This window comes from Macrotis lagotis, chromosome 2, assembly GCF_037893015.1.
Source record: "Macrotis lagotis isolate mMagLag1 chromosome 2, bilby.v1.9.chrom.fasta, whole genome shotgun sequence".
NCBI lineage: Eukaryota > Metazoa > Chordata > Mammalia > Peramelemorphia > Peramelidae > Macrotis > Macrotis lagotis.
This window is the reverse complement of record NC_133659.1, coordinates 193,754,949-193,827,037: the sequence shown is the minus strand read 5'-3', so window position 1 is coordinate 193,827,037 and position 72,089 is coordinate 193,754,949. Positions and strand designations below refer to the sequence as shown.

At 42.4% G+C, this 72,089-nt stretch overlaps 1 protein-coding gene across 1 annotated transcript; it reads right to left on the bottom strand.

Annotated features, from left to right (window-relative positions):
* Positions 1–20,070: 20,070 nt before the first annotated feature.
* On the bottom strand, positions 20,071–48,595 carry NGFR (nerve growth factor receptor). The gene is made up of 6 exons (XM_074224222.1): positions 48,400–48,595; positions 42,193–42,334; positions 31,330–31,689; positions 24,392–24,644; positions 23,070–23,230; positions 20,071–21,454 (listed from the first exon to the last, which is right to left on the bottom strand). The coding sequence occupies exons 1-6, from the start codon at positions 48,445–48,447 to the stop codon at positions 21,153–21,155; spliced, it is 1,266 nt and encodes a 421-aa protein (XP_074080323.1). The 5' UTR covers positions 48,448–48,595; the 3' UTR covers positions 20,071–21,152.
* Positions 48,596–72,089: the final 23,494 nt, after the last annotated feature.

Below are 72,089 nucleotides of genomic sequence, written 5' to 3'. Positions count from 1 at the left end.
TGCTCTTTCTACTATGCAACTTAGCTGCCCCTAGAGTATAAAACTAATTGTGATATTACTAAGTAAAAGGATATGCACACCTTAATAGCCTTTTTTTTGTAGATTCCAAAAATGCTTTCCATAATGTCTAAGCCATTTCACAGCTTCACCAACAGTGCACTAATTTGCCTATTTTTCTCCAGTCCCTCCAGCATTTGTCATTTTTCTTATTTTTGTCAACTTGGTGTGGCTCACATTTATATAAATTGCCTCAAAGCTTAAGAATCACCTTTCTCCCAACAGTCCCATGAATTAGGCATTATAAATATTTCTTAATCCACAATTTACAAATAACAAAACTAAATCTCAGAAATTAAATGACTTTCTTGATCTCTTGCTAATAGAAATTGCTTGAGCCAGCACTTGAATTCAGCTCTTCTGATTCAAAGGTCAAGGCTCTTTCCCTTGCATTATGTTGTCTCTCAACAGCACAAATGGATTTTATGGGGTTCTGGTGTCATGAAGCTTTGGTAGAAGGTAGAGCGGCTTCCTCATATACTTAGACTTGAGATTTGTTAGTTAGAAATAGGGAAATGACTAAACCAGGCCCTTTATCTCCAAACTTAGTCTTCTTTCTAAGGTAAAATCCTGCCTCCCAAGATGCATTAAAGAAACACTAAAGAAAAAACTAGGAATGAGGGAATTAGTTTTATGTGATAAAAGCTAGCATTTCTATGGCACCTACTATGTACCATCACTGGGTCAAATTCTTCACAAATATTTCATTTGAGCCTTCAAATCATTCTGGAAAATAGGTGCTATTTTTATTCCCATTTTACAGATGAGGAAACTAACACAGATTAATGACTTGCCCAGGTCACATAGCTATTAAATGTCTGAAGCTGGACCTAAATTTAGATTTTCTTGACTGGAGGCCCAGGAGATCTATCTTTTGCAGAAGGAAGAGAAGCGGGGAAAGGAGAACTGAAAATAAAAAAAAAAATTTGAAAGAAAGAGAAAAAAGAAAGAAGAGAGAGAGGGGGGGAGGAAGGAAAGAAAGAAAGAAGAAAAGGAAGAAAAGAGGGAAGGAGGGAGAGAAGGTGGTAGAAAGGATGAAGAAAAAAAGGAGGGAGAAAGAAGAAATGGAAAAGAAAGGAAAGAAAAAGGAAGGAAGAGAACCAGATTTAAGTGACTATAGAAAGAGAAATTTTAGTTTGGAATTGACATATGCATCTGTGACCCATCAAAAAAGCAGGAATAGTCCCCAAGAATAAGGCAATAGAATAAGCATCTGGCCTAGAGCAAATGTAAGAACCTGATATTTTTACTAAATCCCATCAAGGTGGATTAAATGAAGAGACAATGTACTCCAGGTTCTTTGGTACATCAAGTGCTTGATAAGTGTATTTAAAAATAACTCCGTGGCTAAAGCTTTACAAAGTGCTTTACTCACAACCACCCAAAGAGGCAAGGACAGATTAAAGATACAATTATTATCAGCCCCACTTTACAGATGAAGAAACTGAAACTCAGAAAAAAATGAAATAACTTGGTCACACATATAATAAACATCAGAGAGAAGATAGGAAAACTGAGTTTTCTTGACCCCAAGATTCTTCCCAATTTACCACGTTTCCTGGATGAATAGATGGATGAATGAATGAATATAGAATTTATTTAATTTTATGTTGCTTTTGGCAGGAATCTTGATCACACTGTTAAATAGTAAGAAGTCTTAACTGACCAAGCACAGGTAATGCTAAAACTCCTTAAGAGAGTGCGTCTCTGAGAGAGAGATGAAAGGGAAAATTTTCAATCCAGTGACACTATAGATCCCACCCTGCCCGTTCCCATCAGTCTCTTGGGTAATGTTAGGAAGTATAAGTGACCATCAACAAATGCTGAAAAACTAGATGGTACAGTCCAAAAGAGCACAGCGCTACACAGTGCTGTAGGTATTCATGATGAACCAAGCCCCACTATATATATATCTTTTTTTTGACAAGGCAATGGAGTTAAGTGACTTGCCCAAGGTCACACAGCTAAGTAATTATTGAGTGACTGAGTTCACATTTAAACTCAGGTCCTCCTGATTCCAGGGCCATGCTCTATCCATTGTACCACCTAGCTGCCTCCCACTGTATATATCTTAATGAATTTTCTTAATTGACTGCAAAAAAAAATGTCAAAAGAGCATCTGTTCAGACTTGTTATAATGATAAGCCTTATGGAAGATTACTAGATTCTTTAGAATTGAATACTTGAAGACATTCCAGGAGTGAAGAGATTATAAATGAAAGTTTAAGGGGCAAGTGGTATAATTTTGGAATATGTGTGAGAAATATGTTCAACAAATGCAGTAGGAAAAGCTTGGAGCATCGAAACTAAATGTATGTAGAAAACTTTAATAATATATTGTTTAAAAAGATTTTTTATAAAAGAGTACAGTCCTAGAATTAAAGTCAGGAAGATCTATGTTTAAATCTTACTAGTTATGTGATTTTGGAAAACTGTCTCAGTTTTGTCATCTAGAAAATAATAATAATAATAATAATACCTATTTCTCAGATTTGTGTGAGGCTCAAATAAAAGAATGTGTCTACAGAGCTCTGAAAACCTTTAAGTATTATACACATGATAGCTATTATTGGCCTTTATTTACTGGGATTCTGGATGGTTTCATACCACTAACCTCTGTGGTTTGGAGACTCCACATAGATTATCAAAGTCCAATCTATTTTTTTTCTGAATGGTGCCAACATAAGACTTTAGCAAGGGACCACAAAAAAGAGAAGAGACGAGGTTGAGAGCACTACAAGCATCTGTGGTACAAAGAAAACGATTATTTTTTTTTATTTAAGGCAATGGGGTTTAAGTGACTTGCCCAAGATCACACAGCTAGGCAATTATTAAGTGGCTGAGGTTGGATTAGAACTCAGGTCCTCCTGACTCCAGGGTCAGTACTCTATCCACTGCAACACCTAGCTGCCCCCTGAGAACCATGATGTTAATGATATGCAAATAATATGCAGATACTAAACAAATAGCTTAGGTCCCCCCCTTTTTTTCTTTAACCTGACCAGCAGTGAAATTAGGGGATAGGGAGAAGAGAGAAGCAGGTTCTCTCTGAATGGAAAGCCAATTCAAAGGGCAAGTTGCAGCAAGCCTCTATCTTCTGTGTGGCACAATGCCAGGTCTTTCTCTGGCGCCAACCTCCCTTAACTGGTAGGGGTGGAGGAAGTGGGGGAGGTGGCTTGGGGAGGCTGGTTGGGGATGACTGGCAGACTGAGGGTTAAGAAGATAGACTCTGATCAGGGATCTACTTTCCTTTTCTCATGGGTTGACCCCCTCCATGGTCTCCAGCTGTCCCTGCCAGTCTCTGCAGTTGGGGGTTGGGAACTGAGGGAAGAAGGGGACCCTTGAAAAGAACCAGACTCTGGATAATTGTGAAGTGGGAGAGTTTGTTCTCAGTCACCTTCCCCATCTCCATTCTTAAGCACCCACTTCAGGCACCATCTCCATGGGTTTATTATATCCTTACAATTTCCCCCTGTGCACCCTGTCACCTCTCTGAATACCAACACTCAGGCTAAGGCATGTCAGACTGAACTCTCCCTCTGTTGAATCACAAAACCAGAGAAAGTCAGAGCTCAAAAGAACCATGAAAGTCATCCCCCTTCCTTTTAGTGTTATTATTTTTATTGATATTTTTTCGGATATAGTAATCTCTCCTCATAAAAAAAAAGTTAAGGAAAAACTGTTGTGTGACTCATACAACACATTTAACTTCCTGCTCTGAAAGTTGACCATTTCTTTACAGAAAAGAAAGATGTATTTATACAGTCATCTGGAACCATCATTCAACCCCTTCATTTTGAAGAAGATGAAGCTAAGAACCACTGAGGGAAGTGATTTGCCCAGCTAACTCATCTCCCTGGGGTCCAAGGTGACAGCCAGCTAATCTGATGAAGGATTCTGCCTGAGGTGTTAATAGCAGGCCATAATGCCCAATCCCAAATGAATATGCTTTTTTAACTGGAGTTTTCTAGAAACAAGGAGAGGATTGATGGATAAACCTTTGGGATACTAACCAGACCCTTGCGTTGCCCTGACTATGAGAAAGAATTAGTTAGAGAAAGCACAGATTCAGAGAACAGATTTACATGTATATTTGGGGGCAAGCCAAGGGAGAATTTGTTTTGCTTGACTGACAGTTCATGGGACAATGGATAGTGTTCCAGACCTAGAGTCAGGAAGACCAGAGTTCGCATCTAGCCATAGACACTTACTAGTTATGTGACCCTAGGAAGGTCACATAACCCTGTTTGCCTCAGTTTCCTTATCTGTCAAATGATTTAAGAGAGGAAAAGGCAAACCACTCCAAAAAAATGGAGTTACAAAGATTTGGCATAACTGAAAGGATTATACAAATAACGTTATGGTTTGCAACAAATAACATTATGGGGTGCAGGTAAGGAGTGCACTGGTTATATATGGATGAGGTTTATGTTTGACCTGCAGTATTCAGCTAGGTCAGCTCTGCTATAATCTTCATTCCAATGTTGAATAGATCATCCTCCCTCCACCCCCATTCTATACATGGTTATGTATAGAATTTACTCCTTCCAACAACCCTTGTGAGGGAGATGTTATTATTATCCCCATTTTACAGATGAAGAAAGATTGGAAGAGGTGTTACTTGCAGATGTCAGAGGTAAGATTTGAACCCAGGTCTTCCTGGGTACGAATGCAGCATTTTATCAACTATCTTGACCTGCTTCTCCAAATGAATACATCATTGTGGTTGGCACACAGCCTGGAGCAAAGAATTGTCCTTAGGAATTGACCCCTTACTAGGAATTTACAGGCAACCTTGCTCCCAAGGAAGAGAAATGCTGCATTGAGAGTCAGGTTGTAGCCCCGGTTCTGACTAAGGGCAATAAGGGAGAAGTTCAGTCACCTAATAGGAGTGATTTTGAACAGGTTTACAGCTCTTTTCTGGGCTTCAATATCTTCCTTTGCAAGATAAGGAAGATAACTAAATAATCTTTCAGCGTCCTCTCAATTCTGACATTCTATAGTTTTGTTACATCATGGGGCTACCCTTGGCCTCACCTTCAATCCTATGAAAGCCAAACTGCTTTGCTCCTGGCACTACTATCCTGACACACCTAACCTTCCATGGCAGGGGCACCAACAAGCCCAGGTTGGATCTCCGTGTTCCCTAGCCTGACTCACCACCTTAGGTTTGCCCGGCTCCCAGGCATTTGGCATCTGCCTAAGAGGGGAGCTAGGGCAAGCTGGGGCCTGATGGGTATGTGGCACTAGCTGGGCACGTGCCCTTCCCACGTGTTAACCCAGGAGGACACACGGGGGGAGGGAAGGAAGCACATAGTGCCCAAAGCTTGTTCCTGGTTCTGTCTTGTCCCTGCTTAGATCAGAGAGCCAAGGAATGTTAGAACTAGTAGAGACCTCAGAGACTGGCTATTCTAACTAGATGAAAAAGTAAGGGATTTCCATAAGGGAAATGATTTGTTTAAAGTCACATTGACACTTATAAAGATTCTGGGACAAGTGGCTCAGCCATTGCCACCCTCCATCTTCTTGTCAAAATTACTGCTTGTGGTACCAAGTGGCAGAGTTGGTATTTAAATCAGTTTCTTTGACTCCCAATCCACTCCATCCTCCTCATTTTACAAAGGAGGAAAATGAGGCTCTAAATCTGCCTCTGTCTCCCATGGCTGCTCAGGGAATGAGATTGGACAGCAGTTCAGGGATTTTCCCACCATTCTTCATTCTTTCTTAGTGATTCTGGAGTTCAAAACACCACAGGTAAGTGATTTCATGCCATGGATTTCAATTTCTTTGTCTCAGAATCTCTTTAAGAGACAGTGGAAGTCAACAGTAGCCCATTAAGGGTAGTTTCCTATACAAGCATGATCTGAGAAGTTTCAGGAAAGTCATTTTAGCCAAATATGCCTTCTCTAACTTTCTGGTGAGGACAGAGTCAGAAAACAGGAAAACAGACTTGAGTTCTAGACTCAGTTCTGCAGGTCAGTTTATGACCTTGGGCAAATCATTTTATCCCTCTCAGCCCAAGCTTCCTTATTTGTAAAATGAACAAGCATGTGGCAGAGTGAATAGAATGTTGGACCAGGAGACAGGAAGATTTGAGTTCAGATGTGGCCTCAGTTATCCACTTAACACCTGTATAAAGGTGATCAACTCTTTCAACTTCACTGTGCCTTGGTTTTCTCATCTATAAAGTGGAGATAATAGTAGTAGCTACCTTCCAAAGTTGCTGTGAAGATAAAATGCAATATTTGTAAAGTGCTATGTAAACTTTACAAAAGTGCTAAATAAATACTCTTCTTTTTTCTTATTAATAATCCCTCCTTCATAAACATATTATGAGAATCAAATGACACAACTTATGCAAAGTAATTTGCAAATATTAAAGTGATATATAAAGTCTAGCTGTTATTTATTTCTTCACCTCTCTGTCTGTTTCATCATCTATAAAATGAAGATAATAGTAGTACCAATCTAGATTGCTATAGAGATAAAATGAAATAATATCTGTAATGTGCTTTGCAAACCTTCCAGTGTTATATATGCTAGCAACTCCTCCTCTCCTTTGTTTTCTTCTCTTATTTTTCCTTCTAATTCTTCTTTTTCTCTTCTTTCTCTTTTTCTCCTCCTCCTTTTCTCTTACTTCTTCTCTTCTTCCTCCTTCTCCTCCTCATCCTTCTTCATCTTCCTCTTTTCTTCTTTCTCCTCCTCTTCCTCCTTTTTACTCTTCTCCACCTCCTTCTTCCTTTTCCTCTTCTTTTCCTTTTCTCCTCCTCTTTCTTCTTCTCTTCCTTCTTCCCCTTTCACCCTCCTCCTTTTTCTCCCCTCATTCACAGTTTTTGTGAAGATAAAATGAAATAACATATGTAAAATTAATGGTAAATTTTAAAGTCTATATAAATTCTGGCTATTATTGTTATCATTTCATCCCCATCAGGGTCTCAGTTTCCTTCCCATAGTACATGGATAAGGAAGAAGAAAAGAGGTTGAACATAACTTGCAAGGCAAAAAGCAGCTATGGAAGAGAAGGGGAGTTGATTAGAGAAGTGACATGATTAAGTCTATGTATAAACATTATTTTCTCAGCAAGATGGGGGGAAGAGAATGGAGAAGGGAAGATACTTCAGGTGATTGCAATAATCCAGGTAATAAGAGTTGTATTAATGAATTGGACCTTGGGATTAAAATAATAACTAGCATCTGGAACACTTGAGACTGAAAAATCCTTTATATATGTCTTTTTGGTTAGATCCTCACCACAATCCTACAAGGTATTATTTCCTCCCCATTTTATATATGGGAAAATTAAGGTCAAAGAGGGTAAATGACTTGCTTAGACAGTAAGGAAGTGTCTGAGGTAGGATTTGAACTCAGATCTTCCTAATGCCTAGTCTAATACTCTTTCCATTATACCATCTAGCTGCATGAGAGAGAAAGGCAACTTAGATGATTAAGTAAATGCCAGAAGGAAGCAGGGTTTTGGCTTTAGGTAAGAAAAACTTCCCAGCAATCAGAACCAGGAATAGACTGCTTTGGAAGGAAATGAGTGCCACGTCATGAAATTTCTCCCCCAGAGCCTGGATAGGTCATTCATCTTTGAATTTGTGGAGGAGATTTTTGTTCAGGTAAAACTAGGTAGGCTAGAGAGTAGGTTTAGTTCTCTGACTCTGATATTCTGCCTTCCCTGACCTGCCTACCTCATAGGAGCAAATGACACTATGCCAATGAAAACTATTTCAAAAATGGAGAAGTATTCTCAAAAGGGACTCTTCTGCTTGTTTATACTTAAATCACTTAATCTCTTTGCATAAAGGCACAAGAAACTACAAAAACATTTTGGGTAGGCTAACACAATAACTTCAATCAGTTTGTTCTTGGTATATTAACAAAATGCTGCTCCAGGGACAGCTATATGGTACAGTGGATAGAGTACTGACCCTGGAGTCAGGAGGACCCGAGTTCAAATCTGATCTCAAATTGGGTGTGTGACCGTGGGCAAATTACTTAACCCCCAATTGCCTTTTAAAAAAATGTTGGCTCATAGAACTTTGAGCTAGAAAGCAGGACCCTGCTCTCAGAGATGTTCATCAGAGATGCCACAGATAAATAGAAAGTGGGATAAGAAGAGTGCCACTAGGGGGATTCCTCTTCAAGAAGGGCACATATCTTAGAGGGAAAGGCAGGGGGGAAAACCGAAAGAAGAGATCTAGAAACCGGAAAAATATAGTCTCCATCTCTGCTAAACTCACCATGTGCCAAAACAGCTTTTTTCAGAAATATTGAGGTTATATTCTGAGAGTGGGAATACAATGTAGTTATTATTTAAGTAGCTCATTGTAAATATTTCTGTGCTATGTGATAACAATTATTTGGGGAGAATGGGCAAAGCTTCACTAATTTGGGAGGGGAAAAGTTACCTGAAGTTGGATGGTGGAGCCTGAACATCTCAGGAGGTCTTAGAGTGTGGGGGGGGGGGGGAAGAGGGGGAGGGCAGGTATGCTGGAGCTCAGAACCCAACTGGGGTGGCCTGGCAGAAGGAAGAACCAACTCTATTGGGAAGATAACCACTTCTCTTCTTCCTTTCCTCTCAGGCCCTGGATAGATCTAGAACCTATCTGGAATGGCCAGGAACTGGGAAAACATTCACCTCTAGACACCCCCTGCACTGCCTTTACTTCCTTTTGTTGCCAAGGCTACTTGAGTATTGACAAGGCTTGAATGAGATGAATCTACCATTCCATTCCTTCTGAAGATATGATAGACCACAAGGCCTTACCTTTTGCTCAGGCTCAACACACTGTAGACTACCAACACTGATTCTGATCTACTTAAGTCACCCAAGAAACTCCAGGACTTACTATTCATATCCTTGTTATCCTACTTCTGTTATCCTATCCTATCTTACAATTTCCAGACCTTTCTGTCTGCCTTGTAGCTGAAATTCATATGTTTTCTAGTCCAATTAGGGTGTAAACTCCTTGAAAGCAATAACTATCTAAATTTTCTATTTTTATTCCCAGACCTTAGCATAGCTCTTGGCACATTGTAATTACTTAAAAAATATTTTTTCATTCATTCAAACAAGTCTCATTAAGGCACCTACTATGTCCCAGGCAGTGCACTAAATCCTGGGGATACATGTTTAAAGAATGAAGCAATTGGGCGGCTAGGGAGCACAGTGGATAAAGCACTGGCCCTGGAGTCAGGAGTACCTGGGTTCAAATCCAGTCTCATACACTAAATAAGTACCTAGCTGTGTGGCCTTGGGCAAGCTACTTAACCCCATTTGCCTTGCAAAAACCTAAAAAAAAAAAAAAAGGATGAAGCAATTGTCACTCAAAGGGATATCATATTCTAATGATTCTAATGAAAGACAACAAAAACATATATAAATAGTTACAGAATAAATATTAAGAGTATAAATACAACAATAGACAAAAGAGTTCAGTTCAAGTAGAGTAGTTTAGAAAGGAAGACAGCTGGGGAAAATAAGCAAAGGCTTCCTGTAGAAGATGATACTCCAGCTGCATCTTAATGGAGAGAAGGATTCTACTTGGCAAAGATAAGGAGAGACTATATTCTAAGCATGAGACACAGATAATGTAAAGGTACAGGAATGAGAAATAGAATGTACTTGTGAGGAGAAATACTGGAAACCCGTCAAGATAGTGGCATCTCCAAATGGATCCTTGACTCTCTTAGAAGGGAAATACAAAGGAATTTAATCTACAAGTAGATTACAAATCTTGCCACTAAATGTCTCTTCTGATGCCCACAAGCTTGAAATAGTGGAAAGCTAGTTCTCTTCATTCTTCTCCACCTGAAAGTTCTCAAGGAGAGGGCCAAGGATGGACCATATGTCTATCTTCCAAGTAACAGATTAATTAAATTTGAAGACACTCTCCATGGTGGTAGTTGCATGGTGGAGATTTTTAAAATACAGGCACTCAGGAAGACTGCCTCCTGAGTTAAAGAGGGTTTGTATTCTGTTGGGCAGGGAAGGACCAATGTGTATGAAATCCTAGCTCTCTAAAGTATTAACATTTTAAAGTACAAGCACAACAGTCATGAAGTTTCAGTTCTCCAAATTCTCTCATTTTCTGTATTTATACATAAGCTCATGTTTATATTTGTATCTTTTTCCCTAAAAGAAAGGAAAATCCCTTTTAGTCTTTGGAGCATCTTCTCTTACATATGGTTCCCTCAAGAAAATTATTCAATATTGAGGGCACTCCGTGGCTCAAATCTCAGCTCACAAGTCCCTGCCAGTGCATTTTTATTAACCAGTTAGCCAGAGAGTGAATTAGTTCCGAGACAGCTAAACAAAAAACATGGTAAATAGTGATGAGATTCCCATGTGCATATGGTGTATACTCCTCCAGAGATTATCATACTTCCAGTGGGGAAGGAAACAAACAGGCAACACAAGTGCCTAAGGACCACACATGGAAGAAACACACGTAGATAACAGGTATAGTCAAGGAACATATGTCAAGTCCATGTGATCAGGAATATATGTGAAAGGCATATATTTAGGGAATACATGGCCAGAGCAACTCACATCTTTGACCCTGCAGGGTAATACTGTTGAGAACTACTGCTAATTTCTCTCTACTGTGTGTATTGTCTCTATTTATTATCTCCCCTCTAGTCATTGCTGGGCTGCTTTACTTGGTGGATAGATACTAAGTTACTACTTTTGTCTTTTCTCAGGGCTCTACTGGTCATCTTATTATCATCTTTTATGGTGGAATGACTTTCTCCTTGATAAGAGTAAGCTTATATCTCTTTAGTCATGGTCAGAAGCTATGAGCAATAACAACTCTCCAAGAAGCTGATAAAAATAGCTGGGCAGAGACTACCTAGGCTGAGATTGTCTCTTCTCTCTGACTACCCCACTTCTCATCTCCCCACCCCACCACCCATACTTGAATCTGAATCACTGTCCTTTGTCTCAGACAACAACCTTATTTTATTTAAGGCAGTTAAGTGAGATGGTAAATAGAGTACTGGACTTGGCAGCAGCAAAACCCAAATTCAAATTCTGCCATGGCCATTTACTAGCTAAGTGACCCTTGAAAAGTCACTTAATTTCTGTCTGCCTCTGTTCCCTCATCTGTAAGATATGTATAATTATAACACCTACCTTCCAGGGCTACTATGAGGAGAACATAATGATATTTGTAAAGAACTTTACAAACCATAAGACACTCTATAAATGTTAACTGTCATTATTTTAGGGATAGAAATTCCTTGGAATTTCTGTTTCATTGTCCTATGGGGATACTGTGCTCCTGAACTCATTTTAAGATGTTCTGTCAAAGAAACAGGACCTGGGTGGTTTTAAAGAAGCTGGGGTTTCCTCAATACCACCCCAGCCCCCATCAAATTCTCTGGTATTTGAGCCAAAACAAAAACTAAAGGAAGGAATCAAAGTCATTTTCCTTTCACATCCCTGCCTTTATAGAGCAAAATCTATCCACACATCCTCCTAACTTAATATTTGTCCTTCATTTTCAAAGAAAATCATGATATGAGGAAGGTGATACCATGACAAGCACATGAATTAGATTTGAATGAGGGGGGTGTGCTAAATTACCAGTCTCACTTTCTCTTCCAGAGCCAGATAAGAATCAGAGTGACTGGAAATGACCCTGGATGTGAGGCAATTAGGATTAAGTGACTTGCCCAGGGTCATATAGCTAGTAACAGTCAAATGTCTAAGATAAGATTTGAACTCTGATCCTCCTGACTCCAAGGCCAAGGGTCTATCTACTGCAGCACCTAGCTGCCCACATACTCTCTATAAAATATACAAACATATATGCTATACTTCAAAGCTAGCATATAGAGAGATAATATCTAAGATAGGATGACCCGAGTTCAGGGTCTGCCTATAACACATGTTGATTGGGTGACTTTGAGCAAATCACTAAACCTCTCATTGCCCTCAGCTCTTCTCTCAGACCATAGGTTGAAGAGAAGTTTCAACCTGCACTAGAGGATTGTCCCCATAGAACAATCAGGGTGATTTCAAATCAGTATCTTCTCTTCAACTTAAGGTCATTTGTGTGTTTATACGTATGGTTAACACATATGCCAACATATGTTAGTAAAGAAAAACAAATAAATCCAAGAAAAGAATCTGATTTAGTGAGGCCAAATGCTTAATCATCTCCTACACCATTTTGAAAACTCACTTCAGATGGGATGAGCTGGTTCTAATAAAAGAGATGGAACACAGCAATGAGCCACTCTTCTACCATGATCACGCAGAGCTATGGTCACAGCAAACTGGAGGGAACAGTAAGGTGAGTTGCAGTTGGAAGCTGCCTTTTGATTTTTTCTCATTTCCAGGGAAAGTCAGCAGAACATTTTCTCACAACAAATTTCTTAAGAGAGACTTTTGGGGCATAGGAACACTCCACCTCTTCACATCACCACCATGGCTAGGCTAGGAATGAAACCGAAAAAAAGCAAAGAAAAAGAATTCCTGAGGTCATTCCATAGAGAGCAGATTTGATGCAAGGAGGAGTCTCAACTCCAGATATCAAAGGATTCCATTGGGAATATTTCAGGAAGAAGTTGAAGGAAGGATTGCAGGGGAAAGGAATCTGGGATTAAGATGTGCTGGAAGATAGCAGGACAGGGCTGAACCGGGTACACTTTGAGTAGGTGGGGGTGGGCTCTGGAATGTTCCTATATACAATTCTCTAATGGAATCATTTGGACATTCTCTTGGCCTTAGCTCCAGATGGGATTATGTGGGGAGGCTGGAGGGGGAAGAGGTTAGGGTATAGGAATGGAGATCATTAGAGGAAACCACAAAATGGGGCTGTGGAAGAACCTTGACAGGACATCAAGACAATTCCCCTTTTTGAACCTGCATAGATGAATGGGAAGGTGCACAGAAGGGAGAAGAAAAGGCCAAGAAGCTTCACAGATGTTTTACCCTTCAACTTTCATCTGGAATAAAAATACTAGACAGTAATGTTAATAAGAGTAGCTGATACTTTCATAGTGCTTGAAGGGTTGCAAGATGCTTTATTCATATTATCTCATTTGAGAATCACAGCAGTTCTAAAAGAAAGTTATATAGGTATGATTATTACCATTTAACCGATGAGATAATGACAGCTCAGAAAGATGTCCATGGTCACATAGAGTGAGAAGAGGGCTCAAATCTAAATTTCTCTTGCTGCCAATTCAGAGATCTTTTTAATGCAACACCCCTGTCAGGACCACTTTCCCTACCCCTTACTCCCACTGACAAGCTAATTCCCTAGAGGATCGCTTCTATTATTATTTCCCCCTTAAGGGTTCTAGGGGTAACCCTGAAAAGCTTGTTTTTTAAAAAATACTTTCACATATAAGCCCCATTTGGTATCCTTCCCACTGATTATCAGTCAGAGCTAATTAGCTTTTAGAAAGGATGTATTTACTGAGTATACAGTATATATTAATAATTATTAAGGTATAGCAAGGACAGTTGTTATAGAATCATTTCCCCAAAATGAAGGTACACTCTCCTCCTCTACACACAAGATTCCCTAAGAAGAATAGTCTCAAATTTAAACATGTTTGAACAGTAAATTCAAACTCCTCTCTGAAAGTCTTTCCTTCTCCCCCTTTCATCAAGTACTCATGATACCCCCCTTAGGAATTAGCTGGGCTCTGGGAGTAGGTGCCTTTTTAGAATACTAAAGTGCCTAGTTTGTCCTTGGTGTGCTTCTCAGTTGCTGATTTAGATGCTGCTATCAGTCACTGCTGTTTCATAACAACTAATAGCCAATGAGAATTTTCAAAGAGAAGATCATCACCTTGTCAATAGGGAGTTGGGGGAGAAGGGAGGAATTAATTGACAATAAAATTGTTCCTCCTTCCCTCTAGAGGATGGCTTTCTCATGAATCCTTTACCTTTGACTACCACCCAACTCATACTGGAATGCATTATTCCAACTGTCTTGCTGCATAGGCCCAGGGGTGTGTCTAATTCTTTCAGTCAATCACAAGACATTTCCTTTGTGGCATCATCTGTCTTCATTCAATGATCAAAGTATTTCACTCCACCCAAATTGATTAATTGACTAGTTTGAACCTAATTTATACCTTTGATGTTCAACTATGTGAATTTTCTGTGATTATATTCATGAGAGGGGGGAATGGGGGGGGCAGGGAAAGTAAGGATTTACATTAGGCAGCCTCTACAGTAAACAGTCTACTAGACAATTTGATGTCCAATATGAACTCTCTTTGAGGAAAGAGCCCTAGTTGCATGGCAGCAAGAAATTTAGAAGAATGTAAAATAATGCTCTATGCCTTCTGGTAATTCCCAGTCTTATGGAAGCAACAAACACAATGACAAGACTTTCTATCAAAGATTATATCCATCTAGTTGGATCAAATTGTGCACAGCATCCCTGTAAAGATAGAAAAGAATTGTGAGGAACAGGAGGCATTGTCTAAGAATCTTAGGAAACGAGGAGTCAATGGGGTGGAAGAACAAAACTAGTTTTACATCAGGTGGAATAAGATGGCTACCTGTGTCACAAAAATTGAGTGGTGCCTCTGCAAAGCCCCTTCTCAAATGGGAAATAGCTGCCCTAGGGCCTATAATCCTGGCCTAAGCATATCCTTCTAGAATCCTAGAAAGTCCGAGCTGGAAAGCACCTGAGAGGTCATCTTGCTCAACACTCATTCTACACAGTGCAATGGGAAGAACACTGATGGGGCATGGGGGGTTAAATTCAAGGTGGTCATCTTGTCATTTATATCACTTTAGTTCTTCCATCTGTAAAATGAGGGAACTGGATTCAATGGAGTTCTAATCTGTGAAGCCTATGAACCCATTTAAAAAATGCCAATGGGAAGTTTAACATATAAAGTCATTATTGACCCTTGACACTGAATGGGTTCAGGCAGTCTAAGAGGGAGTAAGAACTTTAATGGAAATTAATAATGGAAGTAGGAAAGGTTTAAGGTCTGGGATACTTCAGGAGAAAGGGAAAGCTCAGGTGTGGTCCTGAAATATAAGAACTCTTAGTAGGAACAGTGGGAGTGTGAGGGACTCAACATGAAGGCATGGAATCCTGATAGAAGGGAGAAGAAGGGACTGTAAGGGAGAGAAGAGGAAAGAGCAAAGAGGTAACTGCTGGCCAACATCTCCTGAGACTAGTTTACTGGGTCTCAAACATTTCTGTACCCAGACAGCTTGGGGCCCAAGCCCCTTTCTTCCTTCTCTCCCTTGGCAATCAGCCCACCAGCTGCCACAGAGTGAGAGAGGAATCTGCTTTGCATTATAAGAAGCTGCCTCCCCATAGACATATGGTCAGCAGACCCCCTACCCCCACCCCCAGGGTATCTTGGGAAGTGTCTCCTCCTGACTCCAACCCTAATCCTGTTTTCTCCTCTCCAAAAAAGGGCACCTGAAATGACCAAGTCCCTGAATTTGAATGGTTAGTCTATCCTGGGCTCCCTCCCAAGTTGGGGATAATGAAGCCAGAATAATGAAAAGGGATGAAGATTATGAGTTTCTCTTCTTCTCACTTTCCAAACTCCAAGGATGAGAAAGAGGAACTGAGATTCAGTAATGTAATGAATGGGAGACTTTGGAGTGACAGAATCACATACTTTAGGTTCTCCAAAAGTATGACAGGGAGAGGCAGGAATCCCCTATAATCTGAGGCTACAAAGGTCAGAATAAAAACAGATGGGCTGGGACAGCTAGGTGGTACAGTGGATAGAGCACCAGCCCTGGAGTCAGGAGTACCTGAGTTCAAATCTGGCCTCAGACACTTAATAATTACCTAGCTGTGTGGCCTTGGGCAAGCCACTTAAACCCATTTGCCTTGCAAAAACCTAAAAAAAAAAGCAGATGGGCCAAGGTAACACTGAACGCTAAGATCAGAAATGGGGGGAAGGACTCCCTAATTATGCCAAACAGTTGTTCCCAAAGTTTATCATGGAGGTAAAGCAGAATGGAAGGAGCTTCTGTAGAAACTGAGATTAGAGGAAGGAAAAGGCTTCCTCTTTCTTTCCATCCATCAGCCCTGAGGAGATTTTCCAGTATGGAAATTCAGTTCCAAAATCCACAAGCAAGTGTGTGGGGAAAATCCATATTAGTATGTGGGGAAACTACTGGCTTTCTCTCAAATACTGGAAACTCCCTGAGGGCAAGAATGAAATCTTCTGAATCTCCTAAAAACCAAGCACTGGATTCATTTTGGAGGATTGTCAGGCAAGAGAAAGTAGGTGGACTTCCCAGGCAGGAGCAGTCCCCATCAATACAGCATTTTTTCCTCTCATGGCCATAGTCCCCTGAAATGTTTCCAACCCCTGCCTATCTCAGGTGAGAGGGTGCCCAGGACCCTCTGGGTTTTGAGACATCTGGGTCTCAGGGGTCTCAGTGATAAAGTATTTCCACTTCTTCAGTTTTCCTTTACTTCTCTTGGAGAGAGAATCTTCCCAAGACTGGGGTTTATCCAAATCCAAGTAGTCTCTCTTCAAGTGCTTGTCCTGTGGTAGAACTCATATTAGGCTGATCAGTCATATGATAATCTGTCTCAAACATAGTGATGTCATTTTGGTCTTCTTTGGACAAGAACCAATCAACCACCTTGATACCAATGTAGAGACAACTCCTCAGGAGGTTGAGTGGCATAATAGGAAGAGCTGTGTATCTGAAGCTAAAAATCTGGTTTTGAATTTCAGTTCCTAGGAATGCAGATTTCAGGCTGGGATACTCATCCCTCTAATTTTACAGATGAGAAAACTGAGGCCAAGAGAGTAAATGATTTGCCTAAAGCCACACAGGTGGCTTGCCCAAGGCCACACAGCTAGGTAATTATTAAGTGTCTGAGGCCAGATTTGAACTCAGGTACTCCTGACTCCAGGGCTGGTGCTCTATCCACTGTGCCACCTAGCTGTCCCAGCCCATCTGCTTTTATTCTGACCTTTGTAGCCTCAGCCCAGGTCCTCTAACTCCAGACACACTGCCAAAAATTGCTATTTGTTTTCTACTTGTGTACATAGTTCAGTCTCCTCAGCCTGTTTTTCAATCTGTGAAAGGGGAACTGCTATTGGTGATCTCTCAATTCTAACAAGGTGGAGCCATAATGCAACTCAGAGCACTGGACCTGGAGTCAGGAAGACTCAGTTTCATGAGTTCAAATCTATTCCCACTTACTGTGTGACCCTGGGCAAGTCATTTAACCCTGCTTGCCTCAGTTTTCCTATCTGCAAAATGAACCAGAGAAGGAAATGGTAAGCTGCTCCCAGTGTCTCTGGGAAGAAAATCCCAAATGGGGTCACTGAAAAACAATTGAACATACAAGCAAAGTTCTGGTTCTAGAGAACTCTTCAAAGTGCAGCTTTGTTAAGACTTTGGTTATCTTCTTTGGGGTCTCATTGCTCCTTTACCTCTCCTCTCTTGGGAAAATGGGGTTTGGTTTGTATGTTATTCCTTTGGCTGGTTTATGTGTCAATTTGTTCTGAATGTGTATCCTCCCTTCCTCCATCCCCTTGAGAGATGTCTGAGATCAGGAGTCACCCATTGAGGTTGCTTGCAAGTATTTTGTCCTCTGTAAGACATTTCTTTAGGTCTTTTACCTTTCTTGGCAAATATTGGCACCAAAAATACAGTTTTCTCACCAGATTCCAATTACTTTTCAGAATAACTAGACCAATTCACAGTTTTACTGTGTATGAGTTCATAGGTAACTCTGCCTTTCCCTTTCAGTTTGGAAAGTGTCTCCATCTGAAAGGTCTAATGACAGAATCTCTTCAGTTTGAGGGTCTAAAGGGTAAAGTAAGAGTAGTGAGCCTAGATATCTCTCTACCTCCTCCTCAGTCTCTCCATGATCTCCAATTCCCCAAACTGTCCAGACTTCTGGCTGAAGCAATTTTGGCTTCTTTCCTTTGGCTCCAGAGGCTAATGTTGTTTATTTTTCCTTTGGAGGACAGAGCCTGACACTCATCCTTCAATCTTCCCAGCCCACTACAGAGCCAGAACGTCCAGGGGACAGAGCCAAGGAGTCTAAGAAGACTCCCAGACCCTACACTCCCCAGCCAGAGACACGAAGGAGGAAGAGGAAGAGGAGTATGAGGAGGAATGAAGGGTTGAAATGGGAGAGGAGAGCCTGAAACAAGAGGGCAGCAGAGAACAGCAGTAGATTTGAATGAACTCTGAGAGCAGTGCCAGGAGCTGGCACCAGCTGGGTTAGGATCAAAGCTAAACCAGACTGGCAGAAGCCAAGGAAGGATTCGAGGGATTTGGGAATTTTGGCCCAGGCCTCTCCCTGGAGAACTGGGTGGGGTGACCTCCCTGCCTAACTACAGAACGAAGTTCCGACTGACATCTGGAGTCAGACTCGTTAGGAAGGGGCTGGTTGCTGGCCAGGTCATCTATGTGGCTGTAGGTGTTGGAAAGGGAGTAAGCTCTCTTCATCAAGTCCATGGTTCCCCGATGATCAGTTTCACTTCTGACATTCAGGTCAAGTTCGCTGCTGGTCATTTTCATGCCTAGTCAATTTCACTTCCCCTCTCTAGCCTCAGAAGAGGGGGTGGATTCAAGAAAGGTTCCCTCCTGCCTGCAATTCTTTTCATTAGTTTGAAAAATTAACCACTTCATGACGGCAATATTTTGATCTTAGTTTAAAATGTTTCCTATTGAAGGGTGAGGGAAACTGGTCTTGAAGCCTGAATTAGATAACTGTTTCCCCCTCCTTTTCATTTTTACCTCTCCCCCAATATTTATTCCCCCCCAAAAAACTACTTTTTTTGTTATTTAATTATCATCCTTTATGTTTTATGTGTTGGTTTCAAGAAGGTTCAAGAGACAAGTACACAGGATGCAAGGGGACAGGATATTGAGGACTGGAGGGTGGGCAAATAGAGGGAAATATTTGAAGGCTGTAGATGAGTCCCTCTCCCCTGATTCCATGGGGAAAAGGGGGGGGGGAATGTCACCTCCAATCCAATGGGAGTGGGACAAAAAAGGTGATTTCAAGAACAGAGGGATCAAGCACCCATACACATGCTAAAACATACTTGCAAAACCTTCTGCCAAGTGGAGCAGCTCCCACCCCTACCCCCATGCTAACCCCCTCCTTCTTAAAGGGAGAGAAAAATAAATAAAACTCTACTTCAGGGAGTGACCACAAGGACAAGCCTCTCATTCCTCCAGAAAGAATCAAGTCAATGAGATGACATTATGTACAGTTTCCAGGTCTACACAGTTCCTTCATGATCCCACCCTGCCTCCATGCCAAAGAAAAAAAAAATCCTTGCTTTCTTCCACAGGGCCTGGAGAGCCCTCTCCCAAGTCAAGAGGAAGGGGCACTTGGCAGGTCTCTCCCAGGATTTGGGATCTCTTCTTCACCCCGGGATAAGTAGGAAGAGGATCAGTTATTGCATCATCACTTTTCCGGGTCTGAGGAAAAAAAGGATGGGAGCAGAGGGTGGTGGATATTCTACTGAAAAAAATCATTATCATTTCCTCTCTCCTTCATCTGCCTAATGACCAGGATGGGAAATGCAGTCCCTTCCAGGTACCCAATACCTGGAAGAGATCTCCTGCTAAACACAATCTAATCCTACTAATAATCTTCTCTCATCCTGAAGTTAACTCCTCAAACTGATCCTTCCCCACACCACCCCCACCCCCACAGATCTGACCAGACTTCAGTCTTCTTCCTTCATTCCAGACCTAACTGGACTTGTTACCACAGTGAAAGGAAAAGGAACTCTGTTGTCCCTTCCAAGGTGACTAGGAGTGGGGGGGTGAAGAAAAAGGCATTTCTGTATTATCAGCCTGCCTCTTTTGTCCTGCTCTGGGTGGTGGGGTGGCTGGTGGCAGGAGGGAAAGAGGAAAAGAAAGAAGGATGATTAGCTTGGTCTAGGGCTGGAGGCACCAAATCCAGGGCGAAGAGGGAAGACATTCCAAATTCCCTTAGAATCTTTTCTGACAGCTTCCCAAAGAAGGATCCTATCCCAACCCGAGACAAAAAATGCTTGTTGAAATGTGTGTGTGTGTGTGTGTGTGTGTGTGTGTGTGTGTGTGTGTGTGTGTGTGTGTGTGAGAGAGAGAGAGAGAGAGAGAGGAAAATAGAAGTAAAAAAAATCTAGTAAGGGTAATAGCCACCAGCAGGATTACTCAGTCACACATTGATCAAAATAGCCTTGTCTCACAGCCCTGGTCTCTTTGACAAAGGAGTAGGGACAACTAGAAGTCTGGGGTAGTGGTGAGCTTGTACCTGCAAGAGAAGCTCTGTCTTTTTTCCTTTTCTACTTTCCTTATGGGGAGAACAATTTATCATGACTGATGGGGTGCTTGTGTAACCTTGAACAAATCTTTTCCCCCTCTCTGTGCCCTTATCTGTAAAAGGAGGGGCACCAGGTGATTGCTTAGGTCCCAACCAAGTATGACCAAGGAAGATTATAATTTTTCACTACCTGGCCCTCTGACCAGAGGTGTAGAGTAGGAATAATAGAACAATTAGGAATGAAAGTTCATCAGAAGATAGAATTTTCCCCACCAGGGTTCACAGTGTCAAGTTCATATGACCATATCTTCCTGCCTCTTACCAAGTCCCCTTTCTATCACTGAACTTGTGATCATGGGGGAGGCAGATGTATTTTCTCTTTACCCTCCACTCTAAGCTCCTTCTCTATAACCAGACACACAGTGCAGTATTTCTATTAAGCAGGAAGGCAGGAAGTGGGGATAGAGAGCAGGTAAGAAGGGGAAGGGGAGGGACTGCTATCACAGATGGTCAAGAGAGGGAAAGTGAGGAAAAGAACTGGATGCCCACTCCCTGTTCTTTAACCTCTATTCCCTGGAGAGAAGGGGGCTTGCTCTCCAGTGGAACTCCTTGGGCATTTGGCTCGAGTGTCAGACAGTCTGAAAGAAGGTATAAGGACCTGCTGAGGAAGTGAAGGAGAAGACATCCCAGTGGGTAACCATTAGCCAAGAGGGTGAATGTCCCTTTGAGTAGAAGGAAGTCTCTCCTCCCTCTCAAGTTTCCTTCCCATCTGAAGGGCTCTGCCCTGTGGGATGCTGAGGGGAAGGGGCTGAGGGGAGGGAGGGGAACCCCAGTGCCCTCTCAGACAGGGGAAGTGGCAGTGGACTCGCTGTAGAGGTTCTCCACAATATCTCCCCTCTGGATCCGTCGCAGGGCAGCATAGAGGGCATCCAGGGTGGCGCTGTCCTGGGCAGCCCAGCTGTCGAGCAGAGCCCGCACGGGGCAGTCCTCTTGGGTAAGGGAGTCTATATGTTCAGGCAAGTAACCCAACTCTCCGGCCAGGTGTCGCCAGGTATCTCCAGATGAGCTATTTAGCAACTTCTCCACTTCTTCCCGTTTGGCTGGTGGGAGGCTGCTGTAAAGACCTCCATCCCCTTTGAGAGCTGCAAGAGAGAGGGAGGTGAGTCAGGTAGAGAGAGATACACCCTTCCCAAGATGGACAGCAGGAGATTCACCTGTGGGTAGTAAATTCACTGAGACCCTGGATAAAGGACTGAAAATAGGTTGTCAAGGCAGCTAGGTAGCTCAATGGCTAGAGGAAGACCCGAGTTCAGACACTTGCTATCTATATGACCTTCAAGCAAATCACATAGCCTCTGTTTTCTAGAGGAAGAAATGGTCAACCTCTCCAGTATCTTTGCCAAGAAAACCCCACGGATGGTATGATCCATGGGTCATGAAGTATTGGATAAAACTGAATCTACTGAACACCACCACCAACGATTGTGTCACCTTCCCAAAAGTAGGTTCATGGACTTAAAACTGTAAATATTAAAACTCTTGACTCATTCAGTTTTTTTGTCCATAAAATGAGGGATTTGATCAGATCAATAGTTTTTGAATTTGAATCCATGAATTCAAGAGGTTCTTGAATATATCACAGGAGTTCCATGAACTTAGGAAAACATTTACAAATTTATTTCAATATAATTGGTTTCCCTTGGAAACATATAGTTTCTCTTATGTATTTAAAAAGCATTATTCTGAGATGGAGTTCATAGGTTTCATCAGGCTGCCACAGAGGACTGTGACACAAAAAAGATTCAAAATCACTAGTCTGGATGATCCCAAAGATCTCCTTCAGCACAGGGAGAGAATGTGACTACTCTAAGTCAGGAGCATGGTCAAGACAAATTCTTGCTTCCAGGTCTGCTCTCTCTCTCACATCCCTGACCAACCAATGATGAGGGAGGGGGAAACAATGGGAAGAGGAAGACAGGGAGACAGCACTCTGAACAGCCTATAGGAAGGTACAAGTGCCTAGTGGGTGAACTGGAACCAGGCTATGGGTGGCTAATTAGGGACATAATTAACCACTTGTCTCTGGGAAGTCTGGGGCAGGAGGCTAATTGCAGCCACTTTCTGGGGTAATTAGCCCCAGGAGGGCAATTAGCTTGATGAGTCTGGAAGTTCTGGTTTGGAAAGACCTCCCAGCTCCTCTGGCTGGAAAGGGCTTCCAAGGTCATACAATCCATTTCCCAGGGTCTAGGCTGAGCATTCCCCTCCCTGGTTCTGTATGCATAGAAAAAGAATGAGATAGTCCATAGAGTATTGAACTTGACGTCCAGAACATTTGAGTTCTGATTCTGCCTCAGTCATTTACTAGATGTAAATGTGACTTTGTGTAGATCATTTAACTTTCTGGTTCTTAATTTCTTCATCATAGATTACCAAATCATCATAGATAATAAGAGTATCTACTTCACAAGGTTGTTTTAAGGATCAAATGAGATAGCAAACATTAAAGGTGCTACAAAATTACTAGCTATGATTATTATTGTTATCAATACAGAAGTTTCTCCCAGTCTTTTCAGATCTTTCCTTGGAAGAAGATAACACCATCTATTTGCCCTCTTACTTTCCTTCTCTTTTAGTCTAATCTCCATTCCTACTCCAACAGCCTGTTTTAGCAGAATCCAGGGGAGGGTGCCCATGAGTGGAATCAGCCTCTCTAGGGGTGTGGAGATTTCTTCCTCACAAGAGCCCCAGGCCCCACACCTTGGACTTGAGCTGTCTGTGTCTGGGGCTGCTGGTCATGGAGACTCTGGCTATCCACAGAGATTCCGCTGTCACTGTGTAGCTTCTCCCCCTCTGGAGATGGCGTCTGGTTCACAGGCCGATTGTTGGCACCTTGCTTATTTTGTTTACAGCTGTTCCACCTGTGGTCAGAGAGAGACAGGGTCAAGTCTCAAGTTGTTGCCCAGCCCTGATGGCATATTCATTGGTGTGTGTGTGTGTGTGTGTGTGTGTGTGTGTGTGTGTGTTTAAGTGAGAACAAGTGGGTGCTGTGTGAGGAGTGCATGTACTACTAATTATATGTAATGTTTATATATGTGTCTATAGAAATCTTCTGCACTCAGTGACTGACTGTCTTAGCAGATAAACATGAGAAGCTGTGGAAAGGACATTAGGTGAAAGCTGAGCCCCTGAAGAGGGAAGGAATGAAGGAAGGAAGAAGTGAGGGACAAGGAAGGAAAAATGAGAGAGGGAGGGAGGGAAGAAAAAGGAAAAAAAGAAGGAAGGAGGAATTAGGGAGAAGGAAGGAAAACTGGGAGAGAGGATGGAGGGAGGGAGGAAGGGAAGGAAGAAGGGAAGAAGGAAGGAAGAAAGGATCTCCTGATACATTTTCAGCTCTCTGCTCACATAAATTCACTTTCACAGTACCATATCCAGGGGCTGGGAAGCTGATGAGAAAACTGCATCTGGTTCTCAACTGACAGGAGAACAATATGTTTAGTGTGGAGTTCAGGTCATGAGTCAAAGACCCAATGTCCAGAATCAAAGGTCAAATATCCTCACAATTATGACTATCCAAAATGGATTGGACTGCCACAGGAAGAATAGGACATATTATATGGAACATCCCTTTTCAGGTATAGGCTGGACAAAATTTTTTTTGAGGCCCTTTCCAACTAAGAGATTTAACACTTCAACCCCTTAATGACTAGAGAATAGGAGTTATTAAAAGGAAAGGAGCGTGTGACTGGGCAAGTCATCTTTCTCTGTGAATCTCAGTTTTCTCCTCTGTAAAATGGACTCTATAATCTTTAAGATCTCTCCCAACCCTGGCATTTGAAGATCCTTTCCAGTTCTGACATTCTTATGTTCTTAGGTCCCTCCAAGTTCTGACATCCTTTGTTCTAAGGATGATCCACTGTGAATTTGTAGTGATTTGGGGTCAAAGATCAAGAGACCAAATTACATTGATCCAGAGGCATTCCTTTTCCCTAAATGTGAAAAAAAATCTAAGACTAGAGGTAAAAGTCAGGTATCTGATCTAAAAGGTTTCAAACTTCCAGGCCCTCAATCCTCTTGCTTACCTCTTGAAGACAATGTAGGCCAGTAGACCCACAACCACTGCCGCCAGGATGGAGCAATAGACAGGGATGAGATTGTCAGTGGTACCTCTGGTCACAACGGGTTGGGAGCTGCCCATCACAGTGGTTACCACATCAGCCACCGTGCTGACCTCAGCTTCAGGTTCTGGGGGCTCAGGAGGCTCCTGGCTGATTGAGGGTGGGCTGTCAGACCCCAGCAAAGGTGTGGTCCGAGTTGTCCATCGGGCTGGGATCTCTGTCCAAGGATTACAAAACATAGGAAACAGGTAAGAGTTCCTCACCTATACTTTGCATTCCCTCCCTCCATTGCCTCATTCCCCTAATCTTCCTTTTCTTACAGTATCTCTTTCCCCAAGGTCCTAGTTCAGCTCAGAATCCCCTCTCATCCTAAGACTGCCATTGCACATTTTGGAACTATAGGGTAATAGGAGTAGAAAGGGTGTGTGGAAAAAACAGAAGAGCGCTGAAGTGGTTGTCTGATCTGAGAGACCCAGACTATGATATATACTAGCTGTGTGATCTTGAAAGAAATCATCAAACCTCTCTGAACCTATTTCCAAATCTGTAAAATGAGGATATTAGTGTTCTGAGGGTTAAATAAGATAATTTATGAAAAGGGCTTTGCAAAACAGAAAACTAAATAAATGTCACTATTTTTTCATTGTTTGTGAAATAGGTGTGTTGGAGAAAGGCCAGGTCCAAGAACTTAGAGGGGGAAATGAACAATAGCAATGGTTGCAAATCAGAATCCTCAATCCCAGTGATAAACCTCAGTGCCATGGAATTCTGGGAAATGAATTCTCTAACTTTCCTGGGTTTTCTTGCCCCATACAGCTCCTAGCAAGTCTTAGCCCGCAGGATAAGAGATATTTTCTTAAGTGTAGACAGAAGAGAACCACAGTTTCCAAAAGGAATTGGTTTCTGTCCCTATCCCATCCCCCTCTTTGTCCTTCAGTCTACATTCCCTCCCCTTCCAATGCCACTAAGACTTCTTGGGAACTGAAGGGCTTGGCTGACTCCCTCTCCTTGGCCATTGACTAGGCAAAGCCCAACATCTGTTTCTGAACTGGCAAGGACCCTGCCTGGCCCAGGCCCCACAATGTGTCTGGTCTTGCCACCCAAAGAAATGCTGAAGGGCAGACTTAACCCTTTTTGGGAAAGAAGCAATACCTACACTGGGGAATGAAGGGAGGTTGTAGGGAGCTGAGCCAAGAAAGTAAACAATATCCAGTGGTGGGAGAAGGGAAGGGATGGATACGCTGGTCCTCTGCTTGTGCCCGCTGAGTTTTGCCAGCTTCTTTGCTGGATCAGGCATCTCCTGGCAGGAGTGGGTGGGATTTTCCATTTCACCACCCAGCTGGGGGCACCCAGTTCCAGCTATTGTAGCCTCTCAATGCCCTAAGGTATCTGTCTGGGCTTGGAATGCCTACCCCTACCCAAGTCAGGATTGACTGAGGCGAGAGAAGAGACAGGATGTCTTAAAGGCTCCATCTCCACCTCTCCCTTCCCACCCCTCCCACTCCAAAGTATACCTTGGTTCACCCACCCAAGCAGGAGCTACTTATTTTCCTTCCTGGATTTGCTTGTCTTGAGGATAAAGTCACTTCAAAGCATCTATATTTCAGTCCCTGCTGAGGGATGTCTTCCAGATGTGTATCTGGAGTCCATCTGATTGGGAAGAATGGTGGGGAGGGGGTATACCATCTGCCATAACCCTTCAGTGAGACACCAGCCAAGTCATCTGGCATCATTGGTGAAGGCATCAGAACTTCCTGAACTTTTGTCATGCCTAGACTGTACAACTTTTTGGGAAATTGCTTTCCTCTGTGGGCCTCCAGAGCCATCCTTTAAACTCTGATGGATGTTGCCGTATCCTTTCCCTCTCCTCCCCCAAATATTGTTCCTCAGATTTTATCATACCCTCTTCTTAGACAGTAGCAAAAATACCTAATCAGGTGGAAGGGACTGGATATCAAAAGGGTCAGTCAATGTATCAGGGAAGAAGTGGCTAGTCAGATCCTGATGGTAATTACCAGGGAGGTCCAGAGTATAGGAGAAGAGAACAGGAGAGGGGCTTTCTAGGGCCAGAAACTGGATGGAATTTGGGTCAAGAGCCAGCAATGAGTTTTATCCTCACCCCCAACCCTCTTCCTCCCCTCCATCTTCCCAAATTCCCATTAATTTTTTTGGGGGGGGGTTAGGGGAGGCTGGGAAATGAGATCCAGATGTGGCCATGTCCCTTAGCATCCCAACCTGCCAAACCCTTTGTCGGTCTGGACAGATGTTTCCGGGCTAGAAGCTAGCTCTGGGTGGCAAGGGGGGGGGGAGATTGGGAAGGTAGTCAACCAGACCTAGTTTTTCATCTTCCCCACTTCCCTACTTTTTATTTTAAACCTAACCTGGTAGATAGCACAGATGGGAAGTTGTCATTCCACCCTGGAGAACAAGTCACCTTAACAGCTATCTGATACGTATATCCAGGAAAGTATGTTATTATTGGGGTGCAGAACAATCAAATAAGAGCCTAATTCCATTTCCCAGAATTTTATGAGTCTATGAAGGCTGTTAATTCTTTAATGTTCTGAGGAAGAGGAGGTTTGGAAAGAACCATCCTGGGGGAGCTAGCAGGATATTTACAAATGTCCCCCAGTGGCAAACCATCCACCCCTTCCTCCAAACCCTTACCTCTGCTTCTAAGCTCTTACCTGGTCTTTTCCCAAACCTGGGCTTTTCCCAAACCTGGGCTGTCCCAACTTGCCCAAAGAGAGACACTCATGTAAGGAAACTCTTCCCTTCCTAGTTCTGCCTAGAAGCAATGTTTCCAGGCTTTAATTTTTTCTATCAACCAATGATCTACCAAGGCACAGCACCCCTATTCCTTTCCATTCCCCAGAAAACACACACACACACACACACACACACACACACACACACACACATACACAAACAGATTTAGACCCAGATGGAGGAAAAAAATAAACCTTCTCCACCCATTTCTCCATAATTTCCCTACTTCAGAGAGATCCTAGAGCTAGTTTGGAGATTTTTTTAGAACATCCTTAGGGTTTCTGGTCAGATTGGAAAGCCCCCAAGGGTGGCCGTAGGCTTCCTCTTTCTCTTTGCCTAGGTCAAAGCTCTGATACCAGTGAGTACTTAGCACTGAGTCAACTAGGAATTGGTTAAATCTAACCCTTTGTAACAAGGTTACTAGAAACCCCTTTTTGCTGATAACAATCCCCTTGAACACCCCCTTCCAAATTATTACCTTGAGGTTACAACATTGTGCCTGAGAAAGTACAGCTCTCATTTGCCAACTCATCCCTTGATGTGGGACTTCTTCACTGATTCTTAGGTTGGACCTGTCCCCCTTTACCCCACCCATTCATATTTCTAGGAAGAGAAATAATAAACCAAGGACCAAAAATATCTATGAATTTCTTTTGGAACTCCTATCTCCTCTTTTATTCCTGATCCTCACATCTCCAAAACCCTTACAGAGGATTGCCACCATCCCTGTTTCATTCCTGGAGAAATTGCTATTGCCCCCCCCCCATGCTTCCCACCCACCCCCATTCTGAAATTAGCACCTTGAGAGTTCTACCCAAACAGACACTAAGGTTTCTGAGTTCCTTGAACAAAGTCTCTTCAAGCCCTATATTTCCTCAACTTGCTCACATGCCCTATGACCTCCCTGTCTTTCCCTTCTTTTAAGGTATAGGAGAAGATTACAGTTCTCAGAAGCCTAGACTCCTCTGCCTGGATTGGCTCCCCACTGAGTAACTGTATGATCTTCAAAAAAAATCACTCTACCTCCCTAGATCCCAATTTTCTTCTCTGTAAGGCATTCATTTTAGAAAGGATTCTTGTTCAGTCATTCACAAATTATGATTCTGTGATTCAAATTCTCTATTCATCTCTTGTTTACCATGCCCTTGAGCCTTACAAAATAGAAAGAATCATGACTTGGATTCAGGAGACCTGAATTCAAGTCCTACTCAGATATTCACAGACTGTGTGAGACCCTGGGCAAGTAACCCCTCTCAACCTTAGTTCCTCATCTGTAAAATGTAGGTAATAACCCTTCTACTTGTTGTGAGGCAAGTGCTTAGCAAACTTTCAAGTGCTCTACAAGGCAACTAGGTGATGCAGGGGATAGAAGACTGGCCTTGGAGTCAGGAAGACCTAAGTATGAATTACCTCAGATACTTGTATTAGCTGTATGATCCTGGACAAACACTTAACTTCAGTTTTCTACAAAATGGGAATAATCATGGCACCTGTTGTTGGGAGGATCAAGTGAGATATTATTTGTAATGCTAATGACTGGTGCACAGTAGGTATGTGGGGAATAAAATACTTTCCCCTTCTCACCCAATAAGTGACTTATTTTACTATTATTCTCAATGTACACTTTATTCTATTAGTCTTAGTCTCAAAGACTCTACTTCAATATTGGCTTGCCTAATCCTTTCATTTTACTGAGGAAAAGAACTGAATCATTAAAAAAAAGTGATTTGACTAAGGTCAACAGTGAAATAATGGTACCCAGTCCAGGGGTCTTCCCCACATATCCCAGAACCACTGGAACATCAGAATCAGGAGACTTAGAGACCATCTAGGCCAACCCATAAGTGAATAAGAATTATCTCTACAGAATACATTCCTGGCCAGTAGTCTTCACTTGTATAAATTTGGGGTGCTTTTTATTGGGGATTCCACTATCTCCTAAACAACTCCTTCCACTTTGGCATCCCTCTCATAGCTAGGATGATTTTGTGGGCAGCAAACCTAGATTTTTCTCTTTGCATCTTCCACTTAATGATCTCTGAAATCATAATGAACAAGTCTATTCCTCTTTCTATGTGGCAAATATTTGAAACGTACCTTCAAATACTTGAAAGTGTTATTTCATAAAAGGTAGCACCTAAAACAGAACACAATATTGCAGATTTGGTCTAACCAGAGCAGAATCCCAAGAAACTGTCACTTCTTAGTCCTAAATAGTATGTATGTCCTTCTCAGGCAACCTAAGACTTCATTAGATTTGTTGGTCATCATAGTAACTGTTGTTGTTGGCTTCTTAATAGGTTTTCAGCCCTCTGAGAACCTCAGATCTTTTTTAGACAAACTACCTAGTCATGCTTCACTAATTTTGTATCTGTGAAGTTTTTTGAATCCAAGTTTAAGATTTTATGTTGGTTTCTATTAAATTCCATCTCTTTTTTTCCATCTCCAACATCCTAGCCTGTCTAGATTTTTATAGAATATGACCATTTATTATTTGTTTTATCATGGGTAGCTAGGTAGTGCCATGGATAGAGAGCTGGGCCTGAAATCAGGAAGACCTGGGTTCAAATCTCACCTCTGATATTTATTAGCTATGTGACCCTGGGCAAATCACTTAACCTCTATCTACCTCAAAATGGAGATAATGACATAACATATTTAGCATAGTTCTAGGTAGTATATAGTGTATATATATATAGAATTCCTGGCAGCTAGGTGGTACAGTGGATAGAGTGATGGACTTAGAGTCACAAAGACTGTCTTAAAAACTTACCACCTGAATGACTCTGGGCAAGTCACTTAATTGTGTTTGCCTCAGTTCCTCCTCCTCTGTAAAATGAGTTGGAGAAGGAAATGGCAAACCACTCCAGTATTTTTGTCAAGAAAACCCCAAATGCAGTCATGAAGAGTTGGATATTGAACAATAACAATAAATTTTTATTTATTTATTTTCTTTCCTTTCTTTATAGCCTTCCCAAGCTTTTCATTTGCAAATCTGGTGAGCATGTCATTTTCCAGATCACTGACAAAATTATGAAATAGCAAAGGATCAAGCCTCAATCTCCTAGAGCACTCTACTGAAGTCTTCCTGCTATGCTGACATGGGTACATTGTCAAGTATTCTTTACTTCCAGTCATTAAACCAATTCCAAACCCACCTAAAACCACTAGCAAGAGGTACTTCCTCCTCAATGAAGAGGAAGAGAGGGAATTTGGAATTTAAAAAAATGTTTAAAGGCTAAACATTGTTTTTACTCTAATTTAAAATATTTTTAATGTTTTAAAAGAAATGACCTGTTCCTTATGATTATCATTTCAGTTTTTATAAATGTTCTTTAACCCATATATCATTAATGTTATGTTCTTCAGAAATAGAGTGGAATATTACTGTAGCCTAAGAAACAATGAACATGAAGAATTCAGAGAAACATAGAAAGACTTATATGAGTTGATGCAGAGTAGAGTAAACAGGATGAGGAAAATTATGTCACCAATAACTATAACAATGGAAAGAACAATAAAGTGAAACTGAACATTATATAATTATAATGACCATTCATAGCACTGGAAAGAATAGAAAATGCTCAGAACCCTAGGTATTGAATATGATATTTAGAGGCATGTAGGTGGCACTGTGTACCCTGCCTGGAGTCAGACAAGATTTCAAGACTGTAAAACACTGGTAAAGTCACTTCACCTCTCAGTGCCCAATACATCTCTCTAAAACGATAAATTGCAGAGGAGGTGCCAGCCTGCATTGGTGGAGGGAGTTTTCTCATTCAACTATTCCTCATACAATTAAATCCACGGGGGGGGGGGGGGGGGGGGGAATATACAGATCCTCCCCCATCCAAAAGAGTTGAAAACAACAGGCGTTAACAAAGAAAAATTAAATATGGTCTTGAATTTTGAGAGAAATTGAAATCAAACTCACTTGTAAATTAATTTCTTTCCTTTTTCAGAAAACCTTCCCTAGTCCTATCTTATTCCTCCCATTCTCGTCTTTCGAAGACACTCTGAGGGCTCTTTTTAGCCCTCTCCGAACTTTCCTTTGCCTTCTCCCATCCTCTTGGCCATTTTAGCCTGCCAGGATCGCTCCTGGCCCGTGTCCTCCTTCCCCGGTCCCTGCTTACCCTCACACTCCCTGTCTGACCATCGGGTACACTCCCGGGTTTCTCTCTCCGTCTCCTCACAAGCTGTGCAGGGCAGGCAGGGGTCCACGTGGTTGGCCTCATCCGAGTAGGTACCCTCGGGACACACCTCGCAGACAGTGTTCTGCTTATCTTGGCAGGAGAAGACCAGGCCTGAGCCGGGCTCGCACACGCTGCAAGGCTTGCAGAGTCCCGACTCTTCGTCTTGGTAGTAGCCGTAGGCACAGCGGCACACCGCGTCGTCAGCCTCCACACAGGGCGCCGACATGCTCTGCAGCCCCACGCACTCGGTACATGGCTTGCAGGCTTCCGTGGCGCTGATCGTGTCCGAGAAAGTCACACCTGCGAGTCAGAAAGAGCGCAGCGTCAGATCTAGTCCTCACCACCACCGGGGCTTCCCGTCATCCTAGGAGCTAGCCTCTTCCACTGACTGTGCCCATCCAAGGTCAGACCAGAGTTTAAGAACTGTAAAATTCTCAAAACACACACACACACACACACACACACAGCAGTCACTGAGTTGCCCCCACCCCACCTCAATTCCCAGATACTAACTAGCACTCCCAATCAATCCCCAGACACTGGAGTCTTCCCTCCAACCCTTAAACCCTGAGTTTTCTCCCCCTTACCCCAACAACAAACCCTACATAATACGCAAAGTCTTACCGTTTCATAATCCACAGATTTTGAGCTCCCACAGTTCTAAGATATTGAGCCTTCCACCCAGGTCCCAAACATTGACACCTTCCTCTCAGTTCTTAGACATTGAACTTTCCCTTTCCCCTTCTACCATCTCCAGCCACTGATCTGTTCCCACAGCAGGGCAGGATTTATGAACTTACTTCCCCTGGATTCCAAAGGACTGAAATCCTCTCTCAGGTGAAAAACCCCAGCCATAAAGGTAAAGGTGCAAAGTGCCTAGTTAGGGCACAGAAATGATCGTTGTACCTCAGGCCCTGGAATCTCCTTGCCAGAACTGGTGCTTCTGCTTTAGGTAAGAGTATAAATTAATCTCTTTGGGGTTCCCACCCTGCTGTTTCCAAGGTCTGGTCCAGATGCTATGGGAATCACCTACAGATCCTTCAATCTAATGATCCTTCTCTCTGCCTTCCACTCCCTTTTCTTTCCTTTTTCTAGAGCCTGGGGAAGTAGAAGGGAATGGGGGATGGGGAGGACCCTAATGTTTAAAGGATAAAAGCATTTGGTTTAGCATTAAAAGAGGTCCTAAGAAACAAAGAGGGAGTTTGGTCTATAGAAGGAGGGGCTAGAGTTAGTTAGACCACAGGTAGAATGTCCCAAACCACAATCCTAGCCCAGCTAGGATCAGTTCTGAAAGTTATTCTACTGATTCCCTTCTAACTCTATCTAACCCCCTGGGTTTTTTTTCTTTATCTTTTTTTTTTTTAGAAATAGTTTGTTTATTGTGAGTTTTACAATTTTCCTCCCATTCTTGCTTCCCTTCTCCCCCCCTCCACAGAAGGCATTCTCTTAGTCTTTACATTGTTTCCATGGTATACACTGATCTCAGTTGAATGTGATGAAAAGTATAAAAGATAGCAAAACTACACAATAAAATAACTTTTTTTTCTAAATTGAAGATAATAGTCTTTGGTCTTTGTTCAAACTCCACAATTCTTTCTCTGGATACAGATGGCATTCTCCATCGAAGATGGCCCAAAATTGTCCCTAGTTGTTCGCCTGATGGAATGAGCAAGTCCATCAAAGTTGATCATCACCCCTGTGTTACTGCTAGGGTGTACAATGTCTTTCTGGCATCACTTCATTCAAATCCCTTCAGGCTTCCCTGAATTCCCAACCTCCTGGTTTCTAATAGAACATTAGTGTTCCACAATTTGTTAAGCCATTCCACAACTGAAGGACATTTACTTAATTTCCAATTCTTTGTCATCAAAAACAGGGCTGCTATGAATATTTTTGTACAAGTGATGTTTTTACCCTTTTTCTTAATCTCTCCAGGGTATAGACCCAGTAGTAGTATTGCTGGATCAAAGGGTATGCACATTTTAACCCCCTGGGTTTTAATTGGGAGGGGGATGCTGGGTCAGGAATAGAAGAGGGTTATTAAGTATGGAAGGACACTGGAACACAGAGAAAAGGAATTCATATAGGGTAGAATCAGATTATTTAAAGCTAAATTCTAGGTTCCAGTCTTTTGGTTCTCCCTGAATATGGACCTCAAAAATAAAAGGAGAACGGACAGCTGAGTAATACAGTGGGTTGAGAACCAGCCCTGAAGTCAGGAAGACCTGAGTGTAAATATAACCTAAGACACTAGAAGCTGTGTAACCCTGGAGAAATCACTTAATCTCTTTGCCTCAAAAAAAAAAAAATTAAATTAGTAAAGGGATTAAAGACAGAACAACTTCATCAAGGTCTTACTGTGAATACTTTGGTGGGACCGTGTTACTGAATATATAAATGAAGAAGGGATAAGAGAAAGGCCAAGGTTATCATCATCATCATCATCATTTAATATTGTAAGAAATCATATAAGTCTTTTATTTCCATTTAGCAGAAAAGAAACTGAGACAAAAGGAAAAGAAGTGATTTGTCCAGAATAATACAGCCAATTTCAATATCACACTATTCTTTATCAGATGAGAAATCTTAATACTGAAGGGATAAGAATTCTAAATAAGAAGTAGTCGATGTCTAAATGCCAAAAATGGGGGGGGGGGATTCTGAGATAAAAACCCCTTCTCCCATTAGAGGAGAGTAAAGGCAAAGCTAGGATTTGGAAACTCCAAAGATTTGAAGAGATGAAAAATAGTTTAAAGGTCATAAGATAGAAAGTGGGAAGAGCAGAGACAGGAAAAAAAAGAATATAATGGAAAGGTAGGAGAGGAAGAAGAGAAACAAGGATAGCCTGAGTAGGAAAGATTAAAAGACCTTCAAGTCCCAAAAGAAAAAAAGTCTTACAAATACCACCCATTGGTGTTCCTTTCAGAGAGAGAGAGAGAGATGCCAGATGTAAGGTGAAAAAGGCATCAGTTTCATTTTAGAGTTAGAGCTTAGTTCAAAAAATTCTGGTTCTGCAATTTACTACCTATATGATATTGGATGTCACTTTCTCTCTCTGGTCTCAGTTTCCCCAACTGCAAAATCAAGAGGATGGATTAGGTAATCTCCAAGATTCCTTGTATGAACAATTGAAATAAAATTGCTTTAGGAGCAAAACTGTCAAACAGCATAAAGTCCATTCCATAGTTGACTATGAGGTCTTGAAGAAGAGAGCTAGTCACTTGTACAAAAATATTCATAGCAGCTCTGTGGTAGCAAAGAATTGGAAATTGAGTGAATGTCCATCAATTGGGAAATGGCTGAACAAATTATGGTATATGTACATTATGAAATACTATTGTTCTATTAGAAACAAGAGGGATGGGAATTCAGAGAAGCCTGGAAGGATTTGCATGAACTGATGCTGAGTGAGATGAGCAGAACCAGAAGAACATCATACACCATAACAGCAACATGGAGTTGATGATGAGTCTTAATGGACTTGCTCATTCCATCAATGCAACAATCAGGGACAATTATGGGCAATTCTCTACTATGGAGAATACCATCTATATCCAGAGAAAGAATTGTGTAGTTTGAATAAAGATCAAAGACTATGGTCTCTAATTCTAAAAAAAGTTATTTTATTATGTAATTTTGCTATCTCATATTTTTTTTCCTTAAGGATATGATTTCTCTCTCAGCACATTCAATTTAGATCAATGTATAGCATGGAAGCAATGTAAAGACTAACAGACTGCCTTCTGTGGGGGTGGGGGGAGGGAAGCAAGATTAGAGGGAAAATTGTAAAATTCAAAAATAAATTAAGTAAAATTTTAAAAAAGAAGAAGAGAGCTAGATTGGACAGCAAAGGCATAAGGACAGGGGGATGGATGACTGTGATGTGTTTGTGTGTGGAGAGGAGAGTACTCCCTTCTCCCTGGGGGGGGGGGGGGCAAAATTGGTAGACAATCTCCTGGGGACAAGTTTCAAGGGGTATGAATTTTTTTTTAACTACTGGGGAAGATGGGAGCAAAACTGCTTTCTGGGTGGGAAATGTTTTAGGAATAAGGGAAACAGCTGGAGTCTCTTCTTCTGAATAAATTATCTTATTAAACCAAGTCAGGGATGGAGCTCAGGGCATGGATGGAAAGACTCTAGCTCCAACTGAGGGGCAGCCACCTCCCTACTCCAACTCTTCCTAGTTGCCCTCTCTTCCAAAGTTATTCTGGAGTCTATAGTACAAGATAGAAAGGCTAGGTTGAAGGAAGAGCTTTCTGCCCACCTTCTGTGAGTAGTAAACAAGGGAAGTCCTGGCATCAGATACTTTGGGGTGAACTTAATATATGAAAAGCAGGTTCAACTAGATCAAGTGATAGGAATATCATTTTGGGGCATGGAGACTCCAAAAACTGATGCCTGCTCCAAGCCTAGGAATTCCTATGGAGAATTCCTTGTCATGTTACCAAGTCTTTTCTCCCAAGATTATATATTTAGAGTTGGAAAAGAAGTCATTAGGGCCACCAGAGAAGACAACTGCAGTTATGAAAGGTTAACTTGCCTGGGGCATTTGTCTGAATTCAAGTATTCCAAAGCACAGAACTCCATCCACTGTGCTGTTTCTAAGATCCTTCACAGATGCTCCCCCCTTCCTTCTAGGATCTCTTGTCTTCTCTAACCAGCTTAGAGAATATTCTTCCCCCTACCCTCCACCCCCCAAGCCCCATGAGATGTCTCATGAATAAATAACAGGCCCCCATTAGTTCTGGTGTGGAAGAAGAGGCTGAGTGGGCATATTTCAAAGGTGGGGGAAGAGGGAGAAGTTGAGCTAGAAGACTGGCTTGCTGTCATTGGGTACACCTGAACTACCCCACCCCCAGTGTTTCAAGATGATCAGATCTCAGAGCACAGAGCACAAAGTCCAGAAGCAAAGGGGATTGTGGAGGAGGGAAGTGATGATGGAGTTCCCTAATGTGTGTGAGCTGGGGGGAAGGGGGAAGGGGGGGGGGGAGGAAGGGGGGGGAGGGAGGGGGGGAGGGGGGAGAGAGAGGGAGAGAGAGAGAGAGAGAGAGAGAGAGAGAGAGAGAGAGAGAGAGAGAGAGAGAGAGAGAGAGAGAGAGAGAGACTTCTATCAAGTGATTCCTGAGGCAACTATATCTCTACTACTATGACTTCTGAATCCCTGTCCTTGACATTGAACTCCACCCCACCCCCAAAGCTGACACTGCTGGGCCCACAATGCCCCCAGCTTCTATGGTCTGTGCTTCTTATTGCTCCCTATCCCTACTCATATCATGGAGGAAGACCAGTCCTTTCAGTGGAGGAAGGAAAGAGGAGAGAGATATGTTTCCTTTTCTTTTAGAATTTTGACAAACTCTGGAACTGCTTTAAAAGGGGTCCTGGGGACCTAGATCAGCCACTTCCTTTAAGGGCAGGTCTTTCTACCTCCCCAGGACAAACCAGAGGTATGGAAAGGAAGGTCTGTACTCTGAAAAGTTAGGGTGGGGGAAGGGAGAAACAGTATCCCAGAGCCATTTGGAAATGAAATAACTTCCAGTGGACCAGAAGAGGTGCTAGTTTGCTGGACTTGAGCAGACTATTTTTGAATTGGGAGTTGCAGGAATGAATTAAAATCCCTATCTCTATTAGAAAGCAAAGATGAATAGGATTGAGTCCTAGAACCTGACTTCAGGTGACTCAAGAGAAATCATCCTCTCTCACTGGGCTTCAGTTTCTTCATCTGTAAAAATGAAACATTTAGGCAAGGTGACCCCTAAAGTCTTTACCAGCTCTAAACCTAAAAATGTAGATTTTGGCATTTATTCAACTAGGAATAGTGGATACAGTGCTTCCAGGAGTCAGGAAGACCTGAGTTCAAATCCAAACTCAGACATCCTAACTCTGTGATCTTGGACAAGTCATTTAAATTCATTTTGTCCCAATTTCTTCAACTGTAAAATGAGGTTCATAACCTACCTCCCAGAGTTGTTGTGAGGATCATATGAGATGTTTATGAAGTGTCTGGCACATAGTAGGTACTATTCTCATTGTTATTATTTCTATTTTTGCCACAAGTCACAATTTTTCTGAGTCTGAGTCCTAGTATCCAAAGTGGGCATCACAGTACTGGCTATTATCATCCTAACGCAACACAGGGACCCAAAGATGCAGACCCAGGATAGGATCTGAGCCCACTAGCCAGGTATTCTGAGATCATGCTGGGCAGAGCAAGAGAGGGCGTTAATTCCCTGCCTAAACCAGACAAAGGTCTAGCATGCTCTCTGCTTTTTCCCAGAAAGCATTTCTCTTTCAGAACACATTCTTCTCCTCCTCCTTCTCCTTCTCTCCCCCCACCCCCCACCTCTACACCTTCCTACATCAGGACTGGAAAGGACATCGACTGGCAAGAGAGGATGGCCACGTCCTCAATGGGATCCCCCAAGGTCAGACTCCCCAGCATGTCAGGGATACAATCTCTCATCCCCCAGCCCCTCTCACCAGAGCCATTGATTTTGCTGCTTGGCTGATATTTTTAGCCCAGATCTTCACCAGCCCCTCCTCCCCTGCCTGACCCAGACACAACAGGGGGCATTTATTTCTTGAGATTCCAAGATAGTTTGAGGGGGGGGAGCAGGGGTGTTGCTGTTGTTTTTAAACTATACTACATTCCCTTTCAAGATCCAATTTAATTCAGTTCAACTAGGATTTATTAAGTATCTTTTATATGCCAGACCTGGAATAAATACAAGAGAATCAGAGATAAAGATGAAACAACAGCCTTCAAGAAGATTTTATTCTATTGAATGGTCTTCTTTTTTTCAACAAGATAGGTTTCCTCTAAATATAAGGGAAGGAGTGCTGAACTTGGAGTAAGGAAGTCCTAAATTCAAATCTCCCCATACAATTCCAGGCAAATCATTTAACCTTTCTCAGTCTTAGTTTCTTTATATGTAAAATGGGGATAATAATATTACTTGTAACACTAATCTCCTGGGGTTGAGAGATGCAACTGAGACAATTTAGAAAGTCTGGAAAGTCTATTATTAAGTGATTCGAATTGCACTAAGACTTTTGGGAAGCCCCATCTATGTAAAGTATTTTGAAAATATTAAAATACTATGTGAATATCAGTTATCTATTCATTATCATTACCACTCCTATGCTGAGAATACTCACTGAACTATTTCTTCTAGATGAATTAATAATGAGAGATTTTCTTTTTTCCACCTCCACCTCTTGGAACTCCTTCATCTTTTCAAGGTTCAACCCAAATGTTACTCCCTACAGATAGCTTTTCTAAATTCTCTAGTTATTAGGGTCCTCCTAATCAATTTCTATTTATTGTGTATATAACTTAGATTTCTTATGTTTTATTCTCCTGGTAGAATGTAATCTCCACAAAGGCACAAACTAACATATTCCCGTATTGATAGTATCAGCTCTAGACATGGTGTTGGATACATAGAGGCCACTAATTTTTTCTTTTTTTTTTTCTTTTCTTAAGGCAATGGAATTAAGTGACTTGCTCATGGTCACACAGCTAGGTAATTATTAAGTGTCTGAGGTCAGATTTGAACTCAGGTCCTCCTGACTCCAGGGCCAGTGTTCTATCTGCTCCCTCACCTAACTGCCCCTTAGAGGCCACTATTAGTGCTTGGTTACTGTGTTGTTGATACGTGACTCCCAGTCTAGGATCCTATCCACTAAACCATGTCACATCAAAGAAAGATATGTAAAGCTGCAATGAACCATAGAGCTCTTCTAGTTATGTTGTTGTTGCTATTGTTGTTTGGTTATGTCCAATTCTCCTTGACCTCATTTGGAGCTTTCTTGACAAAGATCCTGTAGTGTTTTACCATTTCCTTCTCCAGCTTATTTTACAAATAAGGAAACCAAGGCAAATATGGTTAAAGACTTGCCCAAGGTCACACATCTAGAAAATGTCTGAGATCATATTTGAACTTAGGAAGATGAGTCTTCATGCTTCCAGGCCCAGCACTCTATGTTGAAAGGGACTTCAGAGGCTCTTAAATTCAATCCCTTCATTTTAAAGATGAAGAAATTGAGTTCTAAGGAAGTGACTGGCACAAGATCACACAGGTAGTGTCAGAAATGGAAAATGGAAAATGCATTAATCAGATCTAAAGTCCTAGGGAAATTAGAGGAGGGAGAATATATTTTTATGAAAGGAAAAGGGAAACTTCATATTATAGCACCTGAGCCAGGTCTTAAAGAAGAGATTTGAATAGGTTTCAGATCCTGGAGATGGTCAGGAAAGGGCCATATCATCATAAAGTCATAAATTTAGAGCCTGAAGGGACTTCAGAGTCCATCAAGTCCAACCCTCTCACTTTGCAGATGGGGAAACTGAGGAGAGGTTATATAATTGGCCCAGGTTCACCCAGGTAGTTAGAGTCTAAGGCAGGATTTACATGAATATTTTTCTAATTAAAAAGTCTAGTATTCAATCCTCTTTGCCATCCTGCTACTCCAAAACATCAGGGAACAGCTGGTAGTCTAGATTGATTGGAACACGTGAACGGGAGTAAGTCTAGAAAAGGATCTTATTGCCTCCCAATGGGCAGCTAGGTGGTACAATAGATAGACTGCTAGGCCTGGAGTCAGAAAGACTCATTTTTCTGAGTTCAAATTTGACCTCAGTCATTTAGACTTATTTGTCTCAGTTTCCTCAACTGTAAAATGAGTTGAAGAAGGAAATGGAAAATAGTAAACTACTCTAGTATCTTTGCCAAGGAAACCCCAAGTGGGGTCATGAAGAGTCAGACTCAACTGTCTCTTTTCTGTAATAAGGGGTAGAAAGGAAATCAAACTCTATTCAGGCTGTCCCCCATATTCCTGCAATTCTCTTCCTCCTCATCTCTACCTTCTGGTTTTCTTAAAGTCCCAGCTAAAATCTCTCCTACTACAGGAAATCTTTCTCAATAGCTGTCTGTCTGTCTGTCTCTCTTTTGGGGGGGGGGGCAATGGGGTTAAGAGACTTGCTCAAAGCCACACAGCTGGTAAGTATCAAGTATGTGAGGCAGAATTTGAACTCAAGTCCTCCTGCCTCCAGGGTCAGTGCTCTCTCCACAGCATCACCTAGCTGCCCCTCAATGTCTCTCTCTTGTTTTTTTCTTAAGGTTTTTTTTTTTGCAAGGCAATGGGGTTAAGTGACTTGCCCAAGGCCACACAGCTAGGTAATTATTAAGTGTCTGAGGCATGATTTGAACTCAGGTACTCCTGACTCCAGGGCCGGTGCTCTATCCACTGTGCCACCTAGCCACCCCCACCTCAATGTCTCTTAATAGTACCTTCCCTTTGCTGATTATCTCCAGTTTATCCTAGATATTTCTTCTCTGTACATAATTGTTTACACGTTGACTCCCCATTGAAATGTGAATTTCTTGAGAACAGGGTCTGTTTCTTTTTGCCTTTCTTTGTACCCCCAGGGTTCAGCACAGTGACTGGTACTTAATAAATGTTTGTTGACTTGTCTTAACACAGGGGAAAATTCCTCAGACATACAAGAATATTTTTTGGTAGGCAAAAACTGGAGACAAAATGGTTGCTGAGGAACTGGAGAACAACTGAATAAGTTGTGGCATAAGAAATAATGGAGGGGCGGCTAGGTGGTACAGTGGATAGAGCACCGGCCCTGGAGTCAGGAGTACCTGGGTTCAAATCCGGTCTCAGACACTTAATAATTACCTAGCTGTGTGGTCTTGGGCAAGCCACTTAACCCCATTGCCTAGCAAAAACCTAAAAAAAAAAGAAAAAATGGAATGTTATTGAGTGGTTTAAAAAAAAGTTTGACTACAAAGCATCCAGAGAAACCTGGGAAAATATGTATTAATTAATGTGAGTAGACCAATCAGTTAACAAATATTTTATAAGATGACTCTTGAAGAGGAAATGAGGATGACTGTGGAGCTCCATGTCACTTAAATCCAATTCATGCTCAAGTCAAATAAAACATCATCCCTTAATGATATTGGTCCTTTTCTAATCAAAGGACAAACAACATTAAGTACTAGGCCAGGCAGTAGTGATAACAAAAGCAATTTGCCTTATGACTACAATAATGGAAAGGAAAATAGCATTGAAAAACTTCGGAGCTCTGACCAATTCAATGACCAATCTCAACTTCAGAGATACTGAAAAGCTTTCTCTCTTGCAAAGAGGGAGTTAAGTGGTACAGTGGAAAGAATATTTGACATTAAGTTTGGATAGATCTGTTTGAACATGACCTCAGACACTTATTAATTGTGTGACCCTGGGCAAGTCACTTAACCCTATTTATTTCGGTTTCCTTATCTGTAAAATGAGCTAGAGAAATGAATTGGCAAATCACTCCAGAAAACCAAGGAACTAGTTGGCTTATTTTGCTCAACTGTAAGAGAGCATTTTGTTATGAGAAGGGGGGTTTGAGAAGCATTGATAAAATATTTTATTATTAAAAAAATAAAATAAAATGAAGGGAATGACTTTGCTCATGGCTTGGGAACAAAGGTACTATGAGTTGTATGTCAGTTTGAAAAGTGGTTTTGACTAAGTATTTTTATAACTCTAAATAATGACTCCCAAAATAGACAAAACAATACTTTTGAAAATCCTAATAAAACGAGGATGTTGGAACGACTGGTCTCCACAATTCCTTCTAGTACTGCCATTCTGTGATTCTATGTTCCTATAGCAGACTACCCCCCAACAAGGGTTCAAGGTCCCTGAAATTCTGATTTCTTCTGTTTCTGCTCCAAGCTTCTACCTCCTGAAGCACAAGGTCCCACCACACTGCACCCAATTTCCTCTTCTCAAGGTACTCACTGTCTAAGCAAGGCTCACAGACAGTCTGGTTGACCCCACAAGGCTGGGCCACACCCTCTCCCAGGTTGCATGCTCGACAGCACTCTCCACTCTCAGTGTACAGGTTGGTGGCACAGTCCTCCTTCACTTCCCCCATGGACACCTGTGTAAGGGGAAAAAAAGGGGGGGGTCAGGCTGGGGAAGATCCTCAGGAAGTCCAGAGAGTAGAAAGGGGGGAGGTGGGGAAGAGAGTGAATCTTCTGGTAGATCAAATGCCCCTTCCTAATTCACTCTATAAGAAACACCTGGCCCAGTGATGAGCTCACTTGGGAGGCATTAGGCACATCAAAGCTTGGGGAAGAGAGGGGGACACTAGGTGCCTCTTTCCACTGATCCCCTCAAGTGTGAGGGAGTGAGGTCAGAGTCTTGTAACTAATCAGCTGCTAAGTTCACTCCTAGGTTAAGTCTCCCTTGAATCAGGGAACATTCCCCTACTCCTAACCACTCTCCCCCTAATTCCTGGTCTCTCTCCTGAAGAATTGGGAGTGGAGGTAGGGTCGTTGAAGACCAACCTCCCAACTCCCACAGTTCCCCTCCACCCTGCCACAAAGAGAAAACAGGAACATGTAAACAGGGATGCTCATGCATGTGGAATACAGATCTAGGGTCCAATTCTATCTTTGTCATCCATGTTTTTTCAGATATTTTTGGATCTCTTTCCTTCATCTGTCAAAAGACATAGATAATGCCTAAATAAGTCAACCAAAGGGAAAGAGTCTGGCATGCATAAAGAAAGTACTTGTTATAGATGACAGTAAAATAGCCTTATAACCATCAGGCTATCCTGCCTCACAAGGTTTTGATTTCCAAAGAACAGAGGACTCCCCCTCCTCACCACAAACACACACACACACACACACACACACACACACACAGACACTTGGAATAGCTCAGTAACCAGGGGAAAGGGGAGTCAGATTCCTGCCGCTGAAGCATCCTTGGCCAGGGATAGGAACAATTAAGCACTAGATTCTCTTGAGGATAAGGGTGGGAGAGCTGCCGAAATTTTGTTTTATTTTCTGTCTCTTAGAAAAAAAGGAAGAAAATTAAAAAGCATCATAATGGAAATAATAATAAAAAGCATAAATGGAAACTTAAAAATCTACCTCACTGGTTATAGACCACCTAGCCATATTCTTGTCCTGTTGCTGTGGGACCAAAAGAAAAGTCACAAGGTTATTTTGTCCATTCCACTGTTTCTGCATCAGCTGGCTTAAATTTTATCCCCACGTCTCAAAATAGACAAAAAAATCTGAATCCTTTGTAGAGAAATGGAAGAGGGGGAACTAACAAATTGGAACCTCATGGGAGGCAGCTGCTCTTTAGATGGTCTGTAAAGGACCTATGTGGCCCAAGAAGGGGATAGACAGATGTCCCCTCTTCTCAACACTGCACCTTTCCCTGGAGGCAAAGATATATCCTAGTCCTGGGAGGAAAACATCTGCAACGCAGGAGGCTTCCAGCTCCTCAGATGCAGGTGGTTCCAACAGCTTTTCCCTCAACAAGACAAAATTCTTTACTTGCTGTGATGCAATCACAGAGTAGTAGAAAGAGCTTTGGAGATGGAGTCAAGACCATCTGTATTTGTATCTCAGCTGTGTTATTTCTTGTAACCACTGTGACCTAGGGTAAATCACTTCCCCTTTCTTCATCTATAAAATGAATGTTACTGAGTGATACCTAAGGTCCTTTCCAACTCGAATTCTTCTGAGCCAGAACTTCGCAAAACAAAGATGTAAAGAATGAATGAAACTGTAAGAATGACCAACCCTACCAAGAACAGAATGAAGAGGAATCAGCTGAGGCTGCAGTGGGAAGAATTGCAGTGAGATTTCAAGAAGGAATTTCATGAAGGAGAGGGGTGGATGGGCACTGGAGAGAGAAACAGGAGAATAAGCAACTTCACTATTGGAAGATTGCCATACTGCCTAGGACAGTTTTGGGGGCACAGATTCTGTCTCTAACAATGACAGGAATTAAAGCATTTTACATGTGTGTTTTTTTCTGTTTCACAATGTAAACATCATCTTATAGATGAGGAAACTGAGGCAAACAGCAATTATATGACTTGGCCAGGGTCACACAGATAGTGTCTGAGGACACATTTGAACTTAGGTGTTCCTAACTCTAAGTGCAGTACTCTACCCACTGTACCATCCAGTTGCTCTACAGAAATCCTTCAATGGTCTAATGCAATAGTTCACAAATTTTTGGTCTCAATACCAGTAAAAATTATTGGAGACCCCAAAGAGCTTTAGTTTATATGAATTGTATTTATGTTTATCTGACCATACTTGTTATAGATGACAGGTTGCAGGACCAAAAGGGCAGACATTTAAGATGGGAAGTAAGAGCCATGGGGATTGCTAGTCTTGGGTCTGGGGACAATATGCCACAGTGGAAAGAGCACTGAATTTGAAGTCAAAGGACCTATGTTCTGATTCCTTTTTTTTTTTTAAGAAACGTGTTCAAATTTTCAGAATTTAGACTTTCTGAGCCTTAGTTTCCTCCTCCATAAATTGAGGAGATTGGCCTGGTTGATCCCTTCCTGCTCTAACCTCAAAGAGCCTTTGACTTTTGAAATCACCTGAAGACTTTTGAGACCTTCACAAATCTATGGAATTCATTTTCAAATGCCTGGGTTGGAACTGTGCCAAAGGTGGGGAGCCAGGGATGTTGTACTCATTTGATTGGGATGTTGATGGAAGATAGAAGAGTTCAAGGGATGGGAGTAACCCCCCAAATCTTGCCAAAGACACTTACCTCCCCTCCCTACTGAGCCCCCTGCCAGCTCCCTTCCTCCCCTCCGACTGTCCTGCTCATTTTCTGCCTTTAGCTCCATCCCTAATAGAGGCTGCATTAGCTTCCTAGGCAGCTCCGATTACAGACATCTGAATGACAAAGTGCCTCCATTACCCCAGCTCCCTCCCCCGCCCTCCTGGCCCGGGATGCTCTGGTTTCAGCAATTTCTTGCCAGGGCTCAGGAAGAAACCACGACAGCATGAGAGTGCTGCCAGGCAGCATCCCCAGCAGAGTTAGGGGGATGGAGATTCCTGAGCCCCTACCACTAACCTCCTCCTCCTCCCCAATTGTGGCCCTGGCACTAAATATCATCCCTGATGCTTACCTGCCTAAACTAGCACTCTGTCCTTACCCATGACTGACACATCAATACCTCCCTTCCTCTCAGAGCTACCTGTCTGGCATGGTCCTTTTCTTCTAGCCTCTGGTTCATAACTTCCCTATAGTCTCAAGCATTTGGAAAATAACTTGTCTTTTCTAGTTCAAATTTCTCCTCTTGAATTCTTCTCTGCCTCTCAGTTCACCCAGACTTTTGTCACCCAGAAAGACCCAGATAAACCCCCAAGAGAGAAGAGAGATGGGGGCCCAATTTTTCTCAACCTTTGTCCACAAAGTGAATTATTAATTTTCTAGACTAGAGGGTTTTAACCTGAAGTCCATGGGCCCCTCTAGGGATAGATTTCAGGGGAAGCCTGCTCTAGCCACTGTACCACCCAGTTGCTCTACGGAACTACTTCAATGGATGAGAAAAAAAATACATCTTCATTCTTAACAACTTCCAACTGAAATTTAGCATTTATTTCAGTTTCTTAAGAACATGATCCTGAGAAGGGGTACATAGCCTTCACCAGAATGTGAAGAGTCCAAAGCACAAAAAAAAAAAAAAAAAAAAAAAAAAAAGCTTAAGAACTCCAGATCTGGTTAAAGCTCATGCTAGATAGCCAAAGGAGTGGCATTGGGTGGGCCTGATGGGAATTGAGCCCGGATTCTACCTCAGCCCCATACCTGAGCCAGATCTGGATATTCTCCAAGGTATCATTCCTCAGTTACTTACCACCTCCTCCTCCAAACGACCACCCCCCCACCCCAATCCAGGCACTTCAGCCTCAAGATCAATGCCATCCGAGCGATACAAAGCAAAGTGCTTTGGGAAGCCCCAGGGAAAGTGTGGTCTCAGCCACCACCTCAGGCATGCAAAGTCTTCCGGGATTTGGCCACACCCACCCCATAGGGTCAATTTTGCCAGAAGAGAGCCCTGGGTGTGTAGTTTCGGGGAGCTGGCAGTTCGAAGGTGGTTTCTTGTGGATTAGAGACTAAGCAGAAGTTCTCACCTTCCTTCCTCTCCGCTTCTGCGCCCGATTTAGGGCTATTAAGAGTTTGATACTGGGTTGGCTCTTCTGACTGCCCTGCACCATGGAGTTTTCCCAATAACTGCAGGACCGTGACCCTTTTGTGGGGGACATCTGCCCTTCACCTGAGACAGCTCCCCCATGACTCAGAAGAAGCATTTAGATCTTGACGCTTCTTCCCCACCCCCACCCCGGTCCCTCACTAGTTTCTCAAAAGCCAGGCGTCCCTGGGTCTGATTTCTCTCTCTTATTAGAGATGGAGTGCCTTGGGCACAGCAAGCCAGGCGACAGCCCAGTCGGTCTTCCCTCCCTTTTGCCTCTCTCTCGGCTTTTCTTTTCTATACCCCAGGGACCCGGGCTTCGCCCGGTCGAATGACAAACCCTCCTCATCACAACATTCTAGACTGGGAGCAGAGTAGACCCCCGAGACGCTGAATCTTTTTGGCATCAGGCAGCGGCCCAGATGAAGGGAAGATAGTACAGATCAGAAGTGAGCGGGACTGGGGTACAAGACTTGTAGACTGGAAGCCCGGAACAGCGCAGTATGGATTTTTTTAGGGAACGATCGGGATGGGGATGGGATGGGATGGATGGGACGGCACGAGCCTGGACTGCAGCTGCGGTGATTGCCCCACTTTCCTCTCCTCAGAGCGCCCTCTCTTGGCCGCTGGGTCTCCCGGGTTCTGCACTTTATTCATTATACTCCCGGAGCCAGACTTAGCTAGCTGGTACCCCGCGGTAAACCCACCTTATTTGGTGCATGGGTCAGTCTAATTCCCTCTGTCCTATACTGGGGACCCGGACAACGGGTCAAAGGATCCCCTTCTTTGCCCTCCTTAAAGGCAGCTCGGAGAGGCAAGCCCTAGCCCGCTGGCTGGGAAAAGGATGAAGGGTGGAATGCCAGAGGGTTCCGGGAAGCTCACGCCGGCTAGGAGTGGGAGAAGAGAGTGGGGAGGATTTCGAGAAGAGTGACTGGCAGTGCCCTAGGAGAATGGGGAAGTCGGGAGATTGGCCGCTACTACGCCTAGGGCCCCATCCCAAGCCCCTCTCCCTCTGAAATCTCCGAGCTAGGTAAATCATCGAGGGGAAAGCATCCTGAATAGCTCCCAGGCTTTTAGCCTTTGCTCTCTTCTTCAGCCCTTGGGTGCGATCCATTTCACCGCTCTTTCAGTCCCTTCTCTGTCTTCCACCCCCCCCACACACACACACACACTTTTCGGTTTTCCTTTCTTCCTTGCCTTCTCCTGCTCCATCACTCTTTTCATGAATCCTCTTCCTGCTTATCAGAGCCTCCAACGCCCCTTCTCTGCTGCCATCCGGCTGCATTCACTAGCGCATCCCCCTCCCCTCCCCTCATTGTCCTGCCCTGTCCCTATTGTCCGATGTCCCACCCTTGAACCTTCTGCTTGCCCCCTGCCCCAAATCCCGATTCCCATTTCCCATTCCTCACTACCTCTATTGGAGCTTGTTCCCCTATTTCTTCTGTCCCGACACCCAATTACCCCACCCAGCCCAGCCCCTTCCCCACCGCTCCCTTTGCCTGGCTGATCTAACCGAACCTCCTCTCGGGGATCCAGGCGTCAGAATACCCTCTTCCCTAGACAACCTCCTCCTTCCAAAAGACCAAGGAGTCGGAAGACCTCTTCTATGTCTCTTGCTTCGTGACTCCACTCCGGGGACCAAAGCGCCCTAGTCCCCTGTTTGACTATCTGCGCCTCAACACCTCCTTTCCGTTTCTAGGAGGACTCAGACACGAGTTGCCACCCCCCCCCCCCCCCCAGTCCCCGGACGCGCGCTTCTCTCAGGCATCCCAGTCCCTTCGGTGACCCTTCTCTTCCAAGGTTCCTCAGAAAGATCCAGGTGTCGGCCCGAGTCCCTCCCACTCTATTCCAGAACACAGTGACCCCGGATTCAAGTTCCCTCTCCGAGAGTCCGTCTGCTCTAGTCTCCGCGGGCTCTGCTCGCCCTTCTAGCCCCCAGTGCGTGCGAACAGAGGACACCTCCCATTTGAACTCACCCCCAAGAGCAGCAGCAGCAGCAGCAGCAAGCGGTGCGACCCTTCCATGGCTGGTTAGGTGGATAAGAGCACCCTTGGGTGCCTGGTGGCACCTCTCACCCGCCCCCACCCAGCTTCCTTAGCTCAGTGCTTCTGGTCTCGCTTCTGCACTCGCCAGGAGCCAGCCGAGGCTCCGCTCCCTCTGGCTGCTGGCAGGAGGTACTCGGGAGAGCCAGGGCTGCGGCCCCGCCCCCTCCCCGCCCATCCCGCCCACCCGCCCGGAACCGCGGCTGCCCCGCCCCGCCACCCCTAAGCCGGCCTGCCTGAAGTGCAGAGGGGAGTATGCAGGGGGGACCCGGCCAGGAAGGGGAACCTCTCCTCCATCACCGTCCCCACTTCCCAGCCCTACCCCAGCCCTCTGCTATCCATCCTTGCCTGTTTCTCCTTCTTCATCAACCTCAGGATCTCTCCTACCCTGCATCCCTTAGTTTCAGCTGTCTCCTGGTCGCCGCCGCCAGTCCTCTATCCTCTCCCCTTGCTTCTTATCTCTGCCTCTATTTCTCTACAATCCCCCATCCCCTTTCCTCTCCCAGCCTATCCTTTACCTGCCGTTTTTAACTTCTTTTTCTGATTATCTTTGTTGTTGCTTCTCTCTTCCCACCTATGATCAAAGTCCTTCCCCCCCCTTCTCACACGCACCTCAGTTATCTCCTCCCTCACCTTACCTACCTCCTGGTTCAGATAATGCTCTATTCCCTCTCTATTCAAGTCTCTCTCTGGAAGAGGGCAAGTGGAACTCCCTTGCCTTCCCTCCCTCAGGCTCCCTCCTAGGATGAAGTAGGATTCTAAGGGAGAGGAATGGATGGAGGGATGGAGTCCACCGCGACGAGAAACTGAATTCTGTCTTTGCTCACCACTGGGTCAACTCTGAAGGCTAACAATCTCACAAGCACATACATCCACGAGCTCGGACATTGCCTTTACTCATCTCTCAGACCATACACATCCAGTAAAAACAGGCGAGTGGAGACATTAATCGAGCAGGCATTTACACCCCTCTGAGCTACACCAGCCTGGCTCTAGGACATATACAGATAGTAAGGCTCCTCTCTTCTTGTCTGTCTATTCCGGTCTTTTTAAGCCCTTGTGATAAAGGTGGGGCCAAACTTGGGAACCAGTAGGACAACATGACAACCAGCCCCTCACCAGTGATTCACAGAGCCTGGAATCTAAGAGCTGGATGGGACCTAGTCTATTTTACAGAGGAAGAAGCTGAGACCTAGAGAGGCAAAGCAACTTGCCGGAGTTACTAATAAAACTTATATTCCCTTTTCAGTCTTGTCATTTGACTCCTAGGCCAAGGGATCTCAGAAGACAGAAGTCTTGATTCTTTTGTGCCTTTGACTTGTGGAACTAGTTTGGGCTTTTTAAAATGAGAATCAACCCCCTCTTCCTTATCCCCTTCCCATGCTTTCATTTCAATTTATTCCTGCACAAAATGACATCAGTGATTTTACCTACTCTTTGCTTGAGGTAGAGTGTATACTATGGGTGTAATTCCCACTTTTTGGATCAGTAAAACTGAGACTTAAGTTAAGCCACCTGTCTGTGATCATACAAGTTGTGTCAGAAACAGAGTATGCACCCATCTTTCTGAATCTAAACATATTGTCACATGCTGAAAGGAACTCCAAACCACCAGGGAAAGATGCATGGAAACAAGAATTGGATTCGTTGACCATTCCAAGTACCAAATTTATTGATGGGAGGATTAAGATTTTTCTGTTTATTGTTGTTCCCCTGAAAATAAATGTCACTTATTAATGGACTTGATTCTCTGAGTCAAAGAAGATGATAGGATAAAATAGTGTAGACCTTTAGGCATTTACAAAAGGGTAGGCAAATTCTACTCCTTCCCCCTTATTTCACAGAAGCAACAAATAGATGCATTCAGCCTCATATTACTTTTATGTGTATGTTATTCCTCTCAGTAAATGGAGTATATAGGAAGTTATGGAGTATAGGTGATAATGTTGTTGGTGGTGTACAACTCTTTGAGATCTCATTTGGGGATACTGAAATGGTTTGCTGTTTGCTTTTCCAGTTCATTTTACAGATGAGTCAAACTGAAGTAAACAGGGTTAAGTAATTTGCCCAGGGTCACACAGTTAGTAAATGTCTGAGGTTAGATTTGAACTCAGATTCCTGACTCCAGGGCTGACACTATCCACTGAGCCACCTGGCAGTAGTGTATTATACCTAACAGTATCAATAGTGGCATCATTGGTATTGACAGTATAACAATTTTAATATCGATTTTCATAATCAGCAAGTATTTATTAAATCCTTACTGAATTTTACTCATCACTGGGGAGACAAAGACAAAAATTATTCCTGCTTTCAAGAAGCTTAACTGCTAAAGGGTAAGATGTGATCGTATATAAGTATTGATAGAAAATTAACAAAATGGGGCGGCTAGGTGGCACAGTGGATAAAGCACTGGCCCTGGAGTCAGAAGTACCTGGGTTCAAATCCGGTCTCAGACACTTAATAATTACCTAGCTGTGTGACCTTGGGCAAGCCACTTAACCCCATTTGCCTTGCAAAAACCTTAAAAAAAAAGAAAAAGAAAATTAACAAAATGAATACAAGGTGGTTTGCAGAGAGATAGTCATAGCAGCTAAGGACAGGGTTAGGAAAGGTTTCATATAGAAAGTGACACTTTACTACTTCTAGAAGTGGGCTACAGCAGATATACCCCATGGTACTCCAGCATGGAGATGAGAGATAAAGTGTCCTTTATCCAGCAAACAGATGAGTATAAATTGAGGTCAGAGTTCATGGAAAGAAATAACATGTACTAATTGATGGTAACATATTATTGCAGTTCATAAGAGCACAGAATCATGGATTTGAAGCTAGGGGAGTCTTGGAAGTCATCTAGTCCAACACCTTAATTTTACAGAGGAGGACCTATGTTGTTGTTCATCCTTTGTTTTCAAAGAGGACCAAGGGCATCATGGGGTAAAGATTTGAGCATGAATGGAATTTAAGTGAAGTAGAGTAGCACAAAGTCATCAGCCTCACTTTCTCTTCCAGAGTCATAGAAGTCCAGTGGCAAAACAAAAGTCAAGATGTCATTGGCCTCAGGATGTAACAACAGATGACCTTGGAGTCCTCTATGTATAATCAAGCTCTAAGTGCTCCACAGTTCCTGCTTCAGTCATCAGTCATGGCTGTTGGATCCAATTGCTCTCATCTACCCTTTCTGCCAGGGAAGTCCTCACACAATAAAATGGAACCCAAGGATCAAGAACACAAGTAATTAGAGGATGTCCAGCAAACTTCCATTCCTCAACAAACCTTTTCACTGGAGTCATGGAGAGAAGCCTCGCATAGCTGAATATAATCTTTTTAAAAAATTTTTTATTTGTTGGGGTGGCTAGGTGGTGCAGTGGATAGAGTATTGGCCCTGGAGTCAGGAGTACCTGAGTCCAAATCCAGCCTCAGACACTTAATAATTACCTAGCTGTGTGGCCTTGGGCAAGCCACTTAACCCCATTGCCTTGCAAAAAAAAAAAAAAAACCCTTAAAAATTATTTGTTGAGTGCCCAAGGTCATACATTTAGACAATCATTATGTGTCTGAGGTCAGATTTGAACTCAGGTCCTCTGGACTCCAGGGCTGGAGCTCTATCCACTGTGCCACCCAGCTGCCACCTGAATATGATCTTAATGTGTTCTACTGAAAGACTGTTTATTGTTAATAATAATGGATGGTAATATTATTAATAGTTTTGATACAATGGTCACTTAAACAGCAATACAATTTTTACAGAAAATATTTTTGGGGTTTTTTTGGCAAGGCAATGGGGTTAAGTGACTTGCCCAAGGTCACACAGCTAGGTAATTATTAAGTGTCTGTAGCACCTAGCTGTTCCAGAAAATAATTATTAAGATTATGATATTGTAAAGATGGGATGCTAGGTGGCGCAGTGGATAGAGCACCGGCCCTGGAGTCAGGAGTACCTGAGTTCAAATCTGACTGTGGCCTTGGGCAAGTCACTTAACCACATTTGCCTTGCAAAAACCTAAAAAAAAAGATGACTTGTCATAGTAAAGAGAGTGCTGGATTCAAAATGAAGATGTGAGTTCAGATTCTGCCTTTGAGAATTATTATCTGTATGATCATGGGCAAATCACTAAAGCTTTAAGAATTTCAGGCAAGTAATACTATAAGTTTTCAATGGATTGTAATCCATGTTGGTGGAATTCTTTCATTGTGGAAATTACTCAGACTTCAAGAGCTGGAAAGGGATCTTAGCATCATTTAATCCAAAGGTCTAATTTTATGAGTAAGAAAACTAAGGTCCAGGGATACAAGGTCATATTGCTGGTAGCAGAATAGAGATGAGACTCTAGATTTTAGCACCAGCAGACTAGAGATCAGATCTGAACCAAATTCATTTGTTTTGGCCCTTTATTCTATTGCTCATTTATTTAAGGAGTTACTAGTCTAATTGGAGGGATAAGATCCCTAATTTTTTCTTGGAGTAGCATAGTTTAATACTTTGAGAATCTGTGATTTCATAAATGTTGGATCTTCTTCTACTGATACAGATCATGAATTATCCACATCTAAGATAGTTTTAAGTCTAGTTTATACCCCCCCCCAAAATTTTTTTTCATCCCTTAGAAGCCAAGTCTTCATATTTGACTATCCACTGACAGCAGGCATACTTTGTCACTGGTCTTATTCCTGCCTTTTGAATTTGCTGTCAGATGACACAGCCTTAAGAGACCCAGAATCATGTCTAAAGCATTAGAGTTGAAATTATGAGATAGATAAATATTGATAAGATAGGTAAATCTAGAAGTAATATTCTATAGTAAAAAAAGGAAGATTGGTCTTAATATTTTCATGGTTTCATCATTCCTAGAGTTTAGATTCTCTTTTTTTTCTTCTCTGTGAAGCCTTCCCCCATTATTCTAATCCCATTCCAATCACTTCCAGCATCCTTGTCTCTGGTTTGCACTCTGTTAAGTTCTTGTATCCTGGACTTGTGTTCTATTACCCCTAAAATATGAAACATTTGGCAACATTTCTCTACAGATGTTTTTTTTAGCATCAGTGCAATTGAACCATTGAATTTGGACTGTAAGATCTGAGAATTTGCCTGGGAGTCACAAAACTTGAATTGGCTCTGCCATTACTAGATAAGGAGCTTTGTCTCACTTTCCTCATTCATTGGACAATTTATGCCCATGCTACCTCTATAGTCCCCAAACTATTAAGCAGAATATGTTATTAATTGACTCTGTAGATGTCATATGAGGAAGTGGAAATGTGACTAATAATGATGGGAAGAACAACTGACCAGATCATCTTCATACAGAAGAAATATATGTTAGTGGGACACAATTTTTAAAGCACTAACAAATCAGTTTTCAAGATGTGAGAAAGAAACTGACTGATTAGAGGAAAAGATGCATATTGTATTAACATCCCCCCTCCCCAGAAAGGGAGAGGGTGACAATTGAGAAAACATCAAGAATTGGAGTCCATAGAATCTTGAGTCAGAGGAACCAATTAGGAAAATATTTCAGCAGTCTAGGAGAGATCTCAATGATAAGTGCCTTCCTTGAGCAGGTAGAAGGGGATGGATTTAAGGGATTTTGTAGAGATAAAATGGAAAAGATTTAACAATGAGAAGTAAGAGAGTATGAAGTTGAAGGTGATTTTAAAGTTTCAAACTTGGGAGAGTATAAAAATAGTAGTGATATCCATATAAATATGAAATTTAAAAGAGGGGTAGGTTTGGGTGAAATAATAATGAATACTGCTTTGAACAAGATAAATCTGAGATGTCTGTTGTGTCCAGTTTGCAATATCTAATAGGAAGTAGGTGATATGGAAGAAAGATACAGAAGAAAGGCTCATTGGCTAAATGGATCTGAATACAGAGAGATCATGATAATTAAATCCATGAGCGAATCCAGTGTAGAGAGAAGAGAGAAACAGGTGCAGTGAAGAGCTTTGGGGCTAGTGGACATGACATTGATGATGAGCCAGCAAAGGAGATTGAGACAGGGCAACCAAATTTGTAGGAGAAAGGTAAATTTTGTCAGAAAAATCCAGAAAGAGGAGAGTATACCAGATAGAAGATGGTCAACAATTTCAAATGTTACAAAGAAGTCAAGAAGGATGAGAAAGGAAAAAAAGACTGAAAGATGTGGCAATGAAATAACCATTTTTGGAAATGAAAAATTGTTTTATTGGAGTATTGAGCTTGAAAGTAGGAAATCTAAGAGGTTGAAAAGTGAATGAAAGGAAAGGAAGTGGAGGTATGAAAGCAGGTGTTTGAAGAGATAGGAAAGAGCTTGAGGGTGATTAAGTGAGATTGTTTTTGTTGTTTTGGGGGTGGGGCATTTCAAGGTCCAAGGTCCAAGGTCACACAGCTAGGTAATTATTAAGTCTGAGACTAGATTTGAACTCAGGTACTCCTGACTCCAGGGCCAGTGCTCTATCCACTGTGACACCAGGCTGCCCCCCCTTTTTTGTTTTGTTTTGCTTTTTAAGATAGAAATTTGAATCTGTTTTAGGCAGCAAGGAGGAAATCAGCAGATAGGAGAGACCTAATTTTAGGAGGAATGGCGGTAATATGCTAAAGAAGATGAGAGGGGGAGGTGTAGAGGTTAGCCATGGTGAGGATAAGGGTCACCTCTTCATCAGAGAATGGAGAAAAAGAGGAGAGAATAGGTGATGGTGTCATGGAGTTTTGAAACATAGAGGTGAGAAAATGAAATTTACAGCTAATTTTCTCAATAAAGTATAAGTCAAGGTCCTCAAGTGAAAGCATGAATGGAGGGGTGGCATGGGAAGGGGGGGGCTGTAAAATTAAAAATCATTTGGCTAGTGTTGCTTAGTGTGTGTGTGTGTGTGTGTGTGTGTGTGTGTGTGTACACAGAACTGAGGATTTCTTTGTGGAAAGGACTTTGTTCAATAATAAGGAAGCCTGGCACCCAAAGAGAGAGATTAAGCCCTTTTGTTCTTTATAGCCTCATCCTAAAGCTCTGGGAAAGGTTATCTAAAGCCCAGGGCCTTCCTAAACTGGAAGAGAGTAGAAAAGTACTCAGTGTCTACTGTAAATGGTGAAGAGGACAGTTATTTAGTTCCTCAACACTAAAAAAAAGACTTATCATAAGAAACAAGTGCTTATGGAGGGAGACAATCAGCAGTGATAAAAAAAATAACTGATAAAGATTTAAAACCATAAAAAAATAAAGCATGGCTGTCAAATTGGCATTTCATGTTTCATCTTCACTTTGCACTGTACAGATAATTTCTTCTTCTGGCAAGCCTGTCCAGGGTTTAGATTAGTCTTGCTATCAAAAAGTAGTAGTGTGGTATCTAGAGGATCCTCCCAAAGTGTAGCTGAAGACCCAGGATCTCTAGAACTCTCAGACTTACAAGGTTACCTCCAAGACTGGAAACATTTACATTTTGGCATTACTTCTCAGTCACCTTTATTGTTGCTGCTGTTGCCCTTGCTCCTGTTTGTTGTTGTTGAGCCATGTCAGTTGGACTATTCCTGAACCCATTTAGAGTTTTCTTGACAAAGATAGTGGAGTGGTTTACTCTGCCCTTCTTACTGGATGAACCTAGTTCAACATTCTATTCACCAGCCAGGACATTTACTTTAGTTGCATTGTGCTTGAAGTCCCAATGCTGCCTGGGTAGAGAAAGGACACCCAGGAAGCATCCTCCACCAACCCTCCATGGAGAAGCAGATGGGAAAAGAGAGAGACAGGTGGAGTCATTACCTTTTTGAGGTCTACTAAATTAGGGGTTCTTCCGAGTGAGTTGCCAGAAAGGGCATAGCTTGAGAATTTATAGTCCTTCAATATTGTGCCAAAAGTGTCCCTGAAAGTTTCCCAGAAGACTGAATACATGCTTCTTTGAAAGGTCCCTGCAAGCCCATTCCCATGCAAGGTTCATGCAGAGTGACCCTTTTGTGCCTCTGTTCCTCAGGAGAATACTCGGTCATAAATAAAAATATTTGAGCATTCACCTAGTGGAGCGCTCTCAGTGCATTGGGGAGCTCCTCCCTTAGAATATCTATAGAATGACATGTATAAGATCAACCCAGGGTTGTGAAGGTGTGATGACATGTGATCTGCACCAGTGAAGAGTCAATCCACAGCAGTGATATTGATCTATGGAAGAATAAATTACTGATGATTTGCATGGCAACATTCATAGTTTAATAGTAAAGGTGAAGATCTTTGCTGATTCAGTTTACCATCATTATTGATTGAAAATACCATTGATGGGATCACTTACATGGCTCAGTCAATAAAAATAGCGCTGTCAATAATTACCCTGGATTCTCTGTTGGATGTGTTTTATTCCCTTTCCTCACCTAGGATCCTCTTTTTTTAGGCCCCATGGGAAGATGTGAAAGGAAATTTTCTTTTCCTTTCATCCCTGCCTTTCCTTCCTTTCATCTGAAAGATACTATGGATCTAGGTGTTCAGACTGCTGAATGCCACTCAAGAGAGGGCTTCCTGAGACTCCATTTTAAATTCTGCATTTGGCCTCATGGTTCATTCCTCTCTTGGTCTTGTGCCTTAACCTGTTCTTTTCCTAGACTGATTAGACAGAAGCAAGTAATAAACAAAGGATTTGGAATCAGGGTTGGAAGTTCTAAATTTGAAACCTGTCTCTGTTTACAAGCTGTGTGATTGTAGGAAAGACAAATTTATTTAACCTCTCAGGGTTTTAGTACTTGTAAAATCAGGTTGTTAAATGAGGTTGATGTTGTTTTTCAATCATTTCAGTCATATCTGACTTTTTTCATGACTTCATTTCTTGGCAAAGATGTCTTCTCTACTTTATGGATGAGGAAACTGAGGCATACTTGCCTCACAGTCTTTGACTTGGCTACAGTCACACAGCTAGTTTGTGAAGTTGAATTTGAACTCAGATAGAAAAACCTGTCTGACTTCAGGCTCAACATTATATCCAATACAACACCTAGATGTCCCTATTAAACTAGATAAGGTTATATGTATATATGCATATATATATATAGGTTATCCATATCTCTATATGTAGATAGATAGATATATAGCTCCTTTCAGATTCAAGGTTTTGCATAGACCTTAGCAGTAGAGGGAGGGAAAATTTCTGAGGGTTGATGCAAGGGCTAGAAGAGGGATTCTCCTTGGATCAAAGAGTCTATCATTCTCTCCCAGATCCAAAAGGTCTCATCTTCAAGTCCTAGCTTCCCTATCTCATTAGATGGTTAAAGGGCAAGAATACAGTCCTCATGAACATTGGGTCAAAATGCAGCATTCCAGAATGAGTCACTTTTGAATCAAATTCCAGAGAAGAAGGATTTTCTGCCTCTGATCTTCAGAATCCATCCATTCTTCCAGCTCATAGCACCATTGCTACATCTCCCCATTCCTGACATTACCCTCCAAGAATACAAAATATTTAACCTCCTTGATTCACTTGGAGGCCCTCCATTTTCAAGCTTAAAAGCCACCAAAATTTCTCCAATCCAGTATCTCCTCTGCACTCAATACCCTTAACTGCCTTTCTGAGCTGAGAAGATGGGTCAAACAAAGGAGAATTTTCTGACATTAAAAATATATACAGTATTTATTTTTAAAAAAGAAATGTTCAAAAAAGTATCTCTCCTTGTGCCTTTCTATATCTAACACTCAGGGGATCATTTACTATGCCCATTCCTGCTCCAGCTCTGTCTTCAAGCTGCATAAGGCTCTCTGAACTGGAAGGGAATCTGTGGCATGATTTTCATTTTCATTGATCCCTCCATTTCCTCTTCACCCTCAACCCCTTTAAATCCCAAATGGTTTCTTCTTGGCTCCCTCCAGGGAAAGGGGAGGGACCTCTAGAAGTAGCAATTTCCAAGAGAGATAGATTCCTGTGCCTTTCCAGTGCGCCAGCTGCCCCAGCTGCATCCCATCTGCTCATAGGCCAGGAGCCAGGTAAGGTAAGGAAAACTTACTGCTGTCCATTAGGAACTGCTTCTGTCAGCTTTGATAAGTGAAGTGGTGATTACTTTGTCGGCAGTCTTTTCTTCCTATGCCATTAGAAGACTTGGGAGGGCAGCAAAGATGGAAAGAGTAGGGGGAGGAAGGATTCTAGAGTAACAATGATCTGATCCTAAAGTTAAATGAGAAACTTTGGAGTCAAAGTATAATAACTTTAGAATCAAACAAGGTCAGGTCCGTGGTTCTTATAGTCTCCATTCCTCCATTCCAGATTCTGATAGAATCAGCCTTCTTATACTTTCTTACAAAATCCCCTACTGCAAACCCATCTTCTTCATGATCTGAGCCTTCATAGCCCATGCCCTGTGCAAAATGGGGGAAGAGACAAAATTTATCATCCAGGTTTCTTTCCTTCCTCTGCCCTCAGATTCCCAGGTCCACATAGTTCCCCTACCCCTTTTTCAAAGGAGGAAAACTTCAAATAATTTTTATATCTACTGTAGATGTCAATTACTTGACTTTTTCCCTCTCTCTGAGTTACTAGCATTTTAGTCAATAAGTATTTGCTTAGGGCTTACTATGTACCTGGGGTCTATAAGTGTTCCAGGAGGACTACCAGCTCTAGTGTGAGGGCTTGCTAAGCCCTTTTCAGTGCTGCTCATCCATCTTTGATGTCCTCCATCCTGTGGTTCAAGGAAGCTGTATCATGCATAAAGGCCATACCCAAGTAAACCATCTCAGTCAATGAGTCAAACCAGGTTGAGGGAAATTGAAAGTTCTCAAACCCTTTGGTGAGTTAGGGGATTATCCTCTCCAAACATGAAGACTTCCTCCCAGGTGTAATGGGCAGATGAGAACAATTTATTTCAACAGTCAAGAAGGAGGCTGAAGCAGGTGCCGTGGAGTGTTTAGAGTTTGGTCAGACATCAAAGACTCCAAGGTCATCCACTGTATTGCCAGTTTTCCTGACTTTTGTCTTGCCACCAGACTTCAAAGACTGGAAGAAAGAATGAGGCTGATGATTTTGTGCAACTCCGCTTCACTTAAATACAATTCATCACCCTGTGATGGCATTGGTCCTCTTCAAAAATGAAGGACAAACAATTATGTATATGACACCATACACAGGAATCTGGAAAAGCCAATGCTTCATTCAAAGAACAAAGTTTTAATGTCTAAAGTCACAACTTTCCGTACCATGACTATAAGGAGGGAGATGTTTAGAGGGCAGAAGAACTTTCTCAGTGACGATTGTATATTCCACTCATTCTATTCCCTCTATATCCATTGTATTCCCTCCTCTTCTCATTCCTTTCCTTTTTTTTATTTTTTAGTTTTTGCAAGGCAGTGGGGTTAAGTGACTTGCCCAAGGTCACACAGCTAGGTAATTATGTGTCTGAGACTAGATTTGACTTCCTGATTCCAGGGCCAGTGCTCCATTCACTTTGCCACCTAGCTGCCCCCTCATCCCTTTTCCATTTATCTCTCCTTCAGGAAGTCTTCCTGACTGCATTAAGAGTAGAGTTTTGATGGGTTATTTGGCTCCCTATGTCTGCTTCCCATGCTTTTTCTTTCTTCTCCTCAACTTCAAGAGAGACATTAAAAGCTATAGGGCTGAAACTAAAGATATTAAATGCAAAAGAAAAAGCATTTAATTGCACTCCAACAGAAAGAAGGGTAGAGGGAAGAGGTGCCCTACCAGAGAGAAGGCAATTTCAGGGCAGTGGCCTACATCTGCTTTCACAATGATAAGAACCAGAGTTATAGGAAAGCTATACCAGATTAGAGTTCCCACTGGAATATCTGGGAGAGGAGAGGAGAGGAAAGCATCTAAATAATGAACTTAGCTCTTCAAGGACTCGTAGGGAAAGTGGGGTCAAGTATAATGATCTGAGTCTGTTACCATTCTGAAAGACAAAGGTCAGTCAACCAAACCTTTAGATAAAGACCTAGATCTCTTTGCCTAATTGTCTGGAGGAGGTATAGATGCCCAGGAAAGAGGAAACACTAGTGCCTAACCCCAAGGAGTTCCCAATTTAATGGGGGAGACAGTATATAGAAACAGAGAGAAAAGTAGATTCTCCAGGTCTGGGGGGGGGGGGAGAAGATTAGGAAATGGAAAAAAATCAGACTGAAAGTATTGGAAAGGATTTCCTAGAGGAGCAGATGGAGCAGAACAGGGAAGGTGGGGAACCTATTTGTTGAAAAACTTTGGGGACTGGAAGAAGGAAGGTCCCAGTAAGAAAGAATGTTCTTTGTAAAAGATGTAGATTCCAATGGAAGATAAATTTTCTGGGAGGTGGGTGAATCCTAACCAGGAGACGCTTAAGACAAGTTGATGAGGGAGCTAGAGAGTGAAAAGAGATGGGTCAGGGAAGGAAAGTGCCCAGTCACGCCCTGGGGCAGAGGGCAGGGGGCTGGACCCAAAGGCCAACAAGAATCACTCACGGGTGACCTTGCGACCCAGGCTCATCGTTTGAGCTCCCTTAGGGTGAGAGAAGCAGCCTGGACCCGAGGAGGGAGTGGCAGGTGGCTGGAGTAGGAAAGAGGGTCCTGGGGAGGGGGAGGGGTGAAGGAAGGCCGGGGTAAGCAGCAAAATCGCTGAGCTGGCGCAAGCTGCTCGGTTCCTGTTCCATTATTCATACAAGACCCAGGCTACCGGCCTACACGGGAGAGAGGTGTAGAAGCTGCTACACTCGCCGCCACCCCCCTTCCACCTCCCCCCATCTTCCGTCCCCACGACCCTCCCCCCATCCCCTCAGCTGGAAACTCTTAAGCAAAAAGGTCGTCAAGATGATTAAATGCGAATATATTTTCAACCCTTTCCCCACTTTAATTAAAAATGTGCTCTCCTTCGCGGGGAAGACGTAGAGGGATGGGGCGGAGGAGGGGGATGCAGAGCAAGCCGCGCTCCCGCGGGCCCTTCGACTCCAATTTGAAAGGAGGCAGGGGCGGGGGCGGTTGGAGGCTCTGAGTGCGGGTCCCGCCTCCCCGCTCCCGGTTCTCTGGCCCCAGATTCTAAAGGACAAACTAACTGGGTTCCTGGACAGAATCGGGGTGGCCAGACCAGTAAAGAACGTAGAAGGCAGAAGGAGCGGAGTATGCGGGGATCTGTTTTTCCATTCAGCACCATGGACTGTACTCAGGCCCGAGGGGGAAAGGGGAAAGGAGCAGACTGGAAGAGTGGACAAGGTCCCAGCCTTCTGGGAGTCCCCAGCTGGTTTGGAAAGAGGTACTCCCTACCCTCGAGGAGTCAGTTCCCAATTGGAATGAGGACACTCAGTTCTCATTAATCAGTCACGATCAGTCTATAATGCCAGACTGGTTATACAAAGACAAAAGGGAGGCTTTCCCTGCCCTAAAGGAGTATATAATAATTCTAAAGGCTTCCCCTTCCTAACGCCAGGGTCGCCTCTACTTGGTGGCATCGAAGAGAGACAATAGTGGAAGTATTATTTATCCTATAAAATAGATGACGAAACTGAGGCTTAAAGGAAATTAAGCGATCTCACCATCACAACAACACAACAAACATTTATTCATTCTATACTAGTCATTCTACAGTGTGCTATAGTGGGTAAAGGGTGGGGCCTCAGAGTCAGAAAAACCTGGGTTCAAGCCAAACTGTCTGACCTAAGCAAGTCACCTAAACTTTCAGTTGTCTCTAAGAATATAAACCAAGGAATAGCTTCTAGTCTACTTTGGAAGAGAAAGGATTCCTCAGTGAAAATTTTCTATTTCATGAGAGGTACAGGTCTTCTTCCCAGTCTTAAGTTTTAAAATGACAGAATGAATTTTTCCAATAGACATTTTTCCAATGTATGTTATGCTTGGTTGGTTGGTTGCTTCTTGGCCTTCCTTTTTGAAAACTAAAATAACATCACTATGTTTGAGACAAATTACAGTGTGTCCTACTATGGCTGATCAGACCAATACAAGTCTGGAAGTCAGGCACCTATGGTCCATGTGAACACCTGGGTTGCTTACTTGAAACTTATGCATGTCATATTTCCTTTGAGCTGCTTCAATTCTGCCTTCCTCATAGAGTGAAGCATCTTCCTGATGAGGGCATGCCATGCTGGTCAGTCCTGTGCCAGTGTCTTACATGCTGTTCAATCAATTCTAAAGTTTAACAGAGACCTTCAGGGTGTCACAAATACGTATTGCTTCTTCCGACCCCCTTGTGAGAGCATGCCTTGTGTGAATTCTGTGTAAACACATACACACACACATAATCATACATATTCCTGTAGACAATTTTTCTATATTCAATTGGGTTCACTGAAGGTATTTGATTAAGGGATATGGAAAATCATTTCATAGGATCATAGATTTAGCCCTGGAAGGGATGTTAGAGGTCACCAAGTCTACCCCTCTCCATATGGCAGAGAGGCTCAGATCAGGAAACAGTAACCCAGGCAGTAAGAAGCAAGTCATTTCATAATTTTAGAAGCTTCATGGAGAATGGATTAGAGAGAGAATGAAGACTGGGAGAACTGTTAGAAAAGTAGTAAAGTTGGGGTGGTGGATAGAGCCACCAGCCCTGGAGTCAGGAGTATCTGAGTTCAAATCCGGCCTCAGACACTTAATAATTACCTAGCTGTGTGACCTTGGGAAAGCCATTTAACCCCATTGCCTTGCAAAAATCTAAAAAAAAAAAAAGTAGTAAAGTAAACCATATCTGACCTGAAGAAAAGATAAGGACTTGAATCAATGGTGAAAGTGATTCAAGTTCAGAGAAGTGAACAGATGTAAGAAATGTTGCCTCAGTCTTTAGCTGAAAGTGAAACAACATAGTTCATTATGTGATGGGAGTGAAGAAACCATTCTCCAAGTGAGGATGTTGAGACTAATATTGGACTCCCTGGGTCTTCCCCTATTAAAGAAAGAATAAAGTCAAACAGTTCTTTTCATCCAAAGGTCTAAGTTATTCAGTATATCTGGAGATATCAGGTAAGATTCTGTTAAAGTAGCCACAAGATATACATTGTATGGAGTTGTTATTTCTTCCCCTAATGGGGCTGTCCTTGAGACACTCTAATAGACTAAGGTTCAAACCATTGAAATGGTTTTCCAGCTAAAGAGAAATCAGATGGACTCCCAGTTTCCATACAGTAAAGGAAGGAGAGTAGCTGCAGCCAACCAAATCAATACCGTATCTTTGCTAAATATCCTTCCCAGGCTTTTTGCTAGGTGGAGCAGTTTATAGAGAGCTGATCCTAGAGTCAGAAAAATCTAAATTCAAATCCTGCCCCAGAGACTTACTGGTTGTGTGACTCCTGACAAGTCTCTTAACCTCTCGGTGCATCAGGTTCTTCATCTTTAAAGGTGGATAGTAACAACACCAACCCCCCCCCCCAGCTGTGAAGATAACATGAGTTAATGTAACACATTTTGCAGATCTTAAAAGACTAGATAAATGTTAGTTATTATTAAATACATTCCCTTTCTTGAAATACTATGTGATGAATGAGTGTTTTATTTCCTTCCAATCTTGAAGCTGAATCATCAGTCTAGCCAGAATCAGGCCTAGCCCAGAAAAGGTCCACATTTGTCCCCTTAGTATCATCCTGAGGGAAAGTAGAGAAGTCCCTGAATTAAAACTTCTTGTGTCATTTTAAATGTACCAACTACCCTAAAGTCATCTTCTGCTGAATTTCTTTGATGCTGGACTTACTATCACTGAGCCTCAACTGGTTGCCAAGTCACACAACCAGAGCCACTCAGAGTTCTACTGACCCATAAATTAGGACTTCTAACCTCTCATCCCATCACCCACTCCTCTCCAGGAATCTAATATGTTAACATAAATATTATTAACATTTATGACAATAAAATAATAGGCACATGCATATATTATAACAATAACTACCTTGAGCTTTATAAAGTACTTTATAAACATTGAAACCCAACCACAATGTTATTCTCAGCAAGTGCCTATTCTGAGGGAAAAGACCTACTCTTGTCTTTCTGCATCTCCTATTTCATGGTGGAAAAGTCCCTATACAAAAACTCTTTTTTTTTGGAATGAAATCAGTCCCTAGAGTGGAGCCAAGGGGCACAGAATTGAGGACTGACCAGAGAGAGAGGTCTGAGTCCAGGAGAAGGAAAATTCAGAATAGAACTGAGAAAGGAGGGAGAGATAGGGACAGGTATCAGAAGGTAAAAGAAGGACATCTGGGCCTGACTATGAGAATGCTTAGGTTGGGAGAGAGTGGAACATTATGGGCATTACTAGCAGAGAGCTGAACAGGGTGTCAAAAGCAATGATCTGTATGAGGGTGGGGCAGTTAGTGGAAGAAAGAGTAATGGAGAAAGAAAACTCTTCTCCCCTTCTCCATTATTCCTCCTTCACTTCCCCCAAAACATCAGAGTTCACTGAAATCAGAGCCCTGGAGAAAAGAGAGAGGGCAGGAGGGAGAAGAAGAGAACAGGCTGGAGAGACATCTGAGAATGTATGAAGAAGGGGGAGAGGAGATAGGAGAGTAACAGGAAATTAGGTACAAGCTGTCAGAACACAAGAAGCTAAGCTTCTCTCCTGCCAGATTTACTCTTCCTGTCCAGCATCTATACCTTGGCAGGCCCTGGAGCCAAGAAGCCACCAGGGAATCCCCTTTGCATCTGAACTTCCTGTTGTCTGTTCCCAGCCATTCTACAGAGCTTTCTCTCACTGGAGATAAAAGTGGAGACCCAATTCCAGGGGGAGAAACAAAAGCCAGGACTGTCCCACCTCATCTATTGTATCTTCAGCTATCTCCCTGTGAGAGAGGCCAGAGCCCTAGAGAACAATTCTGACACCTGTAACTAGCACTACAACATGGGCCTCAGGAAAGAATCCCTCAAATCAACATTTAGTTTATTCAGTTCAGAAGAGTAGGCCTAAGGAGAGAGAGCTCTTAGATCTCACAATACAGGCTCTATGAGTTGTTGTTGTTTGTCCTACATTCTTGAAAAGAATCGTGATATCAGGAAGGTGATGCCATGACCTACAAGACTATTCTTTGCTCCATGAGTAGGAGAGACCCTAAAACACTACCCCATGTATAGAAGACTAAGACCCAAGTATATGGGAGATGCAACATAAAGACCATGTCAGAGAAAGGGACAAGGGAATGGACCAGAGAGGGAACCAGGCTGAAGAGGAGCTCACCTTTGCTAGAGGATCTGCCAGGAGGAATAAAGCATCATCTGGTAGATTTTTATTTTAGCTAACTACTCTTATTAACTAAGTGATAAACTCAGATATCTCTAATTAGCAAGGAAACATAAGTGTGGACAGTGTCCTCTAAATTCTGGAGCCCTATCTAGTCAATCCACCATAGGAAAGGCTCTGCTACCAGCTCTTATTACTGGTCAGGGTTCACTTTTTCTGCTCTCTGGGTGAGAAGATTCAGGGTACAGACTCAAGTCAAGAGGGCAAATTATTGAGCCATTAAAAGCAGACACAAGGGGCAGCTAGGTGGCACAGTGGATAGAGCACTGGCCCTGGAGTCAGGAGTACTTGAGTTCAAATCTAGCCTCAGACACTTGATAATTACCTAGCTGTGTGGCCTTGGACAAGCCACTTTTAATGCTATTTGCCTTGCAAAATCCTAAAAAAAAAACAAACCCAGACACAAGCGAAAATAATGCTGGGTTAAGAGTCATGAATTCTAACTGAAAAGTATGAGAATTTTTGGATGAGTGAAGCCAAAGTCTATTCTTTCAAATGCCTCAAACTTTCATTCTTTTAAAACAAATTTTTATCCAAATGGCCCTAAGTTTTTTTTAATTTCTCATTTGGTTTTATTTTATTGGGGGTATGGTTGATAATTTTTTTTATTTTACACTTAAGAACAAAATAAGAAAAGAAGAAAATCCATTGCTATGCACACAGCAGACCATAAGAGGGAATTCAATATAAAACAATAAATTTCAATTTCAAGAAAACATATAGTAATACTACACATTGTTTTCAAAGGTTGTTGTTCCATGTTTCCTTATAGGTTTTCTTTTGTTCTCTGCTGAGCACTTTCTTATTTTTTCTCCTCCCTCTCCTACCTCCCTAAAGAAGGCTACAATTAAATACAAACATATACATACATACATATATATATAATAGTTATACAAACACATAGAAATCTACAAACATACACCTATATACAATCCTAAACATATATGTAAGAATACATAATGCTTATTTTCTCCTCCAATCTGTTCTGAGGGTGTTTTCTGAGAGTGGATAGCATCTTCCTTTATAAGCCCAAGTCTTTCCATGTTTTTCTAAATTAACTAGCTTATCATTTCCTTCACCACAGCAATATTCCTTTCTGGATTCGAACAGCATTTTCCTTCATAGAATCTTTGAAATTAATTTGCCTGTTTACCTTAATCAGAATGACTTGGTTGTTCAAAGTTGTTCTTAAAACAATACTGTTATTACTGTATACAATGTCCTCTTGGTTCTGCTCATTCTACCCTTCATTATTTCATTAAATCCATATGTACTAAATGTTCCTCCTTTGTCCTACTTACAGAAAACCTGAAAAATTCACTATGGCAAGGAATAGCCTATTTTGATAGAGTCCAAGCAGAGCAATAGGGGAGAAAGGGAGGTGTTTAGGGGGGAAGCATATCTCTCTAGGCAAGCACTAGATTCCCAGGAACTTGCTTTTCTGCCCCCAATGTTAATTATCAAAATTAACAGAACACTATAAATAACTCAACGTGGAGACTTAAAAAGCCTCACTCCTAATTAATTCATTTTCAATCAAGGAAAGCTCTTCTCAGGGCCCCCTACCCTTGGAAATTGAAAGACCAGCATGTCATTGTGCTCTTGTTTTGTCATGTCTCAATCCTTTCAGACTTCTGGAAATATCCAGGGCCAGAGAAGGAGCAAGGTATTGCTGATTGTTCTTAGAGAGGGGGAGACTATGCATAAGACCAAATAGGAAAATTTGATGGATGGATGGATGACATTTATATCCGAGGTTGCTTCTGTCAGAATGAGGTAGGGGGAAGGGGAACCTGGGAAAGGAATACTTCCATCTGCCTTCTCTGGTTGGTAATAAATTCTTAAATATGATGCTGTGCCAGGCTTCAGGCTGTTAGTTGGCTGAGAGGACCTAAAGCCAGGGATGGATAAATGGAGAATGAGGAGGAAAGACAAAGGGAAGACCTGCTGATAATGCACTAGGGGAAGTTAAAGGAGAGAAAGAGAATGATAACATTTCCAGATTCTTTCATCTCCCACTTGTTTCAATTTTCTAGCCAAAAGGCAGTGTGGGTCTAGGATGTGACTCTTCCCTGTTTCCAGCAGCTTTTTCCCACTTATCCTCTTGTCTCCACTCCTCAGCTGGTTCCCTTTGTTGTAATCATGTGAGGTTTAGTTTCTTCCTCCCCCACACTCCCTTCTCCCCATTATCCATGGTCTCCAACCCTTGCTTGTTACTCAAGGGGTTTGGATCCAAACACCTGGAACAGTCTTTCCTTCCACATCTGCTCTTATGACTTCCCAATCTGACACCTCAGGGAAGCCCTCCAAAGTGGAAAAGAGTATGGGAATTGGAGGGAGGGGAAAAAAAGACAGTAAGGAAAAAATAGAGGAGAGAGGAAAAGAGATTAAAAAGAAGGAAAGAAGGAATGAGAGGAGAGGGAGAAATAGAAAAGGAAGGATAGAGCAAGAAGGAAAAAGAAAGACATGAAATGAAGAAAGAAAAATGAAAGAAGAAAAGGAAGGAAAAGGGGATGTGATGGACAAAATGAGAGCGAGGAGGGGAGAAAGAAAGAAATAGGAGATAGAAAGAGGAGGAAAGGAAGAAAGGCAGAAAGAAAGAAAAAAGAAGGAAGGAAAGGAGGAAAGAAAGAAGGAAGGAAGGGAGGAAGGGAGGGAGGAAGGGAGGAAGGAAGGAAGGCAAAATCACTAGGCAAACCCATGGACATTTGTCTGCCTTGTCTTCTGGAGACAGGGTCTGTATGCTTAAGGAATTACATAATTGCATGTTGGTTTAGTTCAGTTCACTTTGGTTCACTTCTTGCCCAGATGACAGAAAGCCAAATAGAGTTGAAAAATTCATGGCTGATTTCATTAGCCCCTTTCTCTGGGTACATCTTCCAGAATGACAGCCCTCCAACATGCTTGTTTCTATAGCTGCCTACCCTTCTCCTTTGCTCCACCCTTCAGAGATTCTATCCCAGAGAAGAAGTTGTGTGGAATCTTGAGAAATAAAGGAAAAACTCTAATTCCTCTGAAGGAATTCAGTGAATGTGTGGACAGAAATGCAAAGGGGACCATGAAATGACATAAGTAAGAATGAGAATGTAAATTCCTTCCTACCTTCATTATCATCATCATCATCATTGGTGACATGACTTTTCCCCCATGACAAGGCCACAGGATAGGACTTTTCCCCATGATTATCTAACTCTTGAGAGGAGGTCAAAAGTGACTTAGCTGTATTTTTCCTACTTATCTCTCCCTAACTCGTGGACCCCTAATATCTCCCTTTCTTCTGTCCTTTATATGGCTACAACTTATTTCAAACAGGTCATTTCCTTAACTCCAGAATCTCCACCCACAGATTGATCCCTGTGATCAAGTCTAGGAAGCATATTCCATTTCTTCCCAGTCAGCTCCACTTTTTTCCATTCTTTCCCCCATCCTCCCATTCTCCCAAACTCTTCTTTCTTTTCATTTAGATTTGTTTCTATATCTTCATTTTGTGTCTCTATGTCCAAGGAAACTGTCTCCCCTATCATACTGGGAGGTTCTTGAGGGTCGTTGCTTTGGTTCCCCCTTACACTTGGAGTTACCCAAGAACAGGCACCTTGTTTCTTCCTCTTTCTAGCATACCCTCCCTCCAAATAATCCACTTGGCCCTGAGTTCTGCTAAGACAGGATGCTGAATTCATATTTTTGACTGACTAGTTTGTCTGACATGCCAACTGATGGATAGGCTGATTTACAACCAACATTTGTAGAGGGTTTAGCTACACAAACTCCTATCTACAAACTGCCTTCTACTCTGGTCCAGTCCACCTTATTCCTTCCCCCCTCCCCCTCCCCACCCTCACACTCCTACTGAGATTAAGGGAATAGACCAGGTGGGCAAAGATAGCTATTCCCTATACACATCCTGTTCCTGTGACTCTCCTTTCAGCAGGTTTGAGAGAAGACTGTTCAGAGCTCCCTTGCAATCTGATTTTCATTAACCAATGGGTCCCTCTCTGCTTCTCATTATCCAGAGCTGGCTTCGAGAACATATAATTTCCCAGTTGGGTTTTCTCTCCTTTCTCTGTTGTTTGAGGTTTCTCTTCTATCCCAACCCCCTCCTTCCAATATCCAACTCCCTCTCCAGAAGGCCAGCCAGAGAGCAGGAAGCAATGATAATGGAATCACATCCTCAGCACATCTCTGATCTTGTGATGCATGATCCTAAGGCAGTCACTGATGAGACACTCTCTCCCATGAAAGAGAACCTTCACCCCTTAAAACCAAAGCACTATGGCACTGGAATAATCTTTCATACTGAACTGGAAATGACGACTCCCAATTACTCCAGTCATCAGCTCTCACCCACCCCCCCAAATTGCTTTGTATTTGCTTTGATATCTTTTGATTTGATCTTTCTGTAAGCAGAGTGACTTGACAGATAGAAATTTTCCTTGAGACCAAGAACTGGGTTTAAGTCCTGTCTTAACCTTGGGCAAGTAAATTACTTAACTTCTCATTGCTCTGGACAGTCTTCTAACACTACCTCATACAAAAATTTTTTTAGGGGAGAGGGGACAATTGGGGTTGTGACTTGCCCAGAGTCACACAGTTCATATGTATCTGAGGCCACATTTTAATTCAGGTCCTCCTGACTCCAGGGTCAGTGCTCTATCCATTGCTCCATCTAAAGAAAGTAAGATGGGTGATTTAGCATAGCACCCTCTCATTCAAATCTAATTCACGTGCTTGTTATGGTATTACCTTCCTGGATGCCATGGTCTTTTTTTTTTTTTGAGAATGAAGAACAAATATCATACAGATAAAGTGTTGGAGCACTTTGATAGAGGAAGTTTCTTGACCTATGAATTCCCTGTAATAATGAACTCACATCTATTAATCTGTGTACAATGGTTTCCCTCTTGTAGAACATAAGTATCTTGAGGAAAGATACTTTATTTTTTGAAATTATATCCCTCCAACCTCTGATGCCTAACATATATATGTTAGACTTGTGGAATTTAATTGATTTGAGATGAGGGGAGGAAGTAAGGGAATAAGCATTTATATGATACTTATTATGTTTACCATTAATCAAGTTAGGCACATATTTTTCTTCTACTAGTATTATCTGAGTTATCCAATGGGGCCATGGTTACCTTGATTTTAATGGAAAATTATTTTCCACTGCTAGGCTACAACAGAAGCAGGTGAAATAAATTCAGACCAAGGTTGAATTGACTTACAGGAGCAAGAGTGTGCCCCCTTAGAGCTCCCCATAAAACTTCTAAAGGGTCCTGGGTTTAGGTCCTTTGGGATAACTTCCTGACTACTGCTAGCCACATGGTGGCCTGATACTGAAAGGGTTTGACACAGTATCTTAGATTTAAAGCAGGAGAGAGATCTGTTGACCAGGTATTGAAGCCTTGAAGTCTAATTCTCTCATTTGACAGGTGAAGAAAGTGAGCAAGTTAACATACAGTTTTGAAAGTCAAGTGTATATCTAATGGTAGCCATCATGGGGGGAAGGGGAGGGGAGGAAAAAAAGAAATTTACATAATAACTTTATTATATATTTAAAAGGAATAACAACTGGTATATAATAGATTTTCAGTTTTATGTGAAATCATCTTTTTTATTATTTTTTGTTGTGGAAAAACTTTTTTATTCCATATATTAAAAATAAAATAAAAATAAATGTGGGGAAAAAAAAGAATTTATCATTCCCTCCAAGTTAAGAACTCCAACTCATATCAGTTTGGTATGCAGATTAAAACCCTGTGGTCTTCACCATGACAAGTAGCAAGGAGGGGAGGATGACTCTTTTTTTTTTAGGTTTTTGCAAGGCAAATGGAGTTAAGTGGCTTGCCCAAGGCCACACAGATAGGTAATTATTAAGTGTCTGAGATCGGATTTGAACCCAGGTACTCCTGACTCCAGGGTCAGTGCTTTATCCACTGCGCCACCTAGCCACCCTGGGAGGATGTCTCTTTAGTTAAAAGTAAAGACAGTTTCCAACTAGCTCTCTCTATTTCTTCCACCATTTAAATGGCATTATGTAACAATAAGCCCTCCTATGAAGGGTGAAAGATGGGCTAGCACCTCCCCACCCAGCAATACCACAATCACTCTCAAATGGCATCTAGAGCAAAGAGACCCTCCTAGGTTATCTTTTGCTGGAGCTTCTGGCTGCTTTTTGTTTCCTTTCTTGAGTAGTTGACTAAGTATCAACTTCAAAGTTTGAAGATGATCTCGTGAATCAAAAGGTCCAAGAGTCCTACAAATTTGAGATACATACTGGGAGCTGTTTGGATAGTGCAGAACCAAGGTGAAATGTAAGATGTTTATTCAGTAAACAGCTGAAAACAGCTTTATTTTCTAATAAGCCTTAACCATGCATCTCCCAAGAGAATAAATAATAGCTATAAGTAGTTACTGATTCCGGTTTTAAGTTGTTCTGCCAATTTGAACTGTGAATCTTTTGTGTCCATTAACAT

Coding starts and splice junctions, on each gene's coding strand:
- NGFR (XM_074224222.1), bottom strand. CDS start 48,447: ATGGAAGGGTCGCACCGCTTGCTGCTGCTGCTGCTGCTGCTCTTGGGG. Junction 42,335..48,399: donor TGCTGCTGCTGCTCTTGGGG/GTGAGTTCAAAT, acceptor CCCCTTACACAG/GTGTCCATGGGGGAAGTGAA. Junction 31,690..42,192: donor CTGTGAGCCTTGCTTAGACA/GTGAGTACCTTG, acceptor TCTGACTCGCAG/GTGTGACTTTCTCGGACACG.